At 32.0% G+C, this 60948-nt stretch overlaps 7 protein-coding genes across 17 annotated transcripts; 2 read left to right on the top strand and 5 right to left on the bottom strand.

Annotated features, from left to right (window-relative positions):
- Nucleotides 1–2940: 2940 nt before the first annotated feature.
- On the bottom strand, nucleotides 2941–7687 carry LOC107904419 (probable ADP-ribosylation factor GTPase-activating protein AGD11). 5 transcript variants are annotated; one of them, XM_041112252.1, is made up of 12 exons: nucleotides 7509–7687; nucleotides 7301–7375; nucleotides 7176–7223; nucleotides 6970–7095; nucleotides 6181–6294; nucleotides 5924–6008; nucleotides 5183–5258; nucleotides 4425–4588; nucleotides 4103–4334; nucleotides 3764–3880; nucleotides 3521–3616; nucleotides 2941–3445 (listed from the first exon to the last, which is right to left on the bottom strand). In XM_041112252.1, exons 4-12 carry the CDS (start codon nucleotides 7040–7042, stop codon nucleotides 3152–3154), a joined length of 1251 nt encoding a protein of 416 aa, XP_040968186.1. In that variant the 5' UTR covers nucleotides 7043–7095; nucleotides 7176–7223; nucleotides 7301–7375; nucleotides 7509–7687; the 3' UTR covers nucleotides 2941–3151. The 5 variants fall into 5 exon arrangements, with proteins under 5 accessions (XP_040968186.1, XP_016686284.1, XP_040968189.1 ...); XM_016830795.2 differs by having other exon boundaries at nucleotides 2941–3433; XM_041112255.1 differs by lacking the exon at nucleotides 3521–3616 and having other exon boundaries at nucleotides 2941–3433; nucleotides 7509–7686.
- Nucleotides 7688–10861: 3174 nt separating this feature from the next.
- LOC107904420 (uncharacterized) lies at nucleotides 10862–14540 on the bottom strand. The gene is made up of 5 exons (XM_016830797.2): nucleotides 14155–14540; nucleotides 13531–13592; nucleotides 12716–12806; nucleotides 12225–12321; nucleotides 10862–12140 (listed from the first exon to the last, which is right to left on the bottom strand). The coding sequence occupies exons 1-5, from the start codon at nucleotides 14367–14369 to the stop codon at nucleotides 11439–11441; spliced, it is 1167 nt and encodes a 388-aa protein (XP_016686286.2). The 5' UTR covers nucleotides 14370–14540; the 3' UTR covers nucleotides 10862–11438.
- A 1063-nt stretch (nucleotides 14541–15603) lies between these two features.
- Nucleotides 15604–18475, bottom strand: LOC107902517 (receptor-like protein EIX2). Its single transcript, XM_016828684.1, has 5 exons — nucleotides 18081–18475; nucleotides 17448–17923; nucleotides 16447–17362; nucleotides 16203–16379; nucleotides 15604–16084 (listed from the first exon to the last, which is right to left on the bottom strand). Exons 1-5 carry the CDS (start codon nucleotides 18473–18475, stop codon nucleotides 15604–15606), a joined length of 2445 nt encoding a protein of 814 aa, XP_016684173.1.
- A 578-nt stretch (nucleotides 18476–19053) lies between these two features.
- Nucleotides 19054–23083, bottom strand: LOC107904421 (E3 ubiquitin-protein ligase DIS1). Of its 2 annotated transcripts, none has more exons than XM_016830798.2 (5): nucleotides 22578–23083; nucleotides 22249–22324; nucleotides 21200–21429; nucleotides 20142–20528; nucleotides 19054–19570 (listed from the first exon to the last, which is right to left on the bottom strand). In XM_016830798.2, exons 3-5 carry the CDS (start codon nucleotides 21404–21406, stop codon nucleotides 19250–19252), a joined length of 915 nt encoding a protein of 304 aa, XP_016686287.1. In that variant the 5' UTR covers nucleotides 21407–21429; nucleotides 22249–22324; nucleotides 22578–23083; the 3' UTR covers nucleotides 19054–19249. The 2 variants fall into 2 exon arrangements, with proteins under 2 accessions (XP_016686287.1, XP_016686288.1); XM_016830799.2 differs by having other exon boundaries at nucleotides 22256–22324.
- An 8661-nt stretch (nucleotides 23084–31744) lies between these two features.
- LOC121229069 (L10-interacting MYB domain-containing protein-like) lies at nucleotides 31745–33982 on the bottom strand. Its single transcript, XM_041112251.1, has 2 exons — nucleotides 32704–33982; nucleotides 31745–32596 (listed from the first exon to the last, which is right to left on the bottom strand). Exons 1-2 carry the CDS (start codon nucleotides 33049–33051, stop codon nucleotides 31910–31912), a joined length of 1035 nt encoding a protein of 344 aa, XP_040968185.1. The 5' UTR covers nucleotides 33052–33982; the 3' UTR covers nucleotides 31745–31909.
- Nucleotides 33983–37385: 3403 nt separating this feature from the next.
- On the top strand, nucleotides 37386–42723 carry LOC107904422 (translation initiation factor eIF-2B subunit beta). Of its 5 annotated transcripts, none has more exons than XR_005926507.1 (11): nucleotides 37386–37540; nucleotides 37636–37725; nucleotides 37811–37965; nucleotides 38644–38931; nucleotides 39158–39287; nucleotides 39690–39797; nucleotides 39940–40042; nucleotides 40120–40245; nucleotides 41546–41716; nucleotides 42057–42176; nucleotides 42367–42723. XR_005926507.1 is itself a non-coding variant. In XM_041112250.1 (11 exons), the coding sequence occupies exons 2-10, from the start codon at nucleotides 37673–37675 to the stop codon at nucleotides 42151–42153; spliced, it is 1254 nt and encodes a 417-aa protein (XP_040968184.1). In that variant the 5' UTR covers nucleotides 37387–37540; nucleotides 37636–37672; the 3' UTR covers nucleotides 42154–42176; nucleotides 42367–42723. The 5 variants fall into 5 exon arrangements, 3 of the variants coding, with proteins under 3 accessions (XP_016686290.1, XP_040968184.1, XP_016686289.1); XR_001686228.2 differs by having other exon boundaries at nucleotides 37387–37540; nucleotides 42356–42723; XM_041112250.1 differs by having other exon boundaries at nucleotides 37387–37540; nucleotides 41546–41739.
- Nucleotides 42724–52223: 9500 nt separating this feature from the next.
- LOC107904423 (probable mediator of RNA polymerase II transcription subunit 26c) lies at nucleotides 52224–55614 on the top strand. Of its 2 annotated transcripts, none has more exons than XR_005926506.1 (9): nucleotides 52224–53069; nucleotides 53156–53224; nucleotides 53329–53411; nucleotides 53677–53750; nucleotides 53999–54045; nucleotides 54146–54179; nucleotides 54437–54555; nucleotides 55002–55105; nucleotides 55198–55266. XR_005926506.1 is itself a non-coding variant. In XM_016830802.2 (9 exons), exons 1-9 carry the CDS (start codon nucleotides 52683–52685, stop codon nucleotides 55305–55307), a joined length of 1017 nt encoding a protein of 338 aa, XP_016686291.1. In that variant the 5' UTR covers nucleotides 52229–52682; the 3' UTR covers nucleotides 55308–55614. The 2 variants fall into 2 exon arrangements, 1 of the variants encoding a protein (XP_016686291.1); XM_016830802.2 differs by having other exon boundaries at nucleotides 52229–53069; nucleotides 55012–55105; nucleotides 55198–55614.
- The last annotated feature ends 5334 nt before the right edge of the window (nucleotides 55615–60948 follow it).

Below are 60948 nucleotides of genomic sequence, written 5' to 3'. Positions count from 1 at the left end.
AAATACTTATAAATCTTCTCATATTGAGCCTTATGAGCTCCTTCAATTAATTCTAATGCCCTAAGTTTAGCCTTCCTACATCTAGTTAGTGAGACTATGCAATACAAATCTCTTTTGACATCTTGTTGTAATGATTTCAGAGAATAATCAGGATCAGCAATAAATTTTTCTTTATAATGTTCACCTATCCAAGCCGAGGTTACATTCTTATTTTCATATACTTTAGAACAAGTATAGTTAGGGTTTGAACTTCTAATTTTCCAAGTCTGGTCAGTAGGGTCATTAGGGTTTAGTCTAGAAGCTCATATGAACTAAGAACATTTTTCACTGCAGATTGCCTTTAACCTTTTTAAATCATTTTTGGGAAACTTAATAAAATAACTATTCAATCTCCCATACTGCTTGGCAGCTTCTTTTAGACTGTCTTTAGACTAAAATAACATTCCAACCTTAAGTTTAGGATTACACATGTCATTCTCTAGGTTGAACTCAGGCCAATTTTGGTCATTTGAGTAAGATTCATGTGCATTATCTAACCTTCCAGAATCATCACTATCACACAGTTCATCTACTCCTACACCATCCATGTTTAAACCATCTAAATTAACTCTTATTTTATTAGACACATCACTTTCAGATGCATCACTACTAGACATATCACTACCAGACATGTCTTCTTCATTCTCATTAAGATTGTCATCAATTAAACCTGCCAAACAAAGTACTCATCAATAAAGGCAAACAACATAGGCAAACACTTTAACCATTTCTGTCAGACAATAACCAATACAAAATACCCAATAATTTAATACAAACACAACCATTTCTGTCATGCACATGGCAAACAACAACCAATACAAAAATAATTTAATACAAATACAACCATTTCTGTCATGCACATGCCATCTTTGCATGCCTGCAGACAGACATACATCCTTTGAAACAACCTATTATCCAGATAACAGATTGTTGTTGTTCCCTCATTTTGTGTCCTAACCTCCAACAAATACTTATAAATCTTCTCATATTGAGCCTTATGAGCTCCTTCAATTAATTCTAATGCCCTAAGTTTAGCCTTCCTACATCTAGTTAGTGAGACTATGCAATACAAATCTCTTTTGACATCTTGTTGTAATGATTTCAGAGAATAATCAGGATCAGCAATAAATTTTTCTTTATAATGTTCACCTATCCAAGCCGAGGTTACATTCTTATTTTCATATACTTTAGAACAAGTATAGTTAGGGTTTGAACTTTTAATTTTCCAAGTCTGGTCAGTAGGGTCATTAGGGTTTAGTCTAGAAGCTCATATGAACCAAGAACATTTTTCACTGCAGACTGCCTTTAACCTTTTTAAATCATTTTTGGGAAACTTAATAAAATAACTATTCAATCTCCCATACTGCTTGGCAGCTTCTTTTAGACTGTCTTTAGACTAAAACAACATTCCAACCTTAAGTTTAGGATTACACATGTCATTCTCTAGGTTGAACTCAGGCCAATTTTGGTCATTTGAGTAAGATTCATGTGCATTATCTAACCTTCCAGAATCATCACTATCACACAGTTCATCAACTCCTACACCATCCATGTTTAAACCATCTAAATTAACTCTTATTCTATTAGACACATCACTTTCAGATGCATCACTACTAGACATATCACTGCCAGACATGTCTTCTTCATTCTCATTAAGATTGTCATCAATTAAACCTGCCAAACAAAGTACTCATCAATAAAGGCAAACAACATAGGCAAACACTTTAACCATTTCTGTCAGACAATAACCAATACAAAATACCCAATAATTTAATACAAACACAACCATTTCTGTCATGCACATGGCAAACAACAACCAATACAAAAATAATTTAATACAAATACAACCATTTTTGTCATGCACATGGCATACAATAATAGACAATAACCAGTAAATAAAGAAAGTGAATAACAAATTTTGATTTTGTCACATACAATATAGCAGCTTGGATACAAACAATGGCAGATATACACAATAAACATCAGTTTGACAATGGCATCCATACAATGGCAGATACAAACAATCCATACAATAGCAGTTACAAACAAAAAACATCATGCACATGGCATACAATACACGTTATATGTCATACAAATCGAAATAACCCTAAATTGAAATAATCCTAAATTGAAATCCAAATCGAAATCAAAACCAAAATCTAAATCAAAATCGAGATCGAATTGAAATCAAAATCAAAATCAAAATCAAAATCAGTGAGTGTTTCAAAATTGAAATCAAAAGCGAAATAGAAATCAAAATCAGAATCAGAATCAGAATCGAAATCAAAATTGAAATTGAAATAACAACATTGAAATCCAAAAAATGTAAAACTAAATGCAACAACTTACCCGTTAAAGTGGATGTAACAACACTGGTAGCTTCTCTTCTATTGCCCATTGTCGCTGAGAATAAAAAAATATTGAATCGATTTCTAACCCTAAACCCTTCTTAATAAATTCCTGAATTAGTTTTAACCCTAAAAAACCCAAATCACAATTAAAATTTTCAGAAATCGATTTTCTTTCCCCTTTCCCAAATCCCCTTAATCCTAATCTATTTCTAACCCTAAAACATTTAGTCCAAAACCCTTCAATTTTTTCCCTAAACCCGCCCCAAACCAAGACCCCCCAGCCGCTTCACCAACATGGCAAGTTAACTTGCCACATCAGTTGATTAACTTGCCACGTCAGCGCTCCCGTTAACCCCCTAACAGAAACTGTTAATCAGTGACTATTTTGTCACTTTTTCATAACATTAGTGACTGTTTTGTAACTTTCCAAAAGTTGAGTGACTGAAATGAAACCTAGGTGACTGTTTTGTCAGTTACCCCAGAGTTGGGTGACTGTTGGTGTAATTTACCCAAACAAGAAAATAAGAAGAAGACGCGAGGAAGAAGAAGATGAAGAAGATGACATCTTATTTTATTTTTTTTTACATAACAAATGTTATTTCGCAGATTAATATGGAAATACTATTACAGAGTTGAAGCCAACTTTCTGGATCTGGTTTTTACATGAATCCATCAATTAGATACCAAATTGTTCATGTACATCACTTCAAATTTTCAAATGGGGTTTTTCCTAATTTACCATCTCAAAATATTTCCGACCGCTATTGAGTAAGCGGAACGCATTCGAGTTCAATCTCTAATGTCCCTCTCTCCACATTTTGTAGCCTAAATGAGATTTCCTGTTTAACTTTCCCATCTGCTAAGTTTATGATACCATCTTTTAGGAAGTTGTTGTCCCTGTTCGCCACGCATTTCCCCAGCTGCATCGATTCTTGAATCTTCGACTTCTCATAGGCTTTTGCTGCTGCGACTAGTGGTTGAATGTCGATCTCCGCATCCCCCATAAAGTCATCGGTCGTGAATGTATCTTTATCGTACACGATCTGCATACAAAACTTGGATATCCTTTTACGAAATCCCAGACAATTAAATTTCACATTTTCCTTTTCCCTTTTAAGAATCAAACTCACCACTCTCAAAGGAGGAATGTTTTCTGGAATCGACAACATTAAGCTTTCATTCCAGACAGGGTTTAGGTTGTTCTTTATGACGCGAGTCTTGACCGACTACAAAATATGGAAATACAATGAACTCGGAATTCTACCACGACATGCTGATGAGTCTTTGAAGATCATATCTCCATATTCATACATCTAATAATATCAAAGTAAATTAAAATTATATAAGAATATTAGTGAGAGAAAGAGGCATACTTGATGACCCAAGGCAAGAATAACGTAGGGATCGCTAGAGAGCATATCCCGGACGGCTAGATTGGTGCCTTTCACCACATTCACTTTAATCAGCCCAACAAATTCAACCATACCTGCCTATAAACAGGACATTTATAGAAAAATAAAATAACATTCAGTAACACACTTCAATAATAAAAGTCACTTTGAAAATTTTGTATGTCCTAAATAAATACATTGAAAATTTTTCATATTTATGATATGGATGTCAAAAATGGATATTACAAGCAAAATGAAAAAGTCAAAGCAATGTATACAGGGAATAAGCAACTGACGAAACCAAAAAAACAAAATAGTTACCAATGAGTTGCTCTTCTTACTGATCTTCAGATGATCACTATCTTTTCTTCCCCAGCTGTTTCTAAATCTGTTCCCGATTCGATGTCTGCTTTGTTTCTCACTGTGTTTTTTCTCATTAAGAAGTGGGTAGCCGGGAGGAAGTGGTAACGTAGACGATGGAGTTCGATGATGCGGCTGAAGGCGGCAGCTCGTCTGTTCGCCTTCCAAAAATTGCTGCATCTCATATTTTCTCCTGAGCATGCAAGAAATAGAATACTGAGAAAAAAATAGGATTTGAAAAATTAAAAAATAAAATACGGAAATTTTAATTTGGCATTATTACTTGATGAAATCAGAGCGTTCTTCAATGGATGAATCTGGTCTGGGTTTTTTGAGGTTATTAGGAAGGAAAGCTTCATACTTATTGTTTACAACAATATTGCCTCCCAAATTTACTAGACCATCAACTTGGTCTTCCGTCCATTCATCTAGCTTCACTGATAAAACCTAGCACAATTGCTTATCAAATTAGACAATTAATGGATAAAATGGTATGGATATGATCCTCTTAAAACCATATAAATGCATTGAAAGAACTTGTAAATTTTTGAATATACCCATCTCAAACATATATCTACATCAAACACCTGTCCAAGTAACATAGACTCAGCATGGACGCTTCTATTTGTGTTTGCATGTGTGCATGAGAAAATCAAAGAACTATAATCAAGATACTATACCAAGTATTACGGAAATCAATGATCAAGAAGTGATTGAATAGGATATTTGGCACTACATTGCTTTGATTCATTTTTCCCAAGTATCCGTGTAATCAATATCTTTAGGTTAAATAAGTTCAAGATATATCTCGAAAAACATTAATATTATAATTATTTGACTTCAAGAGTAAATGACAAATGAGGTATTAATTTAACATAGATATACTCAATTTTTTCATATATTCGAAGTATCATAACTTTATATTTAAATATGTGTTAAATACAAATACTTAAAAGAAAAAAAGAATTGGGGTAACATGGTAATAACATCAGTTACTTAAAAACTTCATTTAAGTGGAGTAAGAGAATCTTAGAACAATACCTTTGATATATGCGATCCAAGGCTTCTATGAACACCAGAGCATTTGATACAAATGAAAACTCCAATACTTAAAGATCTGATATGCAGAAAAGAAGAAGATAGTCAAAAACAAGGGCAATGCAAATTTGATATGGTAAATTTAAGCACCCAATAAAAGGAAAAACTGTGGAAAAGAGGGGAAAATTTATCAATATATTAAACTATATATTCATTTTTTTCCCTTCACAAAAGAAGAAACAAGCAATATCTATGTTACTTGGATTCAGATATCAACGTCGGATATGGATATGCCAATGTGGGGAAGCTTTTTGGACAATGATTTCTTCATACACATATTGGGCATGAGCACAAAATATGAATGTTTCAAGAATGTGTGTACAAACTCACTCCAGAAGCTCAACAAAGAAATGGTTGTCTTTGCTTCGAGTAAATTGTTTATTTGGAAGAAAAGGGGACCATATGTTTTCAGGATTTTGACACCTTGCCTTAGAGGCATAGATTGAGGTATCCGACATAGATATGGCGATATGATCCTCAAACGATTTTTCAAATTTACAGGAAAACTTAAATTCTACTTTTTATTATGCTGATCCTTCAAGAACCCTCCAATATATGAAAACCTTATAAAAGGATTAACTATGCTCATATCGAATGCATACTCAAATCTGAAAAACAGAACCTAGAAACGAACAAATTTAGAAAAGAAAACACTGTAATAAGTTGGAAACATGAGATACTTACACCCATTTAGGATCCGGGGATCCGCAATCTGCACAAACACGATTCCCAGTGTCTTCCAACATTCTCTCCAGCCTGGCTTGTGGACCTGTTCAATGAATAATACAAGTTAAAAATGAAGAAAACATTCTAAGTCAAAAGCATCAATGTCATACAATATTCATATCCGACACTAGTACTCAAATCTATGTAATATACTTGTAGCATGTTAGATGGATACGATACTTCAAATATAAAATACGAGTCAAAAGGGATGATACCAAAGGATCTCCATGTTTCTTTTCTGAGAAGCCAAGATGTAGTGTCTGCATCACTAGGTCGATCCCACCGTGGTGTGTCTGAACATAATAGATCGTACAAACAAGACCTTGATCCTACAAATCCAACATAATCAAATTAACCTAACATATTCTTACAAAAAAATCAACTTTTGGAAAACATTTAACCTAACTGTAAATTAATGGAAGCACTATCTTGGTACAGGGTTATCATCCTCTAAAAAAGTCCTTCTAAATACATGGAAATCTCGAGAAAATTTGAACATACCTATATCGAACACATACCAATATCAAACACCATCAAAATTTTCTAGGTTTCTTTATGTATTTAGAGGATCATTGAAAGTTAGGTTCTCATACACATATATCAAAAAACAAATATCAAAGACGAGTCTTTTAAAAGAAATAGAAGGTCATGACAAAATAACTTTCAGGATGACATAGGAAGTTCAATACAAGATGATAAACAAGCACTTAATCACAAGCTAACAAGTTTGCAATACGTAAAAATATATAAAAAGGACTCTTTCTTAGGTACAACTCGTCAAAATCGATCGAAAATAGCAAATAACCATCAATAGACCAAGGTGATTGATGATTATGTTATTATGGCTCTTTATTTTTTCGAATTATTTGTTTTATATTCATATGCACATGGGTATAATCCTCCAACGAATTTCCAAATACATGAAAATTTATGTTATCGATACATTCATTGCTTTCACATCCTTCTCGTGTATGCCATAATCATTTGTTTAAATGAAAAATTACCAGTAGGAGGCGTGGGATCCGATTTTTCGTACTGGGTAGACATCTCCAGCTTCCAAATTGAAGACCTAATCATTAATCATTAATCACTCTTCTTATTTGGATACTCCCAATTTTTAGCTCCTTAATCTGCATTTAAATTACATAAAACATCCATTAAACAAATAAAACAAAAACCCAACAATTTGAATTCAAGAAACAATTCTTACATTCTAAACATCTTAGGTTTTTCATGCGAATGACGAACGAACCATTGCCTACATTGGAATTACATTAGCATTCATTAATCAATAAATAAAACCTAATCATTTGAATTCAGAAAAACAACTCTTACCTTCTAAATATTTTGGGTTCTGAATTAAAAAAATGAGATCATTCGAATGAAGAATGAAACCTTTGACCAAATTCTCTGCATAAAAAATATATTGTTGAACAGTAAAAGGAAAAATTCTAAAGGAAATCAAAATATTCATATTAAAATCAAGAAAAGAAAAAGAATATAAAACTACAGCTAAAAACAAGAATTAAAAAGGTTGTTCTACATTGTTAAGAAAAAAACAAATGTCAAAGGAAGATTTGCAGTGGCATTGGAGAGGATAAGCAACTGGAAAAAGAAAACAACTTTTTCTAATTTGTCATAATTTGTTTAATTACTTTCTTTTTCAATATTTTTATTAAAATAGAATGTGGAGAATAATAGCCTCCAGACGCCAACAATTCTGGGAGTTAATTAAAGCTCGTTGGTTTCTTACCAGACGCCACAAATGCAAGAGAACCTCATTGTTCGACGCGCGTATCTAGCACGTGATTGCACTCGCTCACTTTTGTCTTTTCTATTTTTTAAAAAATTTATGTTACCTTAATTATATTTTCTTACTTAATTGCTTCAAATGAAACCTCCTTTATGGCTTTGAAATATGTTTTTATTTTTGGGATAAGTGAACATTTAGGTACTAAATTTGATATTTTTTTCAATTTTATCTCTTTTTTTTGTCTGCTTTAATTTTTGAATTTAATTTTTTTTAATTTAGTTCATGAATATGACACTTTAAAATTATGTCACATCATCACCTAAATTTTTTATTAAAAATTTATATTTTTTAAGTGATTGTGTAACATAGTATTAAAGCGTTATGTCATCACATGAACTAAAATTTAAAAAAAAAAAGAAATTTAATTTTAAGATTAATATAAACAAAAACAAGTTCAAGGATTAAATTAAAAAAACAACAATTTCAAACACTAATATTGCTTTATCCCTTTATTTTTAAAAAAATATATTTTCTACTTATTGATGATAAGGATTTGTTATAACATTCAAGTTTTATATTTTTTTTTGCAATTTAGTCCTTAAGTTAGAATATTTAATTTTCTTACAAATTCTTCTTGTTATGTTTTGTTGTACTATAAGATCATATTAGTAGCTGCTTAGACTCTATCGTGTATATTATCTATTGCTTAATTGTCATCTCCTTTGAAAAATCGTTTGTTTTACGCTCATGTGCAAACACAATCAGCAATACATGTATGTTGACTAAAATTACTTGAAACTATTTCCCTAAGGTTAAAAGGAAAACAAAAAATGCTTGTTTTGATATATAGTGATTAATGTGACACGCATAATACTCCTACATTAGATGAAAAAAAATATTTTATTACTTTTATTAATGATTGTTCTAGATATTGTTATGTACATTTATTGCATTCAAAAGATAAAGCGCTTGATAAATTTAAAGTTTATAAATTTGAAGTTGAATTTCAATGTGAATCGTTTATCAAGTGCTTAAAATTGAATAAAGGTGAAGAATACTATAATCTAATTTATTTTGAATACAGTGGGATTATCCATCAACTTTTAGCCCCTTACAGGCTTACACACCACAATAAAAAAAATAGTGTATGTGCAAGAAAAAATAAATTCTTAATTGAAATGGTAAATTTAATGTTATCATATTCAAGTCTTGGATAAAGTTTTTGGAGAGAAGCTATTCTAACAACTTATCACATATTGAATAGAGTTCTTAATGAGAAAACTAAAATAATCCCCTATGAGCAATGGAAACCCAACCCTAATTACTTGAAGGCTTGGGGTTATAGAGTTACACCTAAAGGTAAGTGAAAGAAGAATTAAATATATATTTCTAGGATATGCACATAATAGTAAGGCATATAGGTTCATGGTAATTGAACCAAATAATTCAATTTCAATTAATGCTGTTATTGAATCTAAGAAATGTTATTTTTTATGAAAATAGATTTAGTTTTATTTCAAGATAATTACAACAACAATATTTAATTCATTCTTCAAATGAGAACAAGATTCTATTGGAATAAGTTGATAATAATGATGATTTTTATCAAGAATTAATAAGAAGTAAAATGATTAAAATGAAAAATTTTATTATGTTCCTTGTAGAAGGTAAAGGAAAAAGTATAGGCAATAAGGTACCTTATTGTTATAATACGGAAGTTGATCTTATTACATTTGCTGAGACAATGAAATCTGAAAACTCTGCTTTTTGGAAAAAAAAGTTATAAATGATGAGTAGATTCAATAATGGAAAATCAAATTTGGATCTTAATTAATCTTTCACAGGTTTCCAAATCAATAGGTTGTAGATCTTCAAAAACAAAATGAAGGTCAATGGAACCATTGGTAAATTTAAAGTGATGTTGGTAGCCAAAAGTTTTACACAAAGCCAAGGTATTCATTACTTTAATACCTATGCTCGTGACAAAAACTCCCCAAAGAGTATGGACCTTTTTTGTGACTGCTTGTTTGGAATAAACTATTGACAAATGAGGAGCGCACACAAAGATGTATGACTATTTTTCCCTTTTGGTGAACAATGTGGAAAGGCAGTGGAATAAAAAATTCATGCTGTGAGAGATTGTGATTTCGCCCAGTTTGTGTGGAGGTCCTTAATACCTATGACCAGTTGAAATTCTTTAATTTACATGTTGGGTGTTGGGTACACTAGAATATCTTAAATGAAGGGAATTTAAGCTTTGACGGGGGCAAATGGCCAACTTTTTCTCAATTGTGGCCTAATTTCTTTGGAAAAATTGTAATGAGTTCATTTTTAATAATGCTAGTAAAAGTAGCCATGAACTTATTGCCTCGACTCTTGCTTGGGCAAAGTCTTTTGGTTTTAGTGATAATATGGAATAGTTGGCCTATTTTTCTAAAACGGAACAAGGGTGGTAGCATCCTGATTTAGGCTAGATCAAGATTAATGTCGATGGATCAATACCAATGAGCAATACCAAAGCAACAATAGGAGGAGCTGTGAGAGGTGCAAATGGGAATTGGTTAACGAGTTTTGCAATGATAATAGGGGTGTCCGATGTATTTCAAATTGAGGCACGAGCAGTTGTTGAAGGGTTGAAGTTGGCTTGGTCAAAGGGTTTCAGTCAGGTAAAGGTTAATTGTGATAATGCAATGTTAATAGATACTATTCGAAATGGTTTCGCATCAATTAGTAATATTGCAAAAGTCCAATTAATACATGAATGGTGTACTAAAGATTGAAAAGTAAGGTTTAGACATGTTTTGAGAGACAGTAATACGGTAGCTAATAGTTTGGCCAAGGCAACAGTAAGGAAGTTAAACCAATTAGTTCTTCTCACATATCCACCACAGTATATTACGAGATTAGATTGATGTTAATAATTCACTGCATGAGGAGGCCTCTATCCCCATACATTCCTAGTTTTTAGGCATGTATTTTCTATTTTCTATGAAAAAAAAATTAATAATTCATATTATATAAATTCTAAAATATTTATTCGTGTATTTCTTTTATTATCATGTTATATTTTTATTATATTATATCCAAATAACCAAGCAATAAAAATCCAAACAGCATAAAAATGAAGAATAAAGAAATGAAAGTAAATAAATTTATATCTTACATTTAAATTGATTACACTAAAATAGTTGCAGTATCAACAACACTCAACTTCTCCACTAAGCACAAATGAGAAGAGAGCCTAAATTACAACAATAAATTTAAGCCTTTTTATACATAAGAAATTACAATCCGCAGTCTAAAAAAAATTATAGAAATCGAAATTCAAACTCAAAACCTAGTAGAAATTGCAGCCTGCAACTTCAAACCCTAGACCGGTTAAATGCCACCTTTTACAGTGGTGACATGAACCGACCGAGCTAGTTTATGCTATCACTAAGCCTAAAACGGGGCGGAAAATTCAAATCATCACTGCATTTTTATACAAAAGAAATCGCAGCCTGCAGTTCAAAAATAAAGGAAAGGATTGTAGACATTGAAATTAGAACTCCAGACCAACTAAAGGTTACCTTTCTAAAATGACTGCATCAACTAACTCGGCTAAATTTAAGCCACTGTTACTAAGTCTAAAAGGGGTGGAAAATTCAAACCATCGCATAACTTAACAGGTTAACCTAAGACTAGTAATCTATCGTTGTGGGAATAATATACCGCTTACAGTTATAAGTCTTCAATCTGCTCCAGGGAAGAGAAATGTGCATCAACTTTGTTGAGAGTTTCTTGATCAATTTCCATCGATGCGAACAATTTCGGCATTGGATAATTTGCTACTTTTCCAGGAGTTGTGTCGTTCTTTATGTCCTGCTCGTTCAACGTGTCGGGATCTTTAATTTCTGTTGGAGTAGACACTGTGCTTTGATCGTAAAGTTGTGCTTTCATCTCTAGACAAGATTTTATATCCTCTTCATTTCGAGCTTTGTTCAACTTGTCCATGATATCACTTAACATCGAAGATCTCTCGACCCACAAGGGATTTGCCTTCTTCAACCTATTATCGAGTTTATTTTGATCATCTGGATCAGTAGCTCCATTGTTAGGTTCACTTTTCTGAAGCTTTTTTATTCCCTGGTCAACAATTTGCAGTATCCTCTTTCTGGTGTTATCAGATCTCACAGGATTCGATCTTAGTGCCAACTTCAGACCTGAAGTCATTGCCAAGGTCTCGTCTTCCTGTGAAGTGGAGCTAGGCTTAGACTCTTCATCCTCATCAGACCCGTCTTGCATAGGTTTTGTAGAAAAGACTTCCTTAAGTAAACTAACATTCTGCATGTACCGGTCAAAAGCATTGTTTTCAATTTCAATATTTCTGTCCTTGAATTCCTTCAACTTGGAAAACCTCCATTCATTTAAGGCAACAGCATCCTGAAATAGTGCACAGGTTAAGGCTTATAAAGTAATATATCAAGCTTGAACAAGAGTATCTGTTTACAGTAAACAGTACCATACCTTTCTTGTCAGGTGTTTCTTCGTGCGGACCTGCAGATTGTCAAACTGTGCAAAAGCATTGGAAAGTTGCCGAAATGAGGGAACCCTTAAGGGAGTCCTGAACAACATTCATCATGTGAGAAGTCAGCCACAAGTCAAATGACAAACTCAAAAATCAATTTAAAGCTCAGAAAGATAGCGTTGAAAAACTCATGCAGACAATAATGAAGTCAGTAACTCAAAGAGTGAAAAACAGAACACTATGGGGGTCCTGAAGGCTTTACAAGAAACCAAAAACAAGTGAGAAACTACATGCATGCCTAACAAAGTTTGGCAACTATATTCTTCACAGTGGCTGTTTCACATAGAAAGTGACATTGCTTGTAGAGAAATATGCTTCTTCGATTTTGTCCCATTCTTTCAGTTTTGATTGCTAGATACAAGATAGACTTCTATGTCCAAATCAAATATGAAAACTACATGCATATTGTTAGTGGATTTTTTATACTTACGCTTGAGAAGAAGCCTGAGTTGACTTCTGGTCTGATGACGGAGTGCTTGAAGACGGTGTCTTCTCTGGAAAAGCTGAATTTGACTTTAAAACTGAAATTGCAATATAAATCAGAAAGTTAGTTACTTATGATGCTCATTGCTTCATTCCTTGACAATACATATATCCTCTCAACTATCCAGTCTTCAAAAATATTTGCAGCTTCATTTTGTAGACAACGACAACTAATTATGTTGTCAAAAATTTCCCCCTTGATATCAAGTAAAAAGGGGAAACTATATGACCATGCTTTTAGAAATAAGTACAAACCTAAGCCTATCATATTGCTAGCCTTGAATAGGAGATATGGCCATTCCAACAAAATTAAAACGTTTAATCTTGTGACTCAAGGTACATGACCTGACCCATGTTGCTCTGACTCTTTAATTTGCTAGAAGTACTCATATCCAACACTTACACCCACCACATTTCTGGACATAGGTATGCGGATATGACCCTTCAAAGACCCTCTAAATACTTAGAAAAACTTAATGAACATACCCATATCCAACACTCACACTCAAGTCCAATAACATAGCATATGACTACCAAGAAGAATCCTTGTGTCTTTATAATGTGTTCCAAGATAACATCCCTTCTAGCCATCTTCAACATGATTTGTACTTTATATCCACCACCCACAGACCCTAAAACTCTGACTTCTTCCCGATAAGTAATCACAAAATTGGATATCATCCCGTTACCAAAAACATCTGATTTGACAATAACAAAAACGAACTAGTTTTTCAAGTTTCTTGATTGATAATATGTCCATACCATGAATATGGCATGGATTTTGTGCTTTCGAGCAACAACTCTTGCACGAGCGATACGGACACCTGCAGAAATAATTTGAGAAACAAGAGTAATTTGATGGGTAAATTTTAACAGTCATTGGATTGTTGTACACTCTTCCAAAATAAAATGATAATAATAATCGAATAGCTAATTCAAGTAATCCTGTCAACTTCATAAGTTAATTACATAATTATTCAGTAGACAGGTATCAACTATAAGTTATTTGTGGAGATTACATGGTTTACTACTTGCAACTTTTAACCAAACAAAATCCAAATAACAAAATTGACAACCAACCTAAGTAACAAGCATCTAGCTTAAGGAGGTCAAAATAGGTTTTAAATTAAAAAACTTGGAAAATACCAATAAAGTAAGCCAAAACAAAAACAAAAAACGGCACAAGACCAGTACAGTACTATCTATTTTGATCTTGCTGTTTCAATTGATAATATTTCCTAGAATCATTTGTTCTTTTGGGGAGAGTTACTAAATTCCAAATTGAAATAAACCTAAATCCCAATTGCCACCAAAAAGAACTCCTAACTAAACAAATTCTTCTTTTTAAAGCATTATATGAAGATAGAAAAAGAGAATTTGGATTACCTGGAGCGAGCAACATTGCCACACTGAATACATTTGGGTTTATTAAGCCCTCGCTGTGTCTTAGGAGGAGTATCCATACGCTGAAACGGTGGAGGAGGAAGAGGCGTCGCTGTTACCCCAGCAGCAGCAGCTGTAGCCGTCGTCGTTGTCGACTTGATAGCGGCGGCGGTTGTTTCGCTGATGCTTTTCGTCACGGCTGGCGAAGAGGCCGCCATTTTTGGGCACGTGACTTTCGTTCTTACTGTCTTTGATTCTTGTTTGATGAATCGGATGTGATAGCACGTGACCTCTCCGGAATTAAAATCTTCGGAGAGTTTGGGATTTGGGGAGGAAAATTTGATTTCACAAAATAGGAAAGGGAAATTAGGGATATTTTAAAATTTCATAATATGGGGCTGAGCCTCCACCCATTTTTCCTCATAAAAGAGACCCAAAACAAGCCCAAATTTTTTATTTCGTAAAACCCATTTTTTATTAATATTTAGTTGATTATTTTTTTATGTGTTAAATTATAAAATTAAAATTAAAAAATTAAAAATATGCTCTAAATTGTTATACATTTCATGTATTTGGAATTTAGTTCTCTTGCTTTTCGAATTTAAAAATTCAAGTTCAATCGTTACTATCATTAAATTTCTTTTATTAAATTCACGAGATATTTTGAAATTAAAAAAAAAATTCACTTGATTCACATGTAATAATAAAAATAAGTTTAAAAAATTTTTATCTAGATTTCTAAAAATACTCAATTGAACTTATCATGATAAAATCAATTTTTTTGTTGGAATAGTCTTAAGAAAAATTGATGTCAGCATTAATATTAACTATTATAAAAAAATATACAGACCAAATTATGACAAAAATTATTATATATAGATTAAATCTCAGGTTTCAATATAGTATAGGGGTCAAATTTGAAATTTGACTATAGTCTTATAGTATAAAAAAAATGAGAAGCCATGTGTAATCCTCTAAAACACTCATGTATTCAAATTACATATAATCAATAATGTTTTAATTGAAAATTTACTAATATTAATTTGAACTAATTAATAATATTATAAAAATATAGAGGTTAGAAATTAGGTATAAAGATTAAAGCTTAAAATTTGACATAATAGAAGGACCAAAGTGACATTTAACCATTTGTTTATAATGTTGAAATATAAGACCTATCCACGTGTCGATACAATTATTTATATATATGATGATAAAAGAAAAGAGATGTTTAACCTAGATGGAAAAGCAGTCGCAGAGCTTCATTTAAATTTTTTATAATTTATAAAATTTTAAATTAATAATGAAAAAATCACATTAAAATGGTGAAATTGGGACGGTGCGTCTCTACCTCTTGAACATGTTCTGCAATCTTGCCCAATAAGAAGGTGACGTAGAGTGAGTCCTTAATTTGTCCAGGAACTGAAAAAATGCACATCTCCAAGAGCGCTTCTACAGTAAAGCAGTAAAAACTCCCCAGAACCCCATCCAGAATCCAACTCCCATTCCTGCATAAAACCAATTCCTGAATTCATCTCCATTTCCAAGTTTATTATGATCTGGTTTGATCAAATTCGTATCATCTTCTGTGCATTGCACCGTAATTTGAGACCCGCAAAGTGCCCGATTACCCACAAATGCTGAAGCATCAAAAGTCTGGAGTTTAGTGCTTGATGGGATTCTTCCTGACAAGTTATTATACGACAAGTCCAAGTAACTCAAGAAAGTTAGATCAGCCATGGTGACCGGGATTCTACCTGACAAATGGTTTTCTGACAAATCAAGTGACTCTAATTGTTTCAACTGATTGATGTTGTGAGGGATCAAACCAGTCAAACCATTTCTAGACAAGTTGGGTGCAACCAGTTCAAACAGACTTGTTATCTCATTGGGAATCTCTCCAGTTAATTTGTTGCTTGAAAGATCAATGACTCTGAACGGTCCAAGATATCTTTCATATTCATACTCGTTTCCTTTCTATCTATGATCTAACCCTTGCCTTTTCAACATAGCTGTAGCCTGTACGCCTAAACAAGAAACCGAAAACATACTCGAAAATCCGACCACCACCATAGGTATAAACTCGTTTTTGAGCCATGGCGGTAAGATTGTTTAGGCATGATGGTATTGTTCCAGAGATACTGTTTTGAGATTGGTCCAAGATCTGCATGTGTGCCAGCCGGCAAAAGTTGGCAGGTATCCTTCCATTGAAGTCGTTAGCTTGTAGGCTAAGGAATACCAAAGATGGAAGGTTTTAACATATCCAGGCTGGTATATTTCCAGACAATCTATTACTGCTTAGGTCCAAAAAGATTTAAGTTACTGCAATCCTTCAAAGATAGAGGTATCTCTCCAGAGAAACTGTTATTGTGTAAATTAAGAGCTTTAAGTGAAAACAGTGATCCCAAAGATGTCGGAATTTCCCCTGAGAAGTTGTTATTATCTAAATTCAGAACTAGAAGTTGAAACAAGCACTCAGAAAGCTCTCCAGACAAAAGGTTGCCAGAAACCTCAAGAAAAGTCAAATACTTACTCGTGATCTTACAAACAGGATCGAGCGATCCGGTGAACCTATTTTTGACAAGATTCAACACATTAATATAAGGTAAGAGTGGCAACGGACCATCAGACATGTTAGAACTCAAGTCCATTTCAGTGATGAACAGAGTGTTGGGTGATAATAGGTCTGACAGAATGCCACTCATCTGGTTATTAGAAAGATTCAAGAAATACAAGTACGGAGATGTGTCCCATAACCAAGCAGGTATGGTGTCTGAAATTCCAGCACCAGAGATATCTAGATGCTGTAAATCATTTTGAGCTTGAAGCCATTTTGGGAAGTATGGCCCCACTTTGCAAAACGATAGAGAAAGATGTCTCAACCGAAAAGGGGCAACCCAGTCACTTCTGAAATTTAGAGTTAAATGGTTCAAAGATAAGTCGAGTGACAGCAATTCGGTGAGATTTTCAAAAAGGGTTTTAGATATGATACCTCCCATGGAATTCCGAGAAGCAAGCAAATGCTTAAGCCTAGACAGGCACCCCAAACTTTCAGTCACTGTCCCGTTGAACCTGTTGTGACTGATATCCAACTCTTCCAAAGACATGAAAGCATTATTACAGAAATTGGGTAATGGACCAGTGAGTTGGTTGCCATCCAGGACCAAGAAAACAAGCTTGGAACAGTTGGAAGAAGCTAGACTAAAGCCTTCTGATAAAGAGCCATTCAATTGATTATGGGAGAGAGAGAGTGTATGTTGTCAAGGAAAGAAACCTTGTAAAATCAGGCAATGGACCTTGAAGGCTGTTCCAATCCAAGTTGAAAATCTCCAATGAACTCTCTATGCACGGAGGCAACCGGGGAAACAAGCCAGTCAAGTTGTTACGGGAAGGGTCCAATGTTTTTAAAGTACATATGTTCCCAATAAATCCTTGAATCCCATCTCCAAGTTGATTGTCCGTGAGATAAAGATGTTGAAGGGAAGCCATGTTCCTGAAAATCCCTGGAATTGAGGCTTGGATCAAGTTATTATATTCAAGGTTAAGTTCAGCAAGGTTGCTACTTATATTGGTCAACCATTTCAATGCAGAAGAAGAAGAAAGCCTCTTTCTGGAGAGATTAATGACTCTAATAGGAGATGCAAAAGAACCATTTAGAGGTTGGGACAATATTGTACCATGAAGGCCACACGACCTCAACTGCAAATTCTCTAGATGAAGAGGGAGCTTATTCACTAATTTCAGCCAACTGTTTTCTCCAACATGGTTGGAACTAAGTCAAGATATTTTAGAAAAGATAGATGGTAAAGCAAGTCAAAGCTTGTAACGCTATAATTATTGCCACGAGATCAAGGAACTCCAATCTTGAAAGATTCCCCAGCTGGTTAAGTATTCTCCGACTTAATCCAGCATTGGCAATGTTTAGGTACCTTAATCTGCTCAAGGAACCATTGAAATCCGGAAACTGACTGCTCCCAAAATCATTATCACTGAGATATAGAAAATTCAAATGCTGAAGTTGAAGCAGTGAAGGATTAATGGTACCTCTCAGCGGTTCATCACTAAAGGAAGAACGAAGATCAAGCTTGGTTCGCTGGTTGCATCCGACACCTTTCCACTGACAACAATCACGAATTCCCCAAGAAGAAAGTAGTCCATGATCATCGACCAGGCTTTGCTTCAACGCCAGTAGAGCTTGTCTCTCCTTGTCTTTGCATAGGATTCTATCTTCTCGTGCACTTAGGTTAAAGCCATTAGCAAATTTGATGCGCAAGAATAGCCCAAGAAACAAGACTAGAAGCTGAAACAACCTTCTGGAACTCATTCTCTTCAGATTCATCAAATTGCTACACAAAACAAACATTATGACTCTTTGCTTAATTTTAAGACTTTCATACAAACCAAATCAATTGGGTATATCACCACTCATCAACCGAGACTATATGAGTAGTGAAATTATAGAATCCCATTCCTTTTCACATAATAATAATAAATATTAATACTGTACATAAAATCTAAAACATATAATAAGATTTGAATCTAAAACAACATAATTTTTATAGCCTTTCAATATTTCCATTTCAAATAAAATCTCATTACTTTTATCAATTATATATATTCGTTATTTTTCACCCTTATAATCTAGTATAACTTATATACCTAACAGTATGCTTAAGTGTCACTTTCTACATATATATTTTTCAAACTTCAACTCGGGTTACATGTTTTGTTGTTAAAAATATTATTTATAAATATTTTATAATTAAATTTAAATTATATTTTTATTATATTATATTAAATTTTAATTTTAGTTCAAGATTCAAATTACCTATTTTATTATTTAAAAAATACTTTTATCTGAGCCTTTTTTTGTAGGATCCAATAATATTAACATAAGGAATATAGGAAATGGATAAACTAATTGGCATAAAAATATAAAAGCTACATCTTCCAATTATATCCCATACATACTGCATAAAGCAAAGAGAGCTTTGCCTCCTACAAAACCCCAAACAAATTACATGACTAAATGATACCCAAATCAAACATTCTACTTGCCATCACAACATGACAGATTCAATGGATACTACAGCCCCCATCACTGCTCTTTCCATATCCTTCCTGTCACTCTAAGCTTCAATTCTTTCCGGTCTCCCCCAGAGAAGAACAGAGCCATGTTGCGTTGTATTATGAGACCATCGAAACTGTCACGCACCTTTCTATGACTATCCCTTATGCTTCTTGGCACCCCTTGCCAAATCATCTTTCTCCCATTCCCACCCACTTCGAGGCTGTAGCTATAGTTCTTTGCCTCGTTATCGTCACCCATAAACCGCAAGAATGCAATGTAGACGGGAGAGATTCCGAGCTGGAAGGCTTCAAAATGTAGGCAAAAGTACTGACCAAAGCAACTGAAAACCTAAAATTGTGCAAACAAATCCAACTATTAGTGACATACTTCCTCTCAAAATCCTTTAAATTATAATCCAAAACAACAAAGTTAACTCTATTGAATATCATTGACCAAAAGAAAGAACAATTTATTATTCAAGTAGAAATCAACCAAGTAAGATACTCCAATTTTTTACAGGAAAGTTTTGTTACTTGAGAGTAGGATGCTAGTGTCTGACACGAATATAAATTTTTGCTAAGCTTTTTCCATGTGCTTGGAGAGTCTTGAGGGTATGGGGACTCCAAGCAACATAGAAACAAAGCCACTTTAATAATTTCAGATCTCCACTGATAAGGTTGTTTTCAATGGTAGAATAATAGGGGAAACCACTGGTATATACGTTATATGATTCTCTAACCATTGTGAACCATATCTTTTATAAATTTCAGATCCCCACTATGATTGTTTTCAATGGTATGTACTTTATAAATTTCCGGTTCTTGAATTTGCATAAACGGTAGAATAATTCCTCTTCTAGAGGGTTAGAGAGAAACCAAAATGTGATTAGAAATGCTGAGCAAGGATAAAGCAATAATACCGTTAGCATCCATGTAGCATTCTCAACTTCATGCGGGTTTGATTTGACATAACGGTGATTGAAAGTGCTCCCATTGTGCATGTCAACTTTGTGATCATCTTTCAGATGGGCCACAAGATAAGGAATATCACCTATGACAGTGCATTCTGACCCAGCATAGGGGCAGCTATATGGCCTATAAGAACATTGGGACTCATGTTTTAGCTTACTGTAATACGGATAGATGCCTATGCACCCAAAACTCTGGTATTTGCAGGGAAGCTCAAGAGATGCAGCAACCTTCTCCAACGCAAGACACCTAATATTACCAAGTTCATGCCTGCATGTGGGGCACCGGTTGTGCACCCTTGGCTTGCAACCAGAACACAATGTGTGTCCATTTGAACACTGCATTAAAAATAAAAAAATCAGCAGTTAGTCTACAATGTTCATGTTAATTTCACTATTAAGAGATGCAACAAAATACAATAATACATAATATATTCACAAGCCAATAAAGAGCACAATGATAAAGGAATTTCATTCCATAGTGCAGCTAAGTATACATTACAGCTGAGATGGATGCTCTCATTATCAGAGTGGATTTGGCTCTTCTGACAGAAGAAGTTTCCATTTAGCAGTCCTTCAAAAGGAGCTATTTTAAATATATATATAGAGAATAGGTTCTTGATTGGATCCATCCTAGCTATGGAATGCTAACATGTTTTGTCTTAGCTTCTTGGTTAAAACCATGAAGACTAGGTAAGTAATGATCAGCAACCAGAAGTAAAACAAGACGAAAAACGTCAAAAGAACTTCAAACGTAAAATATTGAACCTATGTCACCATATTAATGTGTGAGGTTAAATCAATACAGCCGATGGCAAGTGTATGCAGAATAGAATCAACTTGTAAATAGACATTGTTTGCTAAGAAATCCTTAAGATGATTTGTACAAGTAATGTAATTTGAAACTGATATTATGGATAGAAACCGATTCCACAAGACAAAATATAGAATGTGCAAGTAAACAACTTCATGGAAGCAATCACTGGTTATAAGGTTTCATATGATCAAACCTGATGAATTGGCGGGTACATTGCATTTAAGCAAACAGGGCACTCCAGCAGCTCACGAACGCTGCTAGACACAGTCACATTAGGTTTAATAGCAGCTTGAGTAGGATCATTAACGGCTTCGCAATCCATAATGTCTTCATTTTGTGGAGGATCAATAACCTCAGGCTTACTTTGCAAGTCGTCAAAAAATGGATTCACAGATGCCATGATAGTAGCAAAGCACGTCTAAACTGAAAATACAAACAAAAATGCAAGAAATTAGTTAGCATTCTGCTTACTACAAAATGTTTTATACAAATCAAATTCAAAGATCAGTTCATTGTTCCACCCATCATCACTAACCATCATGAAACAATATCAAATACTTAACAAGTAATGGGTAAAAAGCATGTTCCTCGCTTAAAAAGGATAATAATGTCACATTTAGATGAAACTAGTGTAGGATCATTCTTAATAACAGTTTAATACAATCCCTTCTACGAAACCAACCTTAGGACAACCGAACACAAAGGTCAATATTGATATTCTTTTAGCAAGTCATTTAAGAATCAACAGCATGAATAAAATTAGTCAGCATATGATTATATGAATCAAACCAGCCCATATTTGATCATTCAGAGTACTAACCAATTCATACAATCTTTTTTCTCCTAACCTGACAAGCAGGGTATCCAAACACAAAGATCAACTGATATTTACCTTTTTAACAAAGTCATTAAAGAATCAACAACATGAATATAATTAATCAGCATTTGATTATTTGAATCAAACCAAGCTATGTTAGATCTATCACATTCACATACTAAACATTACATATAATGCTCAATTATATAATTATTTGAATCAAACCTAAAGATCAACAATTACCAAGCCATTTATGAATCAACAACATGAATATAATTAATCAACATTTGATTATTTGAATCAAATCTACCTATTTATCATTCAATAATAATAACTAAGGTTCATCAATGCACATCATCAAAAAACAGTTTCCACTAACAAAAAAGCTGATAAAGAATTCAATCATTAAAACAAAGTATTCTTACCACCCACTTTTTTAAACCCTCGATGCTTCCCCCTTTTTTTTTTCTCTTAAATGTCACCAACCGGTCTGCATTCCACCTTAATTTACCACAAAAATAAACATTCATCAAAAAATCAGATTACAATTTTTTTTCACAAAAAATTCATAATTGTGAAGATCACAGGTTACAAACAATGTAGGTGAAATAATCAAATATCTTCCAAAAAAATCATTACCAAAAACCCTAAAAGAATCAAACAGATCTACAATATTCCAAAAGAGGAAACTTTATAACCAATATACGAAAAATTAATCTAGATACCAAAATACACAAAAAAGAAAATTACACACCTTCAGCTCAAAATCGAAAACCCATTTGAATTAAAAGGAAAAAAAACAAAGAAAGAGGCCCAAGATGAAAACAAAGAAGAAGAAGTAGTAGCAGTAGCAGTAGTTTTTGAAGGAAATGGGCGGAAAAAAAAATATTTTTCCCCCTTAGGGTTGAGTTATGGTGTAATAAATAAGGACATAAATGGAGAATTTCAAATTAAAGAGAGAGGGGGAGCGTGGTGGGGATGCTTGGGAAATGGATTGGAGAGAGAAATTTCTCGAAAAATACAAAAAGAAAGAGAAAAAAGAAGTGTTTGAACTTGTCTGGCTTTTTGGTTTCGATAACTTCTAACGAAAAAAAAAACTATTTTTCTCTTTGAATGAATATGGATAAGGAGGCACGCACGCAAACGTGTGCGATTGGGATGAAGGATGTCACCCTTTAACGAACTGGGTTTCCATCATTTTTCTCAAGTCTTAATTTGAACCTTTAAGAACATCTCATCAACTTTCTACAATCAATTAGTCACTCATCTTTCTCTTAAGCAACAAACATCTCCACCGAGCCTTAAAAGTGAAAATAGGTATATTCAATTAGTCATAATTTTGATGTTTCACTACTTTTATATTGATTGTACTTTTTAAATTTCTTATACTTCTACACATAATATGTTTTCACTAGATCACTTTATAATCTATCACAAACCTGAAAGGGACAAGTGTTTTATTGGAATTCTAATTATACTAGTGTAACGTAGCTTCATTAAGCTTTATGCATCATCGAGCAACCTTTTGCACTTCCAATGGTTACAAACCATTTGCACCTCTAATGGTTGCACACCACGTAGCACTAGGTGCACCCAATTGCATCTTCCACTTAACTTGTTTAACTTGCACCCTACTAGAACATATTTTTTTTTATAAATAAGAACGTGTCCCTCTCATTAAAACACACTTTAAACACCACCATATACCTCAAAATACTCTTCTCTCATTCATTTCTCACACATTAGTCTAAAAAGGATAAGCTCTCTTTCTCGATATTCTTAAGTTTTCTTTACATTCTCTTTATATTTTTATTTGATTATTGACTTGATCATTGAAGTGTGCTTTAAAGGAAAACCTCCAGTACCCTTAACTAAATATTAATCTTGTAGAACCATGGTAAGGGGAGTTGTTATGATCGATATTATCATGATGACTCCACCACTCACCTTCCAATAAGATCCATTTGGTGAGCCCCATCATCGTCGTCACATTCATCACGAATGTCAAACATATTCACAACACTTATTGTTTAGTCGTACTCATTGTTGTAGGCTAAGAACTTTCTCACTCGCAACAATACTATAATGTAAATAAGGACAAATATGCTAGTTGTGAAGCACTGCCAACTCAGTTTAATACAATGTAGGACTCCTTAACCAACAACCAATAAGAAGCAACTTTGGGGACCAAACATAGGGACAGGAGGCATTATCCCTTATGGGAGATCATCTTTCTCTTATCATCATCATATATCACCGATATCTTCAACCTCATTATTGATTTTTCTTTATTACCACGCTCTTTCACTGACTTAAGCATTAGAGAATGTCATTTTCCAAACTCGATCCGTCTTAAAGTAAATAGAATTGATGTAACACATTTTTTTTAAAAATGGATTTAATTTAATTTTTTAAAATATTTCAAGTACGATTATAATTACAAACAATAAATATCTAAATCAACTATAATTAAAATCAAGCATTACAAAAAGCATAATCGAACTAATAACCTTATTATAGACAACCGACACATGTTTTAAGCAAAGTGGGAGTTGAACCCAGAATTTCAGCATCCCAAAGCCTCAACATTTACCAACACTGCTAAGATCTGTTTAAAGTTATGCAAATCAAACCTCTTTTAACTCTTCTTTTGAGTAAAAGCAAAACTAATTGAGTTTTAAAAGAAAATATTATTGATTTGAATTTAACTCGGTCAATATTGATATAGTTGAAAAAATTGAAAATCAGTTCAAATAGTAGTGTTTAATTTGATTTTGGTTTGGTTTTATTAGATTCAAATTGATTTTAGTTTAATTATTGCTTAAATATATTTGAAAACCAATCCAAATCGAATCTCTGTCAACCCTAATTATTGAGTTCAAGTGTTAGAATTATCAATTGAACTAAATCCAATCTATTACTTTTTATCCATCAATATCTAATATATTAATCATTATCATGAAAATGCGTAGAACCCATTTATTAATATGAAAATTAAATATATATTGAATAATAATCGACATGAAGTAATAGAGGGAAGACAAACCCTTAAATTGTTCTACTTAAAGTAGCTTGCAAGGCTAATCTAAAACCTTTTTAATATGAAAATTTTAAACTTGAGTTGAAGAATGAGAATAAGCTCATTTTTATCCGGCTAATCAAGTGTAGAGAAAGAAAAGAAAAAACGCCCGTCTATTAAGGATTGAGTAGGGGGTTGGGCCTTGCTATGGATGACATTGCCGTCCAAAGACGCCCCTCATTTTCCGTCTTTACTCCTTTTAGGCATAATTGCAAAAAAAAACCCTCAATGTTTGGGGGTTTTTAGTTTTGTGCCCTTAACCTTTTTATTTTTTGATTGATACCCTTAACGTTACGATTTTTTAAGAAATCAGCCCAATTTTAACAGTCAACTTAATTGCCCATGTGACATGCCACATAAGCGCATGACGTCATAGATGATGCCATCTATTTAAAAAAAAATTCTCATTTTCTCTCTTGCCAAACACCGCTTTTTTTTCTTCAAAATACATGGTTGCTGCCATTTTTTTTCTCTCATGCCAAACACCATTTTTCTTTTTTAAAACATATGGTTGGCTCATTTTATCTACAAGAATCTCATGCACGCACTTACCAAAATCTACAATCCGGGTCAATAAAAATCTCAAATGTCACTACAAAAACTATCCTTACAAAAACCACCACCGCATACTGTTCTTTCTTCAATAAAAATCGCCACACTTTTCTTTTTCTTCTAGAACAACCTATTCAAGAACCCTGCAATGGCCAAACATATTCATTATTTTAACATCATATAACATAATATCTAAGTGAAAATCATAGTATTAAACGAATGTAAGGAAAAAAATAAAAATAATAATAAAAGAAGAAGAAGGCGATAGTGAACAAGTAAAATAGATCATTCTGTTGATAATTGTAGCTGTTGAGATAAGATAAGAGTTTTCCAAACCTTTAAGATTGGATCTAATTAGCGTTTCTTTCGGTATTCAAAAATTTAATATTTCATCAAATCCAATAAGAGAAATTTATAAAAATAAACTATCCACAGCTATATAAAAATAACAAAAAAACAAATAGGGTGAAAAAGAAAAGGAAAAAAACCAAATAAGAAAATCAAATGCTTACTAAAAGAAGGAGAAAAAATTTAAAAGAAAAACGAAGAGCATGAGACAACTTACAGCTATGAACAAAGGGGGAAGAACAAAGAAAAAACCCCAAAATCCCAAATAGATAAAACAACAGAACCAAATTCAAATTGCTTTAATCCTTAAGCAACTTGAGAATGAGATAAAAAAGTTGGGAATTCACGATTTGGGAATTTGGGGATTCAATGAAGATTTCAGAGGTTATGGATTTGGGGGTTTATTGAATTTTGGGAAATTAGGATTTTTTTGTTTTATGTTTATTAAATTTGTTTTATTTTTTTGCCACGTCAGCATTTTTATTTTAATGTTTGCCACATCATCAGTCAACTGGAATGCCACATAGACCAATTTTTTTGACGGTTGTTGACTAACAGTCAGTTAACAGTTACCGTTTGAACTAAGGTGATGTCTGAAAAATCAGTTATGTTAAGGGCCGATTTCAAAAAATAAAAAGATTAGGGGCATATATCCAAATGCCCCCAAAGTTTGAGGGCTTTTTTTGCAATTATGCCCTCGTTTTATCATATGCTTCCTTTTTTCAAACACCTGCCTACATATGTCAACTGTATGCAAAGTCAAAAGTTATTTATGAAAATCTTATTTCTTTAACGAATTTTAATTGAAATGACAAATGTTTTATGTATAAAATTTTAATAATATTCAGTTTGATTCTTAGATTGTTTTCGTTGTTTTATTATAATAATATTTTAATTTTGTTGATATATTAGATCAACGGATGTAGAGATTAAAATGATATAATTCTGGTCCAAAAGTAGAGAAGAAAAAGATCCTCCTTCTTAAAATGTCTGTCGCCCTTAAGTCTATAGGGTTGGATCTCAGGTCGGATTGTTTTTATTATAATTATTTAACAAATCTCTCTTTTTTTTAATTGTTCTTATTTTCTAATTGAATTTATGTTGAATTAATTTGTGTTCTGAATTTCATTAAAAGCATTATAATGGTAGATATTAATGTAATTGTACATATCAATTAAAGGAGCTCAATTATATTGTTAATTTTTTTTTAAAAAAAAGAAGAAGAACAAAAGCAAAACAACATGCAACAATTATAATATTAGTTCAAGATAAATTAAATTAATAAACATATTTAATAATAGTGATTGTTTGCTTCATATGTTATAAATTTATAGAAATTTTTAAAAAATAATATAGTGTTATATTACCTCATCATTATTGAAAATATTATTTGATCCCTCTCTAATGTCATTTTTGTTCGAATATAACTCAATTTTGTTTCTTTGAAAAACCATTGCTTTAATTCTCCATTCTTTTTTATATGACTTTGACTTATTAATCCTAAAATTCTCCATTTTTTATTGGTAATTTTTCTTAGATGCTACTTTAATAAATATACCTAATTATGGAATGTTATTTATAAAGTTAACTTAAAAAATTTAATTGGTATATAGCTTTAATATTAATTAAGTGATAATTAAGATGCTTAAAATTCTATTAAAATAATTACTTTATTTTATATCAATAAAATTAACACAACTTTTTTAAGTGAAAATTTTTAACTAATAATTGTAAATTAAATTATAATTATCATATTTTTATTTATATTTTATACTTAGAGTTCTATTCAAGTAATAACTTTATTTTTAAATTAGCAACTTTTTACACTAATAATTCTAAGTTAAATTATAATTATTTTTAAAATTAATCTATTAATAAAGGGCATTCTCATCGGTTCAAAGTTTTTTTCAAATTCATGTTTTTATATATATTATAGATTACTTTTTAATTTTTTTACAATTTTTTTCGATTTTTATGTATTTATTGACATGACAATACCATTCAATTGATGATGTAACATGTATGCCACATGACTGGTCCACAGCATAAAAATGTTATAAAAACTAATTAAAATGTGTAACGGAAGTCAAATTCAAGTATTAAATTAGACCAAAGAATTTAAGTACTAATTTGAACACTGAAACCAAATACATGTACCAAAAAATATATTTACCCTATTCTTTTCTACCATAGAAAAATAATATATGAAGTAGCATACAAAGCCGATCACTTCAATAGCTTCTCTAACGAATCAAATTAAGTATTTCTTATTGGTTTACTGAAAAAATTGGGTTAATAGTTTGTTAGAATTCTATGACTAATGTTTCTAACAAAATTCACCCAAATGCTATCTGCCATCCAAAATTGGGGTAGATTTCATGATAAAATGCTACCAATGCTCTATATGGTTGCGTTGACAGGTAAAAGAACAAAGAATCTCAAGACAAAATCAATGGACTTAAATGCAGTAGGAAAAAAGGAAAGGTGAAGGGTCTAAATGCAGTAGAAAAAAGAGAAAGGAATAAAAGGGAGGTGAAGGATCAATTGCATAAAAACCGAGGCCCTTGAAAAGAGAGAATAATTCCGTCAGACTACATATGAGAACAATAGTTAAGATTCTGTGTTGACATCCTGATAATCAGGATTCAAATTTTGTTGATGTAATTATTTCTCCATTAATCTGTAACTTGATTTTATATCAAAGAGAAGAATTCTTAATATATATATATCGATCTTAGGAGATTAATCGCTTATTTTGTACTTTGAATATTAAAATACATTACTTTGATTAATATATTTGTACTTTGAATATTAAAATACATTACTTTGATTAATATACTAACATAATCAATTATAATTTATCTATAAACTTCATTAATTGAGTTTTAGTTTGATTGACATTGACATTATTGTCAGTGTAAAAGAACGTGAGTTCGAGTGCGTTAAAATACATTATTATCCTATTTAAGGGTCAGGGGAGAGACTATGAGTACTTTTAAATATTGTATAAAAAAAAACTTCCTTATGACTTCCTTATGACAAGTGTCCAAGTTAAGGTTTTTTTTTAAATTTTTTTACATTATAATATAATGGTTTAATTTCAACAATGATCCCTCTATTTGTTTTTTTTTTGAGATATTTTAGTTTTGGTCCATATATTATACTCAAAATTTAATCTCTATTCTTTAATTTTTGACATAATTTGGTACCTTAACTTTTTACAATGTCATTAGTTAATATAAATATTTTATTCTAATTAAAATGCTGATGTGATTTTTAAGAATAGTTAAAATCGCTAATTTTTTTTAGTTATTTAGGTCAATTACATTGACTTTTTTTTGGTCACATGGCTATAAGTGAGGTTTTTTTTTGTACACTGATTTATTTGACCCTCAAACTTTATAAAAAAATCATTTTAGTCATTTATTTAATTTTTCATCCCTTTTAGCCTTTGAACTTGTGTTATTTGTCAAATTATCCTAAAATAGATGGAAAAGTTAATACATATTAATTTTTATGACGTGGCATCCATGTTTATGCCACATCAATAATTAATTAAATTTTTAAAATTTAAAAAATATAAAAATCCAAAAAAATAAAATTATTAAAAAAGCATAAAAATTATAAAAATCATTTAATAATAAAATTATAAAAATATTCTATAATATTTAGAATTTTTAAAACATTTTAATTATTTGCTGGCGTGACATACACGTGTACGGACCACGTCAACAAAGTTAACAAATGTTAACTTTTCCGTCCATTTCGGGGTGTTTTGACAAAAAGCACTAATTAAAGAGATAAAATAGGCAAAAATTAAATTAAGAGCTAAAATGACTTTTTGTAAAGTTAGGAGGCTAAATAAGTTATTATGCCTTTTTTTTTGTGAAAGAAAAGGAGTTACACCAACTACAATAACCACCCATTGTCTTTTTCTTCTTGTTACAAGACACTTAGGGCTAGTTTGGATGGGCGGTGTGTTTACCTCCGGTGAGGTTAAAAACAGCGGTGGCGGTGAGATTAGTTACTGTAGCGGTGAGATTGGGTACTGTAGCGGTGAGATTAGAAACAATGGTGGAGTGTGTGTTTGGATTCAAACGCAGCTGTAGAGGTGAGGTGAGAATGAAAAATGACTATTAAGGACATCAGATTAGAATTGATATATAATAGAAGTTATTTAAATTATTTTATTTTTTTAAAATTATTAAAATATGCAAATTCATTTAATAAAATATTAAAATGTATCTTTCAATATTTTAATGAATTATATAAATAATTTAAATTATTTATTAGATAAAATGATAATTATTTTTAATTTTTTTATAGTTATAATTAAATATTTTTTTTATAAAAATGATAAATATTATTTTCATAAATAATAACATTATACTTGGATCTAATTTTGAAGTATCTAAACGGATGATTTTTAATAAAAAAAATATAGTAACATAAGACATAACAAGTTTCATTATTACTAGAAATTAGGTTATGATACAAAATGTGTTTACAAATATTGATTCATTAAACTAGTTGCAATGGTTTCCCTTAACATTGTGATTTCAAGGTCACTTTCTCTGTTAGAAGAACTCGTTTCACCTCTGTCAAATTGGCTTGAAGAGACTGGCATGTCCGGTATATTCTCAAATTCTCGAAAATCCTCATCATTTGACCAAGCATGTCTTCGAATGTAATTATGCAAAACCATTGTTGCAATAACTATTAAAACTTGCTTGTCGAATGAATAACTTGGAATATCTCTTAATATTGGCCATTTTTTTTTCCACACTCCAAATGTTCGTTCAATCACAGAGCGTAACGAAGAATGGGCATGATTAAAGATTTCTTTTTTTCCAGATACTTGATGATTACCTCGACGAAAATCAGGTAAATGATATCGTTCCCCCCTATATGGACCTAGAAAACCTGCCATTTGTGGATATCCGGAATCCACAAGATAATATTTTCCTGCAAAAAAAGTAAAACATAATATCAAGTTTAAAAATAAATTAAAAATATTTTTATATAAAAAGTAATTAAAAAATTAAAGTTCGACCTGGTGGAGGGTGTGGAAACTTCAACTCTTGCTTTCTAAGTGCTTGCAAAAAAATTCTACTATCATGTGCTGTTCCTTCCCAACCAGGAAATGCAAAAATAAAGCACATGTTGAAGTCACAAGTTGCCATAATATTTTGAGTTGGTTCACCTTTCCGTCCGATATAAGGTATTTGAGAAGAAGGCGAAATGCATGCTTTTATGTGTGTTCCATCTATGGCCCCAATACAATCCTTTAAAATAAATACAAGTAATGAGATAAAAGTTAGAAATAATTTATGTTTTAAAAATATAAAGATTGTGTAAATTTTACCTTAAAGTGAGGCCAATATCTTGTATCATGTCGAATATGGTTCGGTACTTCCTCGAATTGACCTTCAATGGGTTTAATCGTGTCTATTCCCATTCGAGCAAATATATGCAACATATCAGTAAAAATTCGACTAACAGTTTCCCCAGATCGTTGAAATCGCTCTGTTGCATTTGAATTTGATTCTCTATTTCCAAGAATGTACAATGATAATGCTAACTTCTCCATCGCCGATACTTTCCCATTCTTTAAGCCATAATTTGTTTGCAAATCATGCAACAATCTGTGAAATATATTTTTTGGCATTCTAAAACTAATCATGCAACGATCATCATGCCCATTTAATACTTCGTCCACCCACATTTGACCAGTATAATTTGAATCCATACGCGGTTGCATAGTGAAATAAGTTTCATGGTGTACCAATACACTGCTTAACACATATTCTTCCTCATTATGATAATTGTTGTGCTCAACTTGGGTAACAATTGTGGCTATTCTTCGTTGAGCTTCTTCACTTAATTCAGAGGTATCATAATTCATATCAAAACTATTATACATATTGTTAAATTCATCCATAACCTGAAAAAGTAATCAAATGAAAATAAATCCTTTAAAATCTCGTGACATTCTATACAACACAGAAACTTGATTAAAAGCATAACATAAAAATACCAAACATACAAAGTAGCATACATTAGTATTACATATAAAAAAGTAGTATAGTTATATTACAATAATATTTCTAAGGAGCTGATGGTGGAGGTGGTTGATGGTATGGTTGGAAGGGAAATGGGGATGTTGCTACCAAGGATGAAAATGATGCAATTGGATTTTGTTCAGCATACTCACGTCGAAGCCACCAAACCCTATCATCTGGATCTAAGTTCAAAAACATTTCTCGTTTCACCGGTATTTGGAACATTTTGGTGGCAAAATAGTACAGTTCATCTCTTTTTGGAATTTCATCTCCCAAAGCACGCAAAGCATCCATTGCATTTGAAATAGTATATTGAGAGTGAGGAAAAATAATTTCGTTCACTGACTTCCTTGGACTAGCCATACTCTCACACAATTTCTCAATCTGAGTAGTTAATGTATTTCTTGATGATTTTCTACTTGAACTTGATTTTTTTCCCTTACCGTGTACAACCCCAAGTGTTTCCTTTCTTCGATTAAGGATTCCATGAGAAGGGTTTGATGGTACCTCATCAGGGGGAATACCTTCATTCTCGTTACTATGTTCATCTGAATCACCAAATCCCTCATTAGAAGCATCATCTCCCATAGGAACCCCACGTGGAAGAACACCAGACGAAGGTGCCCATGCGTTCTCTCCAGTGGCTACAATGCCACCAAACATTTGCCACATTAACTCATTCAATCGTGGTTCAATTCCTTTCTTCTTAAATCCTTTAAAATCAGGATTTTCCTACATAATATGTTAAACGTTAAATGTTATACTAAGATTTTTATAACTGTAAATTATTAATTTTAATAAACTTTATGCATTAAAATAATGATAAAGTTAACATTAACCTGTATTTTTTCAGCCCACCACTCTTCGGTAGCATCGACCGTCTTTTTCAATGGACACCATCCAATACCTGTAGATTCCTTAAGCAACTCCCTCCATAACCTCCATTCCTTTTTTAATGTATCCCACTTATTTTTCAATTGAGGTTTTCCATAATTTTTTTGTGTTTTTGCTTGAAAAAGAGCAATGACATTTTCCCATCCCTTTGAGTTTAGATGAGTTGTCGGTCTATTGCCAGCATTGACTTCATTTACGCAAAGTTCACAAAATATCAACGTCAACTCATCGTCCCAAACAGCTTTTGTTGCTAAGCTACTATCTCCCTCCATAAAATTTCGTGTCTTTACCATCTATTATTATTTTGATTTTAAATGTCAATAGACCATAAATATATAATTAGATATAATAATATAGTTTCATAAAAAATAAGAATAGTACATCACGAATGGATGAAAGCCATAAGATGAACACTAAAGAAAAAATTCTCAAAGATCCTAAATAAGCTCATCAGGGCCCTCCTCCCCAACCACAACCTTAGTTCTGTTTTACTTGGTTCAGCAAACTATTAAGATGGTTTTACAACTTAGGATTAGGCTATGTATGTATTGTAAAATCACCTTGATGAGCTTTGGCAAGATGGTGTTCAAGACTATCTAACTCATGCTTTAAACATCATGGTAACTTCTGATTTTTTTCATCGACATTTGAAGTATTCATGGTCATGAATGTGCAGTTTGTGACTGTATTTGATTGCAAGTTTATGGCTTTAGTGATCAATTGATTGAGCTCTGACTTTAAAGGACTTTGTTTTGTGGTTTCATGCTACTGTTGTTTCTATACTTTTTGTACTTACTAGCATTTTTTTTATAAGTTTGAAAAAAACTTTATGAGATATTTTGGTTATTTTTAGCTTTTATTTTTGCATTTTTGAGATAATTTTCTCTAGTTTTCATCATTGGTGTCACTAAAAATTATCTTTACTGTCATAGTCTACAATTTGAGTGTCTTTAGTTCTTCTCTTCTTCCAGGGAAAATTTGTTTAGTGTCTATTCTTTACAGTAATATTCCACTTATTATATAAAAGCAGTGGTGATTAATTTCATTGGAAATGTATAACTCTTTAGCAATAAGTCTTAAATCATTACACTAAGTCTTCTCACGTCTCTGCTTAACTGATTTGAGTGCTCCTTTAGAGGATTTATGGATGAATTTTTGATGATTGCTTATTATCTTTGCTAAACATAGGTGCTTGGTTCATGGTTGGATAGTGGGACTTTCGATTTTATTTATACCTTCGGGATTATTTGATGATTTCATGTGGTATTGTCTATTAATTTTATTCAATTAAAGCCACTTTAAAATTTGTTTTAGTTCCTGATTAATTTCATGAGCTGCATTTATTAATGTATCTGTAAGTGTGTTGTTAAATATTTATTTGTAAATTTGCTGAATTAAGCATAATTTTTAGTATTTTCTAACTGCTGAATTTTTAGTATTTGGTGTGGAATTTCATAGAATTGGTTGTTATAGTGTATTTTAATTAAAGGAATGTTTAAACTCACGTCCCATACTCTGTTTGCTGAGCATAGCTGGGTTTATTGGATTTTTAGTATTTTCTAACTGCTGACATGCTATTGATGGAGGAAGTAGAGGACCTATGTAGAAAGACAATAATTACCGAACTATATAGCTCACCGAAAATTTTATAAGATATTTTGGTTATTTTTAGCTTTCATTTTTGCATTTTTGAGATAATTTTCTCCAGTTTTCATCATTGGTCTCACTAAAAATTATTTTTACTGTCATGGTCTACAATTTGAGTGTCTTTAGTTCTTCTCTTCTTCCAGGGAAAATTTGTTTAGTGTCTATTTTTTACAGTAATATTCCACTTATTATATAAAAGTAGTGGTGATTAATTTCATTGGAAATGTATAACTCTTTTAACAATAAGTCTTAAATCATTACACTAAGGGAATATTGGTACTCTAATCACAAGTTATGCAAAATAGCTTTTGTGTTTATCTGCTATTTGAGTTAAAAGTCTTTTATTCTCTGTTACTTGTGTACTTAATTTTATCTACCTTTTGCTTTCAATTTTAATTGCTTGTTGATGATGTTGAAGAGGCTAGTATTGGCTAATGAAGTTTGCAGAGTCCTTATTGCATGCAAGGTAGCAAAAATTTAAAAGCAATTGGCTTTGCATTTCAGCAGTTAGGGGGGAAATGACCAAAAAACAATTGGGAAAACACAAAGAATGACTTGAAAAATCATAGGGTATTGATCTCTTTTGCTTTCGTTTGATGGGAATAAGCTTTGCTGGTTCTTATGCCATTTAGAAGTTGAATAACTGACTAGAAAAAGGAACAGAGTTTAGCTGCTGCAACATGCATGCGTACACAGACACATGCACTTGCATATGCATACATACATGTACCGAATTTGCCAATAAGGGCTCAGTATCTTTTGTTTTTTTCGTATATGCTTTCCATTATGTTATCATTGCTTAAGCACTTAAAGCTTGTGTATGAAAAATTTTAGACTCATTTTTTTGGCTCAAGGTTAGCATTTCAGTTTGTTTCTATACTTTTTGTACTTACTTACAACTGCAAAGTTTACTTTAGCCAGTACAACAACTAGCTTTACTTCATATGGCATGACTACAAGTTTTGCAACTCCTTGGAGCTCTGGTTTGCTTTCCAATATTCAGACTCCTGTATTGTTTGGTTAGTGCTGCATTGACTTTCTACAGCAAATAGTTACACCGAGGCTTTTAGTTGTTATTGGAGACTAGTAGCTTGAAGATATTAAGACTTTTAAATCTTAAAACTTTTAAATCAAATCCAGGCATGATAATCATGTAAACAGAAAATAATAATTCAAACAACTGGCGGAATCACTGAATTAAAATCAATGAACGATAGAAGCAAAGATAGAAAAAGTTGTTACCTTATATTCAAAGGATTTATCTCTGTTCTTGGTGAGGAAGTAAGCAGAAGTAAATTTCTGGCATAAAATTGAGGGAACCTAACCTCAATGAAAAAGAAAACGTCTGTGAAGATTTTCCCCAATCTGAAAACAAATAAGGTTGGGAAAGAAAATACTTTAACTTTTAAGGATAAAATTGTAAAATAATAAATGAAAATATGGGCATTTTTGTCTGCAAGAAAACTAGTCTGCTGGCTGTGTTTAAGCTGGAGGTTTTACCTCCAGTTGGAAATGAAGATGACAGTGAGATTCAATTCTTCAGCTGCACCTCACCGTTGTTTCTCCAAACGTCATCACAGTGCAGGGAAAAGGAATATTCCTTTAAAATTCCATCTCACCATCACTGCTTTTACATCCAAAGGAACCCTTAGTTCCTTTGGAGCCTCGTTAAGGATTTGAAGGCTTGTTTTCCAACTCAAGCTGAGTTTAGCAAGACGATTCGCAGCCAAATTTTGAGATCTTGGGATGTGTCTAATCTTCCAATTTCCTTCTGTCTGCATGACGTGCTGAGTCCTTTGGAGTACTGCAATCCTAGAATTTTCTAGACTCGGGTTTCTGAAATTCTAGGCAACTTCAAGATTATCGGTTCGAATAATAACTCGTCTGTAGCCTTTGTTAAGCAAGATAAGAACTCCATAAAAAATACTCCAAACTTCAACCTCAAACGGGGAACAAACTCTTAAAAAGTGGGTATATCCCATTATCCAATTTCCGTCTCGATCCCTAATCGCCTCCCCAATAGCAGCATGTCCTGAACCTCTACCTAAGCCCCATCAGTGGATAAAAAGATCCATGTATCATCCCATTATGCCTTTTTTTTTAAATTTCAAGATGTCGCACCAACAAATTTAATAGAAGAATTTTAATGATGTTAACGGTTAAACTTAAATTTTTAAAGTCAAAAAAAAATTAAATTCTTAAAAATAAAAATATGGAAACTAAATCCCAAATGTATGAAAAATACAAAAACTTGAAGCGTATGATAATATTTGAATTTAAAAACTATACATTATAACATAATGGTTAAATTTCAACTATGATTACTCAACTTTTTCTTTTTCAGATTATATAACAACAGTCAAGTTTTAGTTTTGGTTATTATATTATGTTTAAATTTAATCAATATACTTTAACTTTTTATACAATTTGCTACACTAATTTTACAATGTCATTAGTTAGTCTAAATACTTTATTTTAATCAAATTATTGACGTGAATTTTACGAATTGTTAAAATTATTAAATTTTGTTAAATTTAATTAATCAAGTCCATTAGAATATAAATTTTATGTCAGATAATTACTAAGTGAATATATATATATTTTTACTTTCAAGACATCACATCGATTAATTTAATAGAAAAATGTTAATGTTGTTAGCAACTACATTGAAACTTTTAAATGTAAGAAATAAAGTAACTAAAATTTTAAAAATAAAAGTAATTAATTAAAAAAAAAGTAAGTGAATGGGACGTATTATATGATTACGAGGACCATAAATTCTATTTTTATTTATATAATTTAATTGAAATGAAAATCGAATTTTAAAAAATAAAAATAAAAATAAAAATCGAAGCCCAATTCGTTCTATTATGTGGGAGCTGCCTACCAGACCCGTTAAAGACTGTGCTGCGTAACGGATGGCCAGGTCAACCTGGTGAACAAAAACCATTTACATGATCGGATTCGAGTATGGATTCTGGATTTCTGAAAAAGATCCGATAACCCATTGACCCGTTTTTATTTTCATTTATTTTTTAAAGAAAAATAATAATAAAGTTCCCGAACCCAAGCAAAAATAGCTTTACAGTAACAAGCTAAAAGAAACTCCCTCTCCCGCATAAACCCTAATTCTCCGTAAGTGATTAATCCAATCAGCTCTTCTTATCATTTCTTTTAAAATTTTACTTTTTCTAATTTATGAGAATTTATTTTTTTGGAATTTATTGTAGCATTTTGAAGAAGAGAATTTTGGCGATTAAAAAAAAAATGCCAGACACGCAGGCTCTCGTCAATGATTTTCTTAACAAGCTTAAAAAACGGTGAAGTATTTCATTTGATTTTCATTTCATATGAATTTAAAAGAAAAGGCTAGATATGAACTTTTTGTTTGGGGTGGTTGGGCAGTAAGATTGAGGGTTCACAAGCAACAGCGAAGCAGACAGCGGAACTGCTTCGGTCAGTGATTTCTCAAACTCGAATGCCTTATACGAACCAGGCTTCTGCTTTGATTCATTCGGTTAAAGCTGTTGGAGAACGATTGATTGCTGCAAATCCTGTCGGTGTGTTTTTTTTTTCGTTTTGGGTTTAAATTGATTTTTTTATTTATGTTTGAAAGTTAATGGTTTGTATTTGATATCATTTTGGCTTATGCCATTTTTTTTAATTATGAAATTGTTGGCTGACTTTGATTCAGAACACTGGAAACAGTAAATGGTTATTGGAGTATGCATTACAATTGCTGTGTATGTTTGAGGACCCTGTTGTTTTGTGCTTGATTCTGTCCGTCTTTTTAGCTATGGAATGATTATGGGACAGTGTTCTGTATATGCTTGAACTGGAACTTGAATGGAAAATTTTAACCCCCATAATATTTCCTTTGAGTTCTCTTGCATTCTGTTTGCTCCGACTAAAGAAGGCGCAATAAAAAGTGATGTTAAAGTAGAGTTTTTTGAAAAAAGCATTGCCTCAAATTAAAACTATTTCTATTAGCTTAGAATACCTTTATGTTTGAAAATTCTATATAAAATTATCTACTTCTCATTTTTTCAGAATGTAGTTTAGTTAAGTTTCTTTTTTTTTTTTTTGGGGTCTATCTTTTTGTGTTTCTAGAGTGGGGAAGCTGCTTCAAATCTTGGCCAAACATACACTATAACTTTCTCCTAGGGATTGTTGATACTTGATACTTTTGCTCTGGCATTCTGCTTTAAATTGTTAATAGTGCATGCATGTGATGGCAGAGCTTGCTGTGGGTAATGTTGTGAGGCGTGTTTTGCACATTATCAGAGAGGAGGATCTTTCTCTGACAACAGCTGCTATGGCTGGATTGAACTTATCTGCCGAAAGTGATGATGAAGATGACACTGATAGAGACAACCACCCAGCATTATCGGCTGCTGCCATTGCTGCTGCTTCTAGAAGCACTTTACGTCCACCTTCCTTGCAGACATTACTTGAGGATGTGCCTGATTCTGCAGCAGTTCCTCATACATCTTCTTCTGGCGGAGATTCTGAAGGAAAAAGCAAATGTAAACTCTTGCTCAAGACACTTGATCTATCTTCATTCTGATTGATGAGACGAGATTTTAATTTTTCTGATATTCCCTGGGACTATTGTCTCTGGAAGTGGTTAAGTATTGGTTTATGCAAAACTGGCTTCTTGTGGTGATAACTGATAATCATGCGATATTAGATCTTCTAGCGTTAACTGTTATTTATGAGTATTGATACTTAAGGGTACTAATTTCCTTTTAGCTGCTGATAAAAGTTCAAGAAGTCGGAAGCTGAAGCATGATGTCATTGAAGCAGTCAATGAGCTTATTCAAGACATTAGCACTTGCCGTGAACTGATTGCTGAGCAAGCAGTAGAGCATATACATCAAAAGTATCTTTTCTGCCTTAAGCTTTTAAATTTTCTTTGGTTCTCCTCAATTTTAAAACACCGTTATTCATTCTTTGAGCAAACTGCAATATTCATATTTGATAGTCTGAGGTGTTATTTGAATTTGCTTTCAGCAAGAGACTCTTGCTGTCTTATCCCCTCCCCCCCCCCAAAAAAGAAAAAATTAAATAAATAAACAAAAGGAAAAAAAAAACCCAACAGTCTATCACGTGCTGAACCATCCTTATCTATGCTGGTCGTTTCTAATCGTCATTACTGTTTAAGTTTTCATGACTTATTAAGGTTTGAAGCAATTTGGCCTGTGTTCTCATATTGTTTTCTACCTATGATCGTTTCAAACGTCAACTTACCCTTTTACTGATTATATTTAAAACATATTGTCAGTGAGGTGATATTAACTTTAGGCAGTTCAAGAACTGTGTTGGAATTTCTTTGTGCTGCAAAAGAGAAGAAACGATCATTTCGGGTATTTGTTGCTGAAGGTGCTCCAAGGTTTGTACTACTGGCTATTATATTTTGCAAGGCAAAGACATTCCTTTAAGCTGCTGCAATTTTGATATCCTGCCTGTAACAACTTAAGTTTTTGTTTGTTTGTTGTTTTAATTATTTTTTATTATACTTGGCGTTGACTTAGGTATCAGGGGCATCTTCTTGCAAAAGAATTGGTTACAAGAGGTCTACAAACTACTCTGATTACTGACTCTGCAGTTTTTGCCATGATTTCCCGAGTAAACATGGTATATGGTGTTGAGTTCTTCCTAATTGTTGATGGTTTTCTTGTGCTGTTGGAGCTTGATATTCTGTAAACATGAAGGTTATTGTTGGAGCTCATGCGGTCATGGCTAATGGGGGGGTCATAGCACCAGTTGGGCTGAACATGGTTGCCCTTGCTGCTCAGAAGCATGCTGTCCCATTTGTTGTACTTGCTGGCAGTCACAAGGTACTTTGGCATAATAAATGATTTACCACCAAACTTCTTTACATTTTAGTGCAATAATAAGTAAAATCACTATTCATGTTCACTTCAACTTAGATTAACATTTTGTGTCATTTGTCTCCATGGTGGTATGAATTTCTGATTTTATATGGTTCAACTTTTTTTCCTTAGATGTGATAGCTTGAGGTGTCATGCATGTGAACAATAGGATAGAATTTGAGAGGGCTTTAGTACAAGATAGTACTGCATAAGATTTCAATTGATGTGGCAGGTTAGGACATAGAATACTTATGTACAAGCATGCTTAAGGGTGCAAAAGACAGGGTTGAGCGCACCAAGTGTGTTATGTAGTAGTATTATATACCTGGCAAAGTGAGGTAAAGAGGGAATAGCATATGTTGTTTAAAGTGAAAAGGAACATATCCTATATTGGACTCTGAAATTGATGTCTGAGCTACAGAACATTCTTATCAAAAATAGAGAAGGGAGAACATGGGTATGTGCAGCCTATGTTACTCAAACTCAGGAATGAGTATCAGATATGGGTATATCGCTCACGCAGGTATGTTCATTTCTTTTTCTTCGAGTTTTTCCATATATTTGGACAGTCCTTGGAGGGCCAGACCTCTATACCCATGTCCTTATATGCGTGTGACATGAATGTTAGACACAGGTACTTCAAGAAAATCAAAAATCATTTTGATTTATATCTAGTGGGTCATACATATGGTCTGCTTATGATTTGTTTTAAGCACCTTAGAAAAATGAAAGAGTGGAGTAACATGGTAACAGTGTCCTATACTTGTTAGAAGAAAGCTTCTTTTATTTTTCCAGTTATTGCTACCTCTTGTAAGCCATCCAGGTTTTATCATTTTGAGGTGGTGCTTCTTTTGTTGCATATTAACAATCCGATAAATGTATTTTCTGTGCTGCATCTGCCAGTCAATTCATTTGCAAGCCAGGATGTCGTGACATTTTGTCCGTCTTCAAGATTTTCATCAGATATTGTAAATTCCCTACTTCAAAACCAGACAGAATTTGAGAGTAAACTTTTAATCTAAGTTTGAACGAAAATAATGGAGTGTGATTGTTGAGGTCAAGCTTCATTCCAAAGAAATCAACAAAAACAACTACGTAAGACATGAGGTTGGTCAGAGAAATGGCCAAATAGTTCTAAGGCACACAGATGGTTAATGCTTGCTAATGCTGATATTATAACCTGGTTTCTTTTGTCCCTGTATTCTTTAATTTTACTTTAGCTCCTGATTGTCTATTGTTAATTCATTTGTGGTCTACTTGACAGTTATGCCCCTTGTATCCTCATCACCCGGAAGTGTTGCTGAATGAATTGCGGTCCCCATCTGAGTTGCTAGATTTTGGAGAATTCTCGGATTGCTTGGATTTTGGAAGTGGCATTGGCGCCCCCCTTCTTCATGTCGTCAATCCAACATTTGACTATGTGCCACCGAAGCTTGTTAGTCTCTTTATAACTGATACGTAAGATCATGGAGTTTGAAAGATTTAAACTTCTATCCTTTTCATTCATATTTGTTATTTGGTAAATGTTTCTTAATTTCATTTTAAGTTATCAAATCAATTACTTTTCTGCATTGTGGAGTACTATTGATCCGTTGATATAACATGGGAATGGAATGCAATGCATAGTCCGCTTTTCTGATTTACATTGATCTTAAGGAGAAAAAATATTGCATTTAGTTGGCTCATCTGTTTCAGCCATTTCTAGAAGTTTTGGTTTTCATGGTGCTTGAGTTTTACCTTTCCCTGCTATCACTGATTGCTTTGTGTCTTTACAGCGGAGGGCATAATCCATCATACATGTACCGCCTGATTGCGGATTATTACTCTGCTGATGATCTTGTACTGGAACGAAGAACTGCTTCAGGAAATTAAGTTTATAGTGCCAAGTTATACCGGTAAGAGCCTTTATCTGGTTGTTGTGAGCCAATTGCAGCTCAATTATTAGTTGTGTGCTAATATGCCCCTTGCCTATATTTTAAACTGTAAAAACCAAAAACATGTATTCGAGTAATCGAATATTCAGAATGCATAACAACGACTTCTTAGCTTCAAACTTGATGAAATATCAATGCAGCTCTACTTCAGATTGTTTGTATGTGGAGAAGATATGAATTCAAGTCGGAGATTATGAAAACTAACTGCACTGAGCAATAATATTTCTGGAGGGAACTTCATTATATATCATCAATACAAAGAATTGACTTGGACAAACGCAACGATAGAAAAGTGGGTTTTTGTGATTGTGGAGAGAGATAGGAGTAGGAAGTAGAAGAGAGAGAAATGAAGAGAAGGTCATATATCTTTAATCTTTGTATCGCCATGAAAATTCCTCAACATTCAACTGTATGAAAACTCATGCATGGAACTACTGTTGTATTACTGTTGGCTTGAAACTTGATTGATGATGGTGGTACTGGGGATGCATCTCCCTTTTGCATTTTACCTACCAATTTTCATAAATTTCCAATAAATTTATATACAATAATGGAAGGTCTGCCCATATGGATTGAGCTTTGGAATGGGACTTTTGTGAATTCAATTTTCAAATTTATTTTTATTTATATTCAATAATACAAGTAATATATATTATTACGTGAACCAACGGTTCAAGCTTGATTATGATATAATTATCAAATGATTCAAGTTGTCACGTTGATTATATACAGTGGAAATGACTAAAATCGTACTTCGATTTCCATTTTTAATGAAGTTAGTATTTCAAGAAAAAAAATGGGATTTTAGATAAGTTGTTTAATTTCATATTAAAAAAAAACTGTTCAAAGTTTAAATAAAAATTATTAAGTATATATTTTTAAAATGATATGGAACGGTTGAGTAAGCCTAAATTATCCATTTAACTTTACAAAGACAAATTTTAATATTTTATCTACTTATTTCTTTTTAATCTTATAATTGCTCATTTATTTAGATTTATACTCAAATTATTATATTGAAACTCTCAAATAAAAATTTTGGTTAAATTTTGCTATTAATTTTTATATTTTGTGAAAATTGTGGATTTAATCATTTTAGTCCTTGTATTTTTTAAATTAGTAAATTTTTTTCTTTTTTAATTTTTTGAAATTTAAATTTTAGTCTTGACCCAAACAATTAAATTCGCTTGGTTAGATTTAATAACTAGTTATGTACTATAATAGGCAATTTTGGCCTAGGCCCGAAAAAATAATAACCGAAGCCAAAAGATGCAATCAATCGAAAACAAGCCAAAAATGGCCAAATTGAAAGACAATCATTAAGTTGTGGCCAAATCAAAAAGATGGAAAAAGCTAAGGGGTTATCAAATTTTGTTGACTTGGTAAAAGGCTAAAAATAAAAAGATATTATTTTTATTTTATTTTATTTTATTATTAAATTAGTTAGGCTATTTTTAGTAAACCCCCATGTTTATAAATAAGTGTATTTTGTTCTTTGGAAAGGAACGAATTACTAATGGATTACTTTTGGTATTCCTACTTCAATTTGGAATTGGATTATTCTCTCTTTTCCTATTTTCATTAGAATTGAATTATTTTCTTTTTTTTTTCTATTACGTGGGAACTTGTCCATTTCATTTCAATTTCTTTGTTTTTTCTAAATTCATCCAATTGCTTTTAGCTCTTGTTTTATTTGTTTTGCAATTAAGTTTTCATTATAATTTTGGCCCTAAAATTTGTTTTGACTACATTTTGGTCTTCCTTGAAGCTGTGTGTTTTGGAGGGTGAGGATTATTTCTCTTTTGGTCCCTCCTTGTTATTTGCACGTTGAAATTGGTCCATTTTCTTTTATTTATCTTTGATTTGCCCCAAAATTTTGCTTTAAGGTTTGATTTAATCCTTTTTTATTTTCTCTATTTTATTGTCAAATTAGCTAATTTAATATATTATTACTATTATTTTTATGTTTCTATTTATATTTATTTTGTTATTCTAATACTATTATTATTTATCTAATTTTATTTATCTATTTATATTTCTACTATTATTATATTTCTATTTATTATATTTTTATTTCTATTTATATACTAATAATATTTTCATTATTATTTTTCTTATATATGTTTTTTACTCTTTTTATTAACATTCTATTTATTTATTTTACATTTTTTGTTATTATCTATTTTAACTTTTTATACAACGTTCATTTCAAATTTTTACACATTATTTACTTTAATATTTTCATATATTATGTATTTCAAACTTTTTTTACACATTATATATTTTGAATTGTTTATATATTATTTTTAAAGAGTTTTATATATTATTTTATCTTGAATGGAAAATAATTTTTTTTTTAAAAATTATTTTATATACTTTAGATCGCTTTTATAATCACCCGCGTTTCAAAGAACCCTCTCAACATAAGGAAATATTTCGTGTTTGGGAGTTCGAGGAATCGTGCCCTATCGTGCTAGGTTTCGATTTTTCGTTCAACTAAAATGCGAAATATCCTTTTGAAATTTCATCCATGTTTTTTTAAAATTAAAACGAGGCAATATTTTGTGTTTGGGGGGTTTGGGAGGTCGTGCCCAATCGTGCTGGGCTTCGATTTTCCATTCGACTAAAATACAAAATATCCTTTTGAAATTTCATCCATGTTTTCTCAAATTAAAATGATGCAATGTTTCGTATTTGGAAATTTGATAAATCGTGCCTAATCGTATTGGGTTTCGATTTATCGTTTGGGCCGAATAGCCAAATATCCTTTTTAAGAGTTTTAAGTGCATGTGTTTTGGAAATCCTGAGATGATCTTGTGTCGAGGTTTCGAAATATTGTATCCAATCGTGCTGGACGTAATATTTTATTCCTTCTAAGCGAGAGAATCTCAATATCCAATTCAAGTTATCCAAATGTTTTTAAAAATTTGTATTTTAAAATCTTTTCAAAATTTCAACATTAGGACGCTAATCGATCAATACGGTACCTGTAACACCCCTATCCCGTATCCGTCACCGGAATAGGTAAAGGGGCATTACCGGACTTGAAACTCATATCCGAACAGTAAAAATTTTGAATTTTTTTTATTTATTTATAAAGAACGTTCCTTTAGGTAAATACTAAAGACAGTCAGGGATACAATTTAACTGCTATAAGTACACATTCAAAAGATGTCATTTTCGCATGGCTTATATACATTAACCAAAATATTCTTCGGCCACTGGTCTATTCTTTACATGCCATAAAATAATTTAAAACATAACAGTAACAAGCAGTGGATAGTGATAGTGTGACTAGTTGCTGACGATCCCCGAGCCTGTAGCTTCCAAATGAGATCTATAAAATAGAGGAAACAAAGTAAACGGAGTAAGCATTACAATGCTTAGTAAGTTTTAAGCAGTGTCAACAGATAACAATCAAATTATAACATAGTTGTTCGTATTTTTATTTCACTCTTCCTTCGGGCATACCATCCCTTTACCGAATATGCCCATCTCATCATATATAATAGGCAGATAAATTCTCACTTGATAGTGATCTCTTATAAACATAGGTACATTACATATTTTCACCTAACTTTCCACATTGACCAAACGCACAATAATCATAGAACAGTCTTATTGCTTTACTCACATATGCATCACATAACGACCTTGTGATTTAGTCCAAATCAAGCTTAAATATAATCTCAAAATACATACCTGACCAGCTTAACGCATTGAACGTATTTATTACCAATTGTTACTGTGAAGTCGTATAATCTTATACTTTACTCGAATCTTCAGCGAAATCTTTAGCTCGAATAGTCCCCACACGTAGTTATCGGGTCTTACCCAGACAAAATCTCCACACGTAGTCATCGGGTCTTACCCGGACATAATCTCCACACGTAGTCATCGGGTCTTACCCGGAATATATTTCCAAGTTTCATGTTACAACATTCACATCGACTGTCATATTTGTAATTCATTTGCCTCATCAAATATCTAATAATACACACCTTTCACATTTGGTCATTTGGCCACAATATACACATATCTCCTACATATTTCACACCAGCCATTTGGTTTGGCCACAATATACACATATCTCCTACATATTTCACACCAGCCATTCGGCTTTACCACATATACATATCTCATACATATTTCACATTAGCCATTCGGCTTTACCACATATATACATATCTCATACATATTTCACATTAGCCATTCGGCTTTACCACATATACATATCTCATACATATTTCACATTATATTTCACACTAGCCATTCGGCTTTACCACATATACATATCTCATACATATTTCACACTAGCCATTCGGCTTTACCACATATACATATCTCATACATATTTCACATTAGCCATTCGGCTTTACCACATATACATATCTCATATATATTTCAGACTAGCCATTCGGCTTTACCACACACATATATATTTATCTTGTACATCATTTTCAGCAATAGCTTATAAGCAACTCAAATAGTTTCATCAATGTTTACAACAAATTCACATATTCACTACAAGCTGTTTTCCTGAGCAATAGTCACTAAATTATTTATAACTGGAGCTACAAAACTCAAAATCAATTGCCGTTAATTTTCCCTGAATATAGACTCATATATATTCCATCCATAAAATTTTCAGAATTTTAGGTTTGGCCAATCAATACCAGATTTTTCTTAAAGTTTCCCCTGTTTCACTGTTTGACTAATCTGACCACTCTTCACTTCGAATCAAATTTCTCATTGTACAGAATTCAAAATATGTTATATTTGATTTCATTTGAAACTAGACTCATTAAGGAGTCTAATCATATAAATTTTATCTTATAACCATTTTTGTAAAAATTATAATGATTTTCTAAAAACAGAACAGGGGATTTCGGAGTCATTCTGACACTGTCTCACACAACTTTAAATATCTCTTTATAAGAAATTTCTTTGCTTACACGGTCTCTTTTATAAGAAACTAGACTAATTAAGCTTTGATTACATATTTTATTCAGCCCATAATTCCACACCAACAATTTATAGTGATTTTCTAAAATCACGTTACTGCTGCTGTCCTAAGCAAATTATTACAATTTGCTCTTAAATTTCCGAGTCCAAACACTTATGAACTTACCATTTGAGTTTAAGACATATCATGGCCACATCATATCTTATTAAATCAACTCATAATGTCCTATTATGATTGAATTTACTCAACGTTTAATCACTTAAAACTTACCTCGGAAGTGGTCGACGACTAGATATCCACGGCTATACGTTTACTTTCTCTTTTCCCCTATCCGACTTTGATCCTCTAAGCTCTTGAGCTAAATCAAACAATTTACTTCCCAATCAATCACAATCACACGGCATCCATATACATTTTAGAACCATTCTTAACATATTTACTACTCATTTACAAACAAAATACTCATATCACATTTATAAAACTACAAGCCGAATATACCTATGTGTGACCATCCCAATTTAATTGATTTCTTGTTTTATGCACTACCACATATTCACACATATATATATTATGCCATTTACTCATAAACCCTATTATGCCGAATATTCATTAACCAATAGTCACACACACTACTTATGTACAAAAATTTATCCACCCTAGCCTATAGTTCATTCGGCCATTCATCACTCAACCAAACAAAATTTCATAGCAAACTCCTATGATCAAGCACACACATATACTTACATCCCAATACTCATAACATTCAAAATCACATTTTAAGTAAATTATCTTAAACAATGCCGAATCCTTAAGTGATTAAACATCAAATTTTTACTCAATTCCCAAACATATAAACAACATTTATTCATGACATCAAGCATCTTCATTTCGACTATTACACATATATACACTAGCAATCAAATACTAACATTTGCACTTCACCTTAATAGCTAGCTTAGCAAACCTTAATTTAACATATAATTCATACATATCACATTCCAAGCATTCACTCTATTCTATCACTTAAAATACACACATTACTCAATAACTTCCTAGTTCAAATTCGGCAACTACACCAATTCACTAGATGATTTATTATTATTATTGTTCATTTATTCAAACTACTTACAATTTCCTTAAACTATCACAATTAACAACCATTTATCTCTTCCATTTTCTACCATGGCCGAATGTTATAACCCAAGCCACACATATTGTTCCTCAAGGCCCTTCAATGACCACATTCGGCACCTCCTTAAGAACAACCCAATTTCAACCTTCAAGAAAGAAGAAAAATATATGTACTAAGAGCTTCAAACTACTGGGCCGAATATCAAACCTCCTAACAATCAAAACTCAAGCCATGGAATGATTAGAACTTGAACTAACCACCTTCTTTATACATAATTTTCCAAGAATTTCAAGGTACTTACCTCTTCCAAATCCTCATCCATGCCGAACATGAAGCAAGAGAACTCCCTTCTTCTTCCTTCCTCAAGTCACGGCAAAATGGGGGAGCAAGGATGAAACAACTTTGGTTTCTCCTCCCACTCCCCTCATATTTTATTATTCTTCCCACAACATATTAACACAAAATGTTTATAATATGTTTTATCCCATAGCATGGCCGGCCACTAGCTCAAATTTTGGGTAATTTGACATGCAAACCCTTCATTTTTATAACATGCATTAATAGGCCACTTTACATTTGCCTAGCACATTTCTAAACTTTCTCACATAAGTCCTATTTAATAAAATTCACTTACAATTAACAAAATTCAAATATGAAATTTTCACACATGCATATATACATATAATAAGCATCCAATATGACGGTTAATTATTTTTATGATTCGGTTTTGTGGTCCCGAAACCACTTCCCGACTAGGGTCACATTAGGGGTGTCACAGTACCAATTTTGGGCGTTGCGAGGGTGCTAATCCTTCCTCGCGCGTAACCGACTCCCGAATTCGTCTTCTAGTTTTTCGTAGACCAAAAACGTTGTTTTAATAAACCAAAATGTTTTATTAAAATGATCGACCACAGGGTGACCCGATCACACCCAAACAAAAAGGATTGGTGGCGACTCCATTTTTGTTTTAGAGTCGACCTCCGTTTTCCAAAATAAAAATGGTTTCGACATGTACTATGCGCACAATTGGAGGTTTTTTAGTCAAAATACTTTTTGAATTTTGAAATTTCAATCTTGATGTAAATAAATCTAGTTAATCTAGTAATTAGATTTTTAGTGAACAATATGTAGAATTAACAAGTTGGCATGGCATTACATATATGATAATATGTTTGGCTCATCAGGTTTTGAAAATAGTAGAACATAACTAAATAAATTTAACAGTTATCATTTAGTGAGAACGGAACTTTTAAATTTGAAAAGTATAAAAATTAAAAATGATCAAATTAAAGAAAAGAGATTAAATTCATAACTCCCACGAAGCATAGGAATTCAAAGAAGAATTTAACCAAAAATTTATAAACAAGTAAAAACCATTTCCACTACTATTTTACGAAACAATATCACATCATCACGCGCAAAACGCAAACGCGGGACCGAAATCTTTCCTCCACTTTCAAAAGAGGGTGCTGAAACAAAACTAATTACATACATGGTGATATTCATAATCTTATCTCGTAAAGGGCATGAATTTAAAATTTTTATAATTAGTTATCCTGAAGAAAAAAGAAAGTTAAAAAGCATTTATAAATAATTGAAATTATTTTAAAGATTTTCTTTTTTGAAAATAGTTATGCTTAGTTTAAACATTGGAATTCTTTTAATTAATGTCTGTATAATTCAATAAAATAAATACGTGACAATAAATAAAACAAAAAGTTAGAATTTAATATATCAAATAAGTGTTTAAACTTTGTTACTTTATTTAACTAAGCCTTTATACTTTTAGAACATTCAAATATGTCCTTAATTTTTACTTATATCCAATTCAGCCATTGTTGTGCAAAAATATTCTATCATATTTTAAAAATATTATTTTGTATTTAAAATAAGTTATATTATTCAATGATATTTTAATTTACTTAATAAAAAATAAAAAATAAGAATATAATAAGTTTTAAACCTACAAAAATTGTATTTGTAAAATCTTGAATTTACCACTCAATCAAAATTTTACTTTGATTTTTTTTACACTTTAATTTCATTTTGCACACTTTATTTATTTATTATTCTTTTTGAATAATCACATTATAAGTGTTGATCATATTTGTTATTTTTTGACACAATATCTAGAAGTGCTCATAGCCCACCCCAACTTATAAATAGGATGATAATGCACTTCTGCGCACTTAAGCTCATGTCCTCATGTATTGGCAATAATACCCATGCCAATCGAGTTAAAACTTAATCGGTATTATACACTGTTTATTGCCTCTATCATTTGTATATATCTATATTATTATTATTATTATTTAAGTAATTGGCTATGTTGGTGCCATGCAATTGGTGGACACCAACTCAGTTAGAAAAATTACAAAAATTTCTTATAATTAAAATAAGTTACGTTATTCTTGGGTATTTTAATCTTTTTACTTTTAAAAAAATCAATAACAAATTTGCATGTGGTTAGAGTTGATCTTATGTTATTAGGATTAATAAAACAATTGTAGTGCATTTAGTATTCTTAATTTGATGTATTTAAATTTTGTTTTAATCACAATTTAAATTACAAGAGGAGAGTAAAGCCCTAACAATAAAGCAACTAGCACGTCTTAAATCCAGACCACACTTGATGAGGTGAAAACCTTGACCGTGAGACCAACACGTGGACTTCTATTGTATAGTAATTTTAAATACACTTTTATATTTTAAATATGTATTTTCTATATGTATGTAATGATGAGTTTGTGTGAATGCGTATAAACGCATGTTTGATAATGTAAATGCCATATAATTATGAGTAGCTTCACTGTTATGCATGTATATATGGAGTTATATGTGTTCATACATGTATTAAATTTTGTAGATAGATACCTTGAAATATATATGATGTTTATGTATAGAGTATTAGGTTCCGTGATGTTCTAGTATATGGTGTTGATGCATAGCCATGTATGTGTTGGGATACATTAATATGGTTCTGCATGCTTAGAATTGTCCAAGGATTGAGTATCGTTTCTTTAAACATGATTAAGTTTGGACAAAGATTTTTTATATTAAAATCTACTCAATTCGAATTTAATTTAAATAATGAAAAATAATTTTAACATTTAAATTTAATTATAAAAATATATAAAATAAAAAATAATTTTAATATTTTATTAATTTTTAAATTATAAAATAGACTTTTTGGGTGGATTGAGTTAACTAAAAAATGAGCTTAGACCTCAAATAAAAATTTAAAACCAAGCTTCAGTTGAGTCCAATTTATGAACACAATATACGTAACTAAGTTTAGCTATGTGTATGTTTATTCACATTCTTCATATTACTTAAAGATTTGTTTACTTGGTATTAAAATCGTTTTAAAGGCTTTTTTTTAATTATTAATATAAATTGTGAATTCATTGCCACGTTGGGTGGTTTTAATTAAAAATGGAATGCTTTTTTAAGTGAAGTATCTTTCAACATTTTTGCATTAAGAGAAGAATATTTGAAAATATTTTAATTTTAAATAAAAATGTGATTTACTCTAGAAAATATATAAATAAATGAATTTTTATTTTTTCCCGTCACAATTAAATATTGCATTTTTTTTAGAAAAAATTAAGACAACAAACGTTTAACAAGATACTAATATTGGAGTTAAAACTTTGATGATGCAAAATTGAGTGGCAACCCAAATTTTGGTTAGGATTTGAAGGTAATTCATTTTAAAAGATGATTTTGTGTGTGATGTATAATTACTTTAATTTATAAAAGAGAGTGTAAAAATTAAAATAAAAAGAACAGACACATTTGATTTAATTGCCTGATTTATAATTACTTTAATATTTTTGGATTATTTTCTAATTGTTCCCTAAAAAATACACTAAACTAATTTTGTCCTCCCAATAACCAGAAGCCAGTGTGGTTACATTTCAAAGGAAGATTTCTCATTCCCTCTGATTGTTCATCTCCCAAATCACAACAAGCCAAAAATATCTGAACAGAAAGTGTTGAAATACCAGAGATATCCATTTCAACTTTCTCAATCACAACCAAAAAAACCCAAAAATATTATCTCCTTTTATAACATGTACAAGATGAAATAAAAGAAATTAAGCTCCATTTTTGGGTATAATTCTACCCAAAAAAAAAAAACACAAATATTCCAATTTCATTAACAAAATTAGAAGTTTCAAAACTTTCTTCATTAAGCCAACACAATAGCCAAAACCCATTTCATCTTTGACTTCAAAGATTATTATTATTATTATTTTTTGTTTCAGCTGGAATTTTGCAAAATTCAAGCCCTGGGTCATTTTGTTTTTATATCAGATCTGTTTATGTTGAAGCTTCAATCGGATCATTAGTTTATTTTTATTGGATGGTAATGGATTTGGATGATTTCAGATCGGTTCTCGAAACAGCAGGTGTTGATGTGTGGACATTTATTGATACAGCAATCCTGGCAGCTTCTTTAGATTATGGTGAAGAGTTGAAGCAAAGGAGAGATGGGATTGTGGAGAGGCTTTATGCTACTTCCATGGTTAATGGATGTAAAACCTGTGATTTTGGTGAGAGATCAAATGGATATTCAGTTAATAAAGAAGGCAACCTCCATGAAAGTAAAGGTGGGGAAGGACGAAAAGGGTCTCCTTTTAAACCTCAATCCGACAATGAAGATGATGATGTGGACCCTTGTGGAGGCGTGTTTGATGTTGAACAAAAAAGGGTCCTTGAAATTAAGGACCTTCTTGAAGTACCTGATCAGGTCTCTGAAGCCCTTTTTTTTTTTTGCAATTGTATTGTCGGTTTAATATTTATGGATTTTGATTTGAATTATTGCTTTTTATCCAGTCTGAAGATTCTTTGGTCGATTTGCTTCAAAGCTTGGCGGATATGGATATAACATTTCAAGCTCTCAAGGTAATTTATTAAGTGGAATGAATTTGTTTTCATTCATTTTTTAGTTTCCTTTTTTAGTTTGATTCATCATCATCACCATTGCCATGTTTGGATTCTATCTTCAGGAAACTGATATTGGGAGACATGTGAACAAATTCAGAAAGCATTCATCAAATGATGTTAGGAGATTAGTGAAGCAACTTGTCAGGTTTTAAGCTTCAACTTTTTATTTTGCTAAGTATTTGTGTCCAACACTGGTGTTTGATACAAGGTGCGGAGATATTATCCTCCAAGGACGCTCTAAAACATGTAAAACGTTTAAAAAATTGATTATATTTCGTATCCAACAATGACAGCCGAGTTCAAGTACCATAGCATAGCATATATGTATGAATGTTCTATTAAGTTTGTTCTAGTTTGAAAGACCAGTTCAAGGAAATTCGGTTATATGATTTGGTTCTTTGTTTTTTCAGGAAATGGAAAGATATTGTAGATAAATGGGTAATGGTGAATCAGCCGGGAGAACATGAACCTGCTGCACTTATGGGTAAAATTATATTATCTAAACTGTAACATGAAGAACTGGCATCCATTTCAGACACATTTTTTCACATGGGTATGAAAATATGATTTTCTGAAGATGAACTTATTTATATTGCATACATACTCATATTCGACAGTCTCAAATTTAGAAAGCATGGATTTTTAGTTTTTGTGAGAATATTTCAAAGGTGAATGTGAATTGACATTTCATCAAGAGTTAAAAATGTAATATGAATATTGTATGAACAACAGATAGAGATTCACCACAGCAAAAGCTTCCTCAAAATGGTGGTCAACAGGTGAAAGAAATTATAATATACGTAATATATATGTATATATTTCATGTGAAAGTTGTTTGAAATTATGCTTTTGTCTTTCTAAGATTCTGCTTTGTTACAGGTTCCTGATGATGTCTACTCTCCAAACCTCCATAGTGAGTACAGAATTTGATTTGATATTTGCTTCGATTACTCATTTTTCTTGATAAATTCGTGTTCGATATTTATGTCCAATGCATGGATACGAGAATTAATCTTTAAGAATCAACCAAATACATGAAAATGCTTGGAGCATTCTGATCATATCTGTGTTGGACATGTACTTATATATGGCACGAATATTCGATTCCGAATAACATTGTTTTGGTTAATCAGCCTTCTTTTTAATGCGATCTTGGATGACAATTGACAGATGGGAGTCTTGGTTTAAACAAGAATAATTCAGAACCTGAAAGGAAGTTAAAGTCAATCCCTCATCGAAAAGATCCTCCAATTAGACATACTCACTCAACTCCTCCACAAAATGTGCAGGTATTAAATACATGCCAAATTAAAGCATGTAATTGCATTTACATGTCTTGACCATGCTTTGATTGTTTTTGACAAGTATTTTGCCAAATTGAACCGTTTCCACATTGGACACGAGTTTGATACTTAGATACTTATTGATAGAAGCGTGCATGCTTCATAGAATTGCATCATTATGTTGTTGATAGACAGAGAGGTTTGATACCAAATTTATTAGAAGCAAAATACTTTCAAAAGGCACTTTGACATGTATGTTTGTCGAGTTGCCGTTCTGCTATTCTACTTGTCTTTTCATTTTTTTCTGAAGTTCTTGTATCCAATTCACTCGGAATGGAAATGGGGATTTGGTCCTTGAAGAACCCTACAAATATATGAAATGCTTAGGGAAAAATTGAATGTACTCATGTTCGAAACTTACATATGAATCTAAATAACATATTGTTTTGGAGGACTTTGTAGAGACAGAGAGAAGAAAAGGAAAGCAAATTTGACTCTGACAGGCTGGCTTCTGCAAGGAAAAGGCTTCAAGAAAGTTATAAAGAAGCTGAAAATGGTTTGCTTTTCATCACTTGTTCCACAATTTCTTTAAATCTTTGAATCCCTCATTTGGGATTCATACTAAATGTGATTATGTTATTTTTGAAGCCAAAAGGCAAAGAACAGTACAAGTGATGGACATTAATGAGCTACCAAAACCCAAGAACGGTTTCTTTGCAAAAAACAAAGGAAGTGGCTCTCAAGGGAGGCACTGGTGATTTGGGTCATTGAATTTGGCTTTAAAGGCATCACATTTTTGTGTTTTTCTTTCTTCTTCTTCGTGTTTTTCGTTTTCTTTTTGATCATTGTATTAGAATAGGGGCCACTCTTTATAACTATTATAGGTTACCTTTCTATGATAATGGTGATTGGGTGAATAATTTGGCTTAAAGGCATCGCATTTGTATGTTTTTGTTGTTTTTCTAGATCTTTTATAGGTCACCTTTCCATGTTCATGGATGTATGGTGAATTATCTATTGATCATTTGAAATTCTTGAGGGCCATGGTCATCCATAGCCATTCAATTTAGGGATGTCATACTTTTTGTTTATATCCGGATTTTTTGTTTGGCCATGATCATCAGATACATACTAAATTCTTCAAATAAATAATTAAATTAAAAATTACAAACGCATAACCTTAATTATTTAATCTTACTCAACTTTCACATATACATTTTATGTTATAGACTTAGATTTTGTAGATTGGATTCGTCGAATGTGAGTATATATATATATTAAAGAATTTAAGATTATTGATGTCTAATTGAATTTAAGCTAAATTTAAATATCCTAACACTTATTCAAATACCTCATGAATCTAATAGAAGTTTTTCTTTTCTTTTTTTAAAGGTGGCAACTAATAAAGATAGTAAAACTTTTAAAATGAGAATCAAAATTATCTTAATCATTAGATCAAAATAAATGGTTCTAAGTTTTAGATTTTGTATTTATTTTACATTATCAAAATAAAACCAACAATATCCAATCTTTTCTTTCTTCTTTTCACCATGTAATTAAAGTATTATGGTTGCAGATTTATTTTTCTTTGTGCAGAAAAAAATTGGAATGGGAAGCAAGAAATTAGGTTATTAAGATTAATCAATTTGGTTATTAAGTGTATATTTTTCTTTGATTGAAAAAATTGATCGACCATTTCATTCTAAAACTTTAGGGATTGTTGTCTTAGTTGATTTCAAGTAGGGTAAATTACACCAACAGTCATTCAACTTTGGGATAGCTGACAAAAGAATCACCTAAGTTTCATTTAGTCACTCAATTCTAGAAAAATAACAAAACAGTCACTAACATTATCAAAAAGTGACAAATCAGTCACTTATTAATATTTTTCGTTACTGTCTAACGGGACCGCTGATAGGACAACTTAACTTGCCACATTGGTGAAGCAATGGAAGGGCCAAGGTTTGACACAGTTTAGGGGAAAAAAATCTGAATAGTTGGGTTGGTTTAAGGTAAAAAAACAGAAATTGATTGTGGTTAAGGGGAGGAGGAAAAGAAAATTGGTTTGAGAAAAAATTAACAAGGATTTGGGTTAGAAATTGATTCGGGAATTGATTAACAAGGTTGGTTTAGGGTTAAAAAATCGATTCAATAATTGATTAACATGGTCTTGGGTTAGAAATCAATTAATATTTTCTATTTGGGGAGAAAAGAAGACAAAACGAGGAACCTATCAGTGTTTTTAGTTCTCAGCTACAATGGTCAATAGAAGAGAAGCTGCCAATGTTGTTACATCCATTGTAACGGGTAAATTTCTGTATTTAGTTTTTGAATTTTTTGGATTTAGGGTTGTCGAGATTTAAAATTTAAAAAACGTTGCATCCACATAGGGTTATTTCAATTTTGGTCTTATTTGTTATTAACAAGCATCCAGAAAGATTTTGATTTCATTTGTTATTCATATGGGGTTTAGAATCTGCTTATTAAAGTGAATGGCAGATACTGTGTATGGTATGCCATGTGCATGATGCTATGTATGTCATGTTTATTGTTGGTATCAAACTAATGTTGTGCATATATGTCATATACATGTGCATGATGTTGTGTATGTCATGTTTATTATTTGTATCAAACAATATCAAGTTTGGTTATTAAGAGACAAATCTGTTCCTAGTTTCAAATATCAATTGGATTGAATTTGTTCTTTAGATTCTATATTGTATTGGTTATTGTCTACCATTGCCTAGATTTAGGGTTAAAGTGTTTGGTTATTATCTGCCACGTGCATGTTAGAAATGACTGTGTTTGTATTAAATTATTTTTGTATTGATTATTGTTTGTCATGTTGTATTAAAGTGTTTGGCCATTGCCTATATTGTATTAAATTTTTTGGTTGTCGTCTTCCTTTATTGATTGTAAATTTGTTTAGCAGGTTTAATTGATGATAATTTTAATGAGAGTGAATAAGAAATGTTTGATTTTGAGGTGTCTGATAGTGATGTGTCTGTTAATGATGTAATTGATAGTGATGTGTCTAATAGGATAAGGGTTAATCTAGATGGTTTAAACATGGATGATATAGAAGTAGGGGAACTGTGTGATAGTGATGATTCTGGGAGGTTAGATAGTGCACATGGATTTGACTCAAATGGCCAAAATTGGCCTGAGTTCAACCCAGATAATGACATAAGTAATCCTAAACTTCAGGTTGAAATGTTATTTAAGTCCAAAGACAATCTAAAAGAAGCTGTCAAGCAGTATAATAGTTTAAATAGTTATTTTATTAAGTTCCCAAAAAATGATCAAACTTGGCAAATTAGGAATTCAAACCCTAACCATACTTGCTCTAAAGTCTATAAAAATAAGAATGTAACCTCAGTTTGGATAGGTCAACATTATAAAGAAAAATTCATTGTTGATCCTGGTTATTCTTTGACATCATTGCAACAAGATGTCAAAAGAGATTTCTTTTGCCTTGTCTCACTAACCAAATATAGGAGGGCTAAACTTAGAGCATCAGAATTAATTAAACGAGCTCATAAGGCTCAATATGATAAGATTTATGAATATTTGTTGAAGGTTAGGACCCAAAATGAGGGGACAACAACAATCTGTTATCTAGATAACAAATTGTTCCAAATGATGTATGTCTGTCTGCAAGCATGGAATGATGGATATAGGGTTGGTTGTAGGAGGATAATAGGTTTAGATTGATGTTTCTTGAAGGGCTACTTTGAAGGCTACCTATTGGCAGCTGTTGGGATAGATGCAAATAATGGCATCTATCCTATTGCATATGCTGTTGTCAAAAGTGAAAACCAAGCATCATGGCTCTGGTTCTTGGAGTTGCTCGCACTAGACTTGGAAATTGTCAGCTCATACCAGATATCTTTCATGTCTGACAAAAAAAAGGTAAAACTCCATTTGTCTATTTTGTTTTATATTGTTTTTGTTTAGGGTTTATGGTATGTCAAAGAATTAAACTGTATTTGTTCTATTTGCAGGGACTTTTAGAAGCAATAGATATATTATTTCCTAATGCAAAAACAAGACACTGCGTTAGACATCTACATGCTAATTTCAAGAAAGCTGGTTTCCGAACAAAGGAATTGAAAATTTTACTTTAGAAAACTGCCATCGCAAGCACTGCAAAGGATTTTGAGGATGTCATGGCTGAATTGAAAAATACCAATCAACATGATTATGATTGGCTGAAGGAAAACAACCCTACTCATTGGTCAATGTCTCGCTTCTCAATTGGTGAATAATCTTTCTGAATACTTTAACAAGGTAAACCCCTATTTTTTTTATGTTATTTACTAATCATTAAGGACATGCAGTTCACTAATTTTTTATGTTGCTTACTGGTATGTGATATTGGAAGCAAGAGGGAAACCTATTCTGACCATGTTTGAAACAATTAGGACCAACATTATGTTGCTGATTGTCAATAAGAAAGAAGAAGCTGATAAAATTAAAGGAATCTTGTGTCCAAAGATCAAGAAAAATTTGGATTTTAATATCAAAGATTGACAAAGATAAATTTACCATTTTTAATATATTGATGCCTTTGTTCTGCCTCGTGTATAATTGCTAATGGGGTTGATCACATGTTGTTGGACCAATACATATATGTCTTTATTCTGCCATTTTTAAATATATTTATTCATTATGTATAATTGTTGGTAGGGCTGAACAACTTAATATTATTTTAGTGATTGTTTTTTTGGTGTGTTCCATCACATACTGGTGGGGATAGGTATCAGGTTGAATGTGGTCTAAGCAGTCAGCATATAGTGAACCTAGTTGAGAATTTCTGCTCCTGCAGGAATTGGGATCTCTCTGGCATTCCTTGCATGCATGCAGTGGTTGTCATTCATCTAAAAGATGAGTTCCCAGAAACCTATGTACAAACCTGGTACACCATGCAAACCCAGCTTGCCATTTACTCCAACTTTATAAGGCCAATAAAAGGGTCCTAAGCAATGAGCGTTTGTGCCAAACATGCTGCCAATATTGCCTCTTACACTAAGAAGGCCACCTAACAGACCTACTGAGGTGAGAAGGAAAGAACTTGATGAACCACAAACAATAGAAAGGTTGAGCAAAAGAGGGGTGGAAATGAGGTGCAGTAAATGCAACAAAATAAGCCACAATAAGAGAAGTTGCAAAGCGGAAGTTGGCAAAAACATTCTACTAAGTCACTGCCTTTGCTTCATCATATTACTTAAGTTATGAATTTGTTTGATGGATTTCACTTGTTCCTGTAGGTCAAAAGATACAAAGTTGGTGTTCACAACCAAGTGGTTGCCCTAACTCAGCAACAGTCTACCCCAACACAGTAGGAGGCTGCCCCAACTCAGTTACAAACTGCCCCAACTTACTAAACTCACCAACAAGATGCTGTCCAAGAAAAAAGCTTCGATTCAAGAGGAAACTAACTACTGTTAGATGAATGTCTTCCACTTAAGAGTCATTTGTGATAGACCAATTATGACATTGTGAACAAGACTTTATTTTGTTAACTTTTTGAACTTGTGTAAATTTGTCTATACATGCTACTGTTATTAACTTAGGCAAATAATTATTATTATTATTATTATTATTTTTGTAAATTTGCCTATGATTGCTATTGTTATCTAAACTTAAGCATATAGTCACTGAAATTTTTTGCAAATTTGTCTACAATTCAAATCTGTTCAATTGTATTGAATTGTAGGCAAATTTGGCAATAGTTTGACATTCCTTTTGTAAACAGTTTGGCCTTAAATGCAATTTGGCAATATTTTGCCCTTCCAATATGTTTCTATTTTTGTTTTTCATCTGTTTTATCTCTTCTAACATTGAGCATTGATCCATGCAATGTAAGAAAATAAAAAACAATAACCCAATACTCTTTCAAGTTTTAAAAGAAGATTAAACATTTAGAAATTCAAATGAAATGAAATAACAAATGTGTGAAAATACAAGACCATTAAAATAACCAACTATTCTCCCATTACAATTAGCAAATTTCTACCGTTTACAGGCCATTACATTTAGAACCCAACTCACCATGAATGAATAACAAAACAGTATACCAGTAGCCATATAAGCTGGTTTTCAGTGTTAACAACAACAACATAAGCTCGTTTAAGGTTTAAAAAACAACAATAATATTACAAATACAAGCACCAAAACCCATGTTTTTCTCTCTCTCCTCCTTGCATCCTCCAATGTCCTCACTTTTTTCAAAAGACCCAACAACACAATTTGTGAATGAGACGTCAATGGTGGATCAAACCAAGTGAAAACGACATGGTTTTTGAAACACACTTCCAAACTTATTACACCCAAAAAACCTCTTACCTGGGTTATCATTGGACCAAGACGAGTTTAATTTGACTGGGTTTCCACAAT

The sequence above is a fragment of the Gossypium hirsutum genome, chromosome A05 (genome assembly GCF_007990345.1).
Source record: "Gossypium hirsutum isolate 1008001.06 chromosome A05, Gossypium_hirsutum_v2.1, whole genome shotgun sequence".
NCBI classification, from domain to species: domain Eukaryota; kingdom Viridiplantae; phylum Streptophyta; class Magnoliopsida; order Malvales; family Malvaceae; genus Gossypium; species Gossypium hirsutum.
The sequence above is the reverse complement of the archived record's forward strand: the minus strand, read 5'-3'. Positions and strand labels throughout refer to the sequence as shown.

What these genes read in the sequence shown, in the direction of transcription:
- LOC107904419 (XM_041112252.1), bottom strand. Translation starts at nt 7,042, where the DNA reads ATGATTAGGTCTTCAATTTGGAAGCTGGAGATGTCTACCCAGTACGAA. An exon ending in AGAAACATGGAGATCCTTTG is followed by an intron (nt 6,009 to 6,180) that starts GTATCATCCCTT and finishes TTCATTGAACAG; the next exon opens with GTCCACAAGCCAGGCTGGAG. An exon ending in TCCCCGGATCCTAAATGGGT is followed by an intron (nt 5,259 to 5,923) that starts GTAAGTATCTCA and finishes TCTGCATATCAG; the next exon opens with ATCTTTAAGTATTGGAGTTT.
- LOC107904420 (XM_016830797.2), bottom strand. Translation starts at nt 14,369, where the DNA reads ATGGCGGCCTCTTCGCCAGCCGTGACGAAAAGCATCAGCGAAACAACC. An exon ending in AAATCCATGCCATATTCATG is followed by an intron (nt 12,807 to 13,530) that starts GTATGGACATAT and finishes TTGCAATTTCAG; the next exon opens with TTTTAAAGTCAAATTCAGCT. An exon ending in ACTCAGGCTTCTTCTCAAGC is followed by an intron (nt 12,322 to 12,715) that starts GTAAGTATAAAA and finishes AATGTTGTTCAG; the next exon opens with GACTCCCTTAAGGGTTCCCT.
- LOC107902517 (XM_016828684.1), bottom strand. Translation starts at nt 18,475, where the DNA reads ATGAGTTCCAGAAGGTTGTTTCAGCTTCTAGTCTTGTTTCTTGGGCTA. An exon ending in AATCTTTTTGGACCTAAGCA is followed by an intron (nt 16,380 to 16,446) that starts GTAATAGATTGT and finishes GGTATTCCTTAG; the next exon opens with CCTACAAGCTAACGACTTCA. An exon ending in GGTGGTGGTCGGATTTTCGA is followed by an intron (nt 16,085 to 16,202) that starts GTATGTTTTCGG and finishes TGGACCGTTCAG; the next exon opens with AGTCATTGATCTTTCAAGCA.
- LOC107904421 (XM_016830798.2), bottom strand. Translation starts at nt 21,406, where the DNA reads ATGGCATCTGTGAATCCATTTTTTGACGACTTGCAAAGTAAGCCTGAG. An exon ending in TGTACCCGCCAATTCATCAG is followed by an intron (nt 20,529 to 21,199) that starts GTTTGATCATAT and finishes TTTTTAATGCAG; the next exon opens with TGTTCAAATGGACACACATT. An exon ending in ATGCTACATGGATGCTAACG is followed by an intron (nt 19,571 to 20,141) that starts GTATTATTGCTT and finishes GCACAATTTTAG; the next exon opens with GTTTTCAGTTGCTTTGGTCA.
- LOC121229069 (XM_041112251.1), bottom strand. Translation starts at nt 33,051, where the DNA reads ATGGTAAAGACACGAAATTTTATGGAGGGAGATAGTAGCTTAGCAACA. An exon ending in GGTGGGCTGAAAAAATACAG is followed by an intron (nt 32,597 to 32,703) that starts GTTAATGTTAAC and finishes CATATTATGTAG; the next exon opens with GAAAATCCTGATTTTAAAGG.
- LOC107904422 (XM_041112250.1), top strand. Translation starts at nt 37,673, where the DNA reads ATGCCAGACACGCAGGCTCTCGTCAATGATTTTCTTAACAAGCTTAAA. An exon ending in TTCTGAAGGAAAAAGCAAAT is followed by an intron (nt 38,932 to 39,157) that starts GTAAACTCTTGC and finishes ATTTCCTTTTAG; the next exon opens with CTGCTGATAAAAGTTCAAGA. An exon ending in TACTTGCTGGCAGTCACAAG is followed by an intron (nt 40,246 to 41,545) that starts GTACTTTGGCAT and finishes TCTACTTGACAG; the next exon opens with TTATGCCCCTTGTATCCTCA.
- LOC107904423 (XM_016830802.2), top strand. Translation starts at nt 52,683, where the DNA reads ATGGTAATGGATTTGGATGATTTCAGATCGGTTCTCGAAACAGCAGGT. An exon ending in CTCAAAATGGTGGTCAACAG is followed by an intron (nt 54,046 to 54,145) that starts GTGAAAGAAATT and finishes GCTTTGTTACAG; the next exon opens with GTTCCTGATGATGTCTACTC. An exon ending in TTATAAAGAAGCTGAAAATG is followed by an intron (nt 55,106 to 55,197) that starts GTTTGCTTTTCA and finishes TTATTTTTGAAG; the next exon opens with CCAAAAGGCAAAGAACAGTA.